Genomic DNA, 72,089 nt, shown 5'->3' with positions numbered 1-72,089 from the left:
TGTCCCATTTGGTCAAGGGTTTTTAGGAACAACTGATCTATCTTTGACCTCTATAACTACTGCTTTAGTGTTTTTGTTCACTTTTTCTAATTTGTCTTTTTGTTATATTTTCATGTCCATTTCTCATGTTACTAACAAATAAAACTAAAGGAGATAAATGATAAATAATAAGATAGTATTCACAGTAGTGAAATGTCTGTGCTTATGTTGTAAAATGATGATAGTTCACATGTTCTCTTCCTTCAGATGTCTCCAAAGCAAAGTAACATAGGCGTCTTACACCTGCATTAAACCATGATGAACAGCTGAAATAAGTGGGGAGTAGCGGGTGCCCGTGAAAGCCTGAGCATCACACATTCCTAGGGAGTCAGTGGGAGAGGAGAGCTGGCTCAAGTGAAGAAGCTGAGATGCTGAGCCAGTTAGCCACACAGAAGACAGGGAAATCCTAACCTCAGAAGCAGAAAGGGAGAAAAAATGGAGGGAGGCATTGAGCTGGAACAGGGAGGACGCTTGCTCAGTGAAGGGCTCTGCCTGCCTCTCCCCCTTAGGCCTTTCTCCACTAACGCCCTTAGCAGTTGTACATAGCCTTACAGCTTACCACTCTTACAACAATGAAAAGGCCCTAGAGAAGAGGTTCCATCATTTGATAGAGTTCTGCCGTAAAGCAATATGACCCACATAGAAAGAAAACGAGCTGTACACTGTAAAACACTTGAGTGAGCTCTCCTTCCATAAAAATCATAATAAACAAGAATTATGATTGCTGAGACTCTCTAGGAAAGAGAGGAGAGAGTCGATCAGGCATTCCAAAGCTGTTCTTCAAAAAAAAAAAAAATCAGCCATTACTCCCACAGAAGTCTTAGAGCAGACACCCAAGAGTCTGTATTTCCTTATGAGCCTGTCCACAAACTTTTAGTATTTGGTTGTTTAACTGAAATACAACACCTCTTTCTTGTTGGTAAGTTCTGAGTGACACTGAGGTCTTTTCTCAATTACGAGCATTTTTTGTTTTTTTTTGAGAGTGTTCTTTCTTTGCATTATTCTGGGAGCCATAGAGATGGCTCCTGCCTTATTAGCATTTACCAAGCTCCACAAGCTCACTGTTTCCCTGTGAGTATTTTATAACACTGTTACCACTGTATGAGAAATCCTTGCTGGGATTTTAATGGAAATTATATTAAACCTATGCATCAGTTTGGGGGCAATTGCCATCTCTACTGCTAACCCTCCCAATGCAGGAGCAAACTCACTGTTTCTCCACCTTCATTTCTTTGGGTAGTTTTTTTTTTCAATATGCAATATCCATACACATTTTATTAAATGTATAACAGAGATGTCTTTCTCTGGAATCACTGTGAATCTTGTGTTTCATCTCCAGGACTTTCTATTAGTTATTAGCACTTAGAATTAAGACTGGTGTTTGTGTACTAATCTTGTAGACTTCCAGGTTGCCAAGTTCAGTTACTAGCTATTTATTGGGTTGGGATAATTTCTCCCTAGTCTCTCTGAGTCTTTTTTTAAAATTATGAATATATGACAGAGTACATGAACCAATTTTCAAATGGTCAAAGAACTTTTTAAAAGGTGATGAATCCTTGAATGTTTAAAATAAGGTACATTTGGAGATGAATATTCTTTATGCACGTTCATTGTTAATCAAAAGGTCTCATATTGTCTTGGATGTAAGTTTTTTCCTATATATTTTCTTCATCTTCTTTTGTTATCAGTCTGATAATGCCCTTTATAAAATGAATTGTGAGTCTCTCTCTCTCTCTCTCTCTCTCTCTCTCTCTCTCTCTCTCTCTCTCTCTCTTTCTCTCTCTCCCTCCCTCTCCCTCTCTCCCTCTCTCTCTCCCTCCCTCTGTCTGTCTGTCTGTCTGTCTGTCTGTTTTTTTTCTCTCTCTCTGGTCCCTGGAAGAGGTAGAATATACCTAGAGATAACTAGCCAGCTCTAATACCCTAAGCGTGGAATTTCTTTTTAGATGTCTTTAAATTATGAACTACGTTGATGTAACAAAGAACAATTGCTCCGATGATTTATTTTCTCTATTTTATCTAGATTGAGTTAGGGGTTTTGTCCTTCTAAACAGTCGATCCATTGTTATTAAACTGTCAAATTTAGTATCAAGCTATTCCTGATATCCTCTTATGAAACATTTTAATATCTGCAGGAAGTTTAATGTTGTATCATAATTTATTCCTTATATGATTTATAGCTTCTGCTCTATCTTTTTCAGGTTTCCTAGAGGTTGACTAATATTGTCTACTTATGAGAATAATTAGCTTCTTCACATGGACGTTATTTATTATTTCATTTTCAACATACTGGTTGTTCCTCTTTATTTCTTTGTTGAGATCACTTTCCATTTGTCCTTTTTAAAATACTTTATGATAGAGAAAACTGTACGTTTATTTTAGGCCCCTTTCTGGTTTCCAATGTAAACATTTACTATGGCGTGTCCCATGGGACAGTTGTGGCCAGCAGGTTGCATATACTTGGTTTTCATTTTGCCACCCACCCACTGAATATGGAATTCCTTGAAGACTAGCCTTTTCTTCTTTTTTTGTGAACTATTTAGAAGTGTGATATTTAATTTACATCTGCAGAGATAGTTTATGCTTAGCAATTGTTGTTACTGTGCTACATGCCTGGCAAGAAGCAAACTATGAGGAGAAGAGTTCATTCGGCCTCATCATTTGAGGATACATAGCCAGAAAGACAAAGTGGTTTGAGCAAGTCTCAATGCTGGCAGCAGGTGTGTGTGTGTGTGTGTGGGGGGGGGGTATTTGCTTACATCCTCGCTCAGAACAGAGGAACAGAGAGAGATGAGAAGTGATGCTTATCTCTCTTTTTCCTTTCTTCTCTTTTTATTAATCTGGGATCCCAGCTCATACTGTGGTCCTGTACATAATCAAGAAGGGCCCTCTCTGGAAACAGAGTCAAAAACATACCCCAAAGTTTGTCTCCAAGGAGATTCCAAAGCCAGGCAATTTGACAATGAAATTATCTATCATAGGCACACTGTTACCATAGCATGTGACTACAAGATACTTACTAATTTGAATTTTTTTAATATTTGCTTCTAAGTTCAAGCTATGGTCTTGTGTGTTTCTTCAGAGTGCTAGAAGAAAATGGACATTTGGTGTTGGTTAATACAGTGTTCTCTTTGTGTCAAGTCTTTTTGGATTTTGGGCTATGTTTTCCACATTAGCTAAGTCTTGCTAATTTTATGTCTGGTAGTTTTATTGATTGCCAAATGGTGTGTTAAAGCACCCTGATCTATTTGTTGATTTTTCTATTTCTTCTTCTAGCTTTATATTTTTCCTTCATTTCAGGTTCTGTTACCCCGCTGTGCCATGGGAGAAGTGCATTTAAATCACTGTTTAAGGTCCTTATTGATATATTCAGGTCTGGGTTTGCCACGTTTCTACTAGATTTGCATTAGTCATTTTGAGTACACTTTCTTCTGATTCCCCTTTCTTGCTTTCTTGGAAGTTACTTGAACATTTGGGGGTCAGAGGATTCCATCCTGATTTGTATTTGGTTTGAGTATGTCCTCTTTAGTATACAGAATTTTATCTTTTATATAATCTTCACAGATGCTACTCTGGATTCCTGTCATTGAGACATTGAGGCAGAACGAGAGGGAGAGTTAGAGACAGGAAAGATGACAGAGATAAAGACACAGATAATCCAGCATCTTACCCAGCACAGGAAACACAGAACCCTCACTTAATGTATCCTTTATCCTTTGCCAATTTGATGTCTGGTTACAGTTTGACCTCTCCCAGCCTGGCTTCCAGGCCCTCCCCATATCTCCAACCACCCAAATCCACACACTTCTCATTCTACCTCTCATTAGAAAACAAATAGGCATCTAAAAAAAAAATAATAATAAAACAAAGTAGAAAACAGAGCAAAACAGGACAAAGAAAACAAACAGGAAAAAAAAAATAAATTGCACTAACCCCACAAACAGACAAGGAAATACATTGAAATTCAGTGTCTTGAATCTATTAGTTTGTGCTTTGTACCACCCTTGTGGTATTCTTAACATTTCCTTCATTCCTTTATTTCCTCTTAACCTCACTTTTTAATTTTTTATATTTTAATGTATTTATTTTTATTAAAATGCTTTTCAGATGATATATTTTGATCATGTTCTTTCCTCTCTCCCAGTTCTTCCTAGATCCTCTCCACGGTATTTATTGAGATCCTGTTCCAGCCACACCCTTTCTCCTGCCACTGTTGGGCCACAGGAATGCACACAGTAGTTCTTTTATTACTGCCTTAAAGTACTTGAGGCTCTCTTTAAAAATCCCAGCCTATTTTTGAGCTGTTGTTCAGACACTTAAAATTCAATTAATCTGTTGTCAAGACTGCTAATATGAACTGCTTACAGAAATGTCGCACAGTTAAATAAACAAACCACAAAAGATTTATCTGTGGGTAAAACTGACTTCTATAATTAACAAATTGCTTTCACTTAAATTCTGTGATGGTCTATGGATTATGAAATACAGAATCGCCTTGCTACGATCTTCTAGAAAAATAGAATTAGAATTTCTTCATCTGGCTGCTGCTGACACACTTCCTTCTAAAGCATAGAGTGTGTCCACTTGTTCATTTTATCCCCTCGTTTATTTCTATAAACAATACACAAGCTCAAATTCAGTGTAAAATGAACCAGTAAGGGAGAAGTTCCATTCTCATTTTTAGAGCACCTACTCACACCCCAAATGATTCATGTTCAGTTGCTTTCTTGGTCTTCAAAACATGCACAATCTTATTGACAGAGGCTGTTTGTGGTGATGTTGTGGCCATGTGAACCCATCTACACAGAATCACACAGTGGTTCTTGGTGTCCTGAGACTTGGTGGGGACAGCTAATGAATACTTTTTTTTTGGCACATACTAAGAAGCCTGAGAAAAGCACCATTATAATTTATTTCTATCTAAATTACTCCAATCTAGGAAAGGATGCTGAATTGCACCAATTTTCTATAAAAGTCGCTCATTTTGATGAATACCAGTTTGTCTCCTGATGCACGATATTAGAGAAACAGACAGTAAACACGTGTACACACATTCAAATGTCTCCAACCTTTTATTTTGAATCAAACAATTGCTTTTTGTTCTTTTCATTGATTCAGTGGGTAATTAACACTGTGCCATACTGTGAATGCCACTTGCATAATATGAACATTCAACAATATTAATATTCCCTTTCTTAGAATTAAAAATGAACCAAAGAGGCCTTTAACAGCTGTTTAAAGCATATTTTGTAATCAGATTGGGCATTTGTGCCTGTAAACAATGAAACGGTGAATTATTCTTTAAGACTGCAATCCTGTCTCTCTCTATTTTTTTTTCTACAACCTGACCATTTATATTGAAAGAAAGCAGGCTAGATTATGAATGGATTTCCTGATAAATTCATCACAATATAAGTCTCTTCTAAATATCTTTTTTTTCTTCAGCCTCTTCCCTGTAATTACTGAATATTTGAATCCTGGAATTTAAAGAAATTGTAAATGACATTGATAGATATCCTTTAAATAGGACCTTACAAGTATGGTAGCTTCTTAATCTTATCTTTTACCAATAACAAATATGCAAATGATAACATTACATATGATTTATTGTGAGCAGGAATAAGTGGGGACTTTTACCATTACCTGGGCATCAAAATCTGTCCAAAGGACATCTATTGAGGAAGGACACTGTTGGGGGTTGGTCAGGTGATCCCATGTATTCAAATGCTAACTGCTGGCTCCCAGGATCTGGTGCAATCCAGGTGATCACTTTCTCACATACACCAAAAGATGTTACTTAAACTTTGCTTGTTTTTATTCTCTGACTGGCTAAATTAAAAGGGCTAACAGCCAATTGCCAGGGAGAATAGAGGTAGGCATGGGACTTCAATTCTCTGGGCTGAGGGTTCACAGGTAGGGACAATGAGACAGGAGAGAAAGAGTAAGAAGACAGAGTAAGGAGGAGGTCTCCATAAGATGGGATAGAGCAGACCTGGAGCGTGTTACTGAGAGATGTGCAACCTGAGGGTAGACTGATGGAGAAGACGTGATCCAGGAGAGACTCAAAGCGCAAGTAACTTGAGGAGCACAGCTGGGAAACACCCAGTCTAATGTGGAAAAATGGTTTAGGGGAACTTGCCCAGGAATTGTGCTAAAGCTGATTAAATACATCAATAGGACTCTGACTCAATTATTGGGGGATTGAGCAGATCATAATAAAAAATAATAGATTTATTAAATATCCCACATCAACGGGGCATGACATGGAAAAGAAATTAAGAGGAATTGCTACAAACAAATCTACAAGCAATATTTGCCTTACCTTGAAATGTATGGCATGTAACTAACCAAGCGTGACAAATTAGTTTTAGCATTTCACAATGGGTGAAAGCGGCGCAGTGAGTAGAACACTTGCTTTACACACTGGAGGACCTGAGTTCGAGTCCTCAGTGCCTATGTAAAATTTTGACTTGCCCACAACAGTTTGAAAAAAGATTGAAATTAAACTGAAGGAATTTTCAACCAAATTTGTCTGCAATGAAGCTGCCATTACTCGCTTTTCATCACGTAATTTTCCTACAGCAGTGGAGGCTAGAGCCGGGCTGCATTGGCTTCAGAAAGAGCTGCACTGTGCTGAAGTAATTTAAAAACCAAACAGACAAACACAAAAAAACCCAAGAACAACTCTGTGTGAGTAAAAAGAACAACAACCACAAAAAAAGTATTTCCCCTCATCCTTGCTGTACCCACTGATGTATTAAAGTTGCTTCTAACTTTGCTCTCCATCACTGTCACTTAGGGGTATGGAATGACAGAACCTCCACACTTGTGCCATAGAAAAAGCAACATGGCCAACCACATACTAGATCTCCACAGATTCTGGCTAGTCCGGAAACTTCACTGCTGTCCATTTTCTTCCTAATGTAACATTGGCCAATGCAAATCACGTGACCAAAGGGATCTAGGATCCCACCAGGAGAATTAGAACACTGCTCAGGTCTCTAAAGACTGCCAAACCTTAGCTTTCTAGCAGTAATACATACTACTGGGTGTGGTTGCTCATGCCTATAATCCCAGTACTCCGGGAACAGAGTCAGGAGGATTACCTTAGGGCTGAGGTCATCATGGCTTACATAATGAGTTAGAAGAACTAATCTAACATTGAGACTTTGTCTGGAAAACAAAACAAAACAAACTAGGAAAAAACTTACTAACGCTACAACTTAAACCACCAGCTAAATTTGCATCACAAACGCTGCCCTCTATCTATGGGTGTTTGTCTGAGTGAGAGAACATCAGGAGTTCCTATCAAATCATCATGCAAAACACTTTTCATAGGAGCAATGGCGTCTCCTCAGTGAGCTGTGTCTAAATGGTGTCTCCAGGAGAAAGTTACCCTCACTCAATTTACCTCCATTAAGTGTTCTCTTTCAAGTCCACTTGGTTCTTAATGACTCCGGGGTGATGATCACAAACATGGCTGGCTGGGCGCCTCCTAAACTGGTTTCTGCCTAGGACTTTCATGTTTCAATCATGCACTTCTAGTCCTTGGCTCCTGCCGGTGCTGAACTTCCTGGGCAATCGAAGAGCTGTTGTTCTGAGTTGGCTTCCCTTCGATTACACTGAAACCTACATTTCCCTGTGTAAAATCCTGCTGGCTGAACTCAACCTGATTCATGATGGAGCCTTTATAGGTTGCAATTTGTAAATTGCAGCAGGCCATGGTCTCCTCTCCCTCCTAACTGAAATACATTCTCCTCACTGCAAAGCATTTAAACTAAGGGGGGAAATGAGCAACCCTCTTCTAAAAAAAAAAAAAAAAAAAAAAAATCTGTGCTTTCTATCATATTCTAATGCGTTCCTTTCCATGTCCCTAGGAAGCCAGAGGGCTGTTGTTTTGGGTTTCCTTTTTCCATTTTATGTGTGTTTGCCTGCTCGTTTACCAGGTAGCTATTGATTGGGCAAGTAAGATGCATTCATAAATACATTACATGTTGTCAGTAATCCCACCAAAATATCACTCTTACTAGTGGCAGAAAATGTATTACCTGCTAATTCTACTTGCTTGTTGTCATATTTCATTATGTGTCGTGGAAATACCTTGTTCTTTACATATACCCTGCAGTTTCAGGGATACTTTTTGTGGAGGTGGGTAATTACATTGGCAGTATCCCCACTTAACTACTAATCTTCTGAGGCTATTTAAATACATATGTTTGCATGTGTGAGTGTGTATGTGTGTGCATACATATAAGTATATGTATATGTTACACATGTGTGTGTGTGTTTCATCTTACAGCTGTAGCTCATCATCCAGGGAAATCAGGGCAGGAATTCAAGTCAGGAACCTGGAGGCAGGAACTAAAACAGAAGCCTTGGAGGGATGCTGCTTGATGGCTTGTTCCCCATGCCTTCCTTATCATGCTTTTTAAACAACCCAGGACCAGGTGCAGCACCACCCACACTCAGCTGAGCCTCCCACATTAACCATTAACCAAAAATTTGCCCTGCAGGTTTGGCTACAACAGGCCCATCTGTTGGATACATTTTCCCAATTAAAGTTCCCTCCTCCCAAATGACTATAGCTTAAAGCTGACTAAATAAATAAATAAATACCAAAAACAAACAAACAAACAAAAAACACTACACAGGAAAATGTGCACCTGTGTATGTATGTGTATGTGTAAGTATGTATATATGCATATATGGATGTGAGTGAGTGCATGCATGTGTATATAAGAGAGTATGTATGTATGTATATGTCTGTGTATATGTATGTGCATGCATATATGTGTGTGTGTCTGTATGAGTGTGTATATGTATATGAATGTATGTATGTTTATATATATATATATATATATATATATATATATATATGTATATATATGTATATATATATGTGTGTGTGTGTGTGTGTGTGTGTGTGTGTGTGTGTGTACTGGTTAGTTTTATGTCAATCTGACACAAGTTATAGTCATTTGAGAGGAAGAAATCTCACTGAGAAAATTCCTCCATAAGATCAGTATGTAGGGTATTTTATTAATTAGTGTTTGAGGTCCCACTCCATTTGTATTGTGGGTGTGACCATCTCTGGGCTGGTAATCCTGAGTTCTACAAGAAAGAGGCTGAGCAAGCCACAAAGAGAAAGCCAGTAAGCAGTACCTCTCCACAGTCTCTGTATCAACTCCTGCCTCCAAGTTCCTGCCCTGCTTGAGTTCCTGCCCTCACTACTTTTGATGATGAATTGTTATATTAAACTATGAGATAAACTCTTTTTCCTCAATCTTGCTTTGGGTCATGATATTTTATCAGAGTAATAGTAACCCTAACCAAATCAATTGTGTACGAGTATGTGTACACATGTGTCATGGAGGTGTGTATGAGAGAGAGAGAGAGAGTATGTGTGTGTGTGTATGTGTCTTTCAGTTAATGCTCTTTGAAACAGACAATAGACTTTAAAACTGAGAAACTACATCTGATACATAATTTTTGCCTATAAGGACACTAGGCCTCGGAGGGGCCACACTAAAGGAAAATAAAAGTCTGAGGTATCTTTATAAAATTATTAAAAATTATTTGAAAAGTTTACAATAAACAAAATGAAGGAAAATGTTAAAGAGAATGGCAGTACCTCTCATGCCTTGGTTGATGCTTGGAATATGATGACCATGCTATTTTAAAGAGATATAAAATAACTATAAAAATAGCTTTGCTGAGCAGGTTCAATTTTACACAAACAATACAATTGCTGACAGTGTTAAGAAAGATTCTGAAGATCCTGGAAGCCTTGGCATTAGGATTCTGTAGTTAATTATGACTGTGTCCCTCATTTGGGAAATGGCATTCAGACTTCATTTGCCACTGCCTGCCATAACTCAGAACACAGGAAAAGGGAAAGAGAGAGACTATGAATACTGTAATTTCACTTTGATCGGAACTGTGCAAACTATAAAACAGTTTGATAATGACATCGTACCAATTATGAAATGCATTGATTAGCTGTATACGTTCCATTTTCCTAGGGACAAAGTAGGTGGTTTAGTTTAGCAAAACTGAAGGTTGTTTTGTCTTATGGTGTGTTTATATCAGGAGATAATAAGTCAAATGCGTTGGCTGAACCAGTTGAACGAGACATGAGAAACAGAAGCAGTTGGTGTCTAGGCGTTCCCTATAAGCCTTGAGAACTTGCAAATAAGGAGACCTTGCAAGAATGACTGTGTCTCTAAGAACAGTTCACAACAATTCCTCTGCAGCTTGTTCTGAGATGGTGTACTGTGAAGGCTGTATCTCAAATGAAAAGAACACTGTGATTTTTAGTGGAGGAACTCCAAGGAGAGCCTTTGAGGAGAGCCATGGAGCATGGCTACATTTTCTTCTGGTTTATTAATAATAAGGACACTGAACACTGTTTGCGAGGAAACAAAAAGAATTTATAAAGCATCTGTTATGAAACTGCCCCAAAAGTGGAGGCAGAGAGAAGATAATGAATATACTTGACAATCAAGGACATGCAAGTTAACAAAAGAAGGACTCAGCCAAAATACTATACAATCTATTATAAGCAATTTTAGAAAAATATTATTCCCAGACACAAAATTAATTCTGAGTGCAGCATGCAATTTCAAACTTTGCTTGTGAATAAGTGTTTCAAATCTCTGGGTCTCACAGTCTTTATCTTCACTCCAAGATTGAGAAGATGAATCAGGAGCCCCTTAATGCTGGATTTGCCCCTGACTGGCTTTGTGATTGGAAATCAGAGGTATAAAATCTCTGGCCATTTAAATGTCAATCTGTTTGATGAAAATGTGGTAAAAATATGCCTAAAAGATGTTACACAATGAAGGAAGAGCATCTACCCAGTAGCAAGAGGTGGCATAGGAAAAGGAAAACCAGAAAACAAGACCATGGCTTAGGTCAATGTTCCCCTACTTACTTTCTCGAATTGCCTGCTTTAAAAAAGAAGGGAACTTGGTAATTCCTCTTCCATTTCTCAGATGCCCCTGGCTGTCACCATAGAGATAAGTAACTTGAACCCATTGGAGTTACTTTATCTCCTCTATCCTAAGGTTGCTTCTTTGGAATAAGTAGACTTGTGTTATCTCCATGTAGGCAAGACACACCTCCCCACCAAGTGTTAAAGACCACACCCATGCCTGTGTCTGCCTATGGAAGTGGCTTATGTCTCTGTCCCAACTTTATAATTTATTTCTTAGTCTCTAGCAGGTACACTGTATCCAAGAAAATTTAGGTCATTAAAAAAAGGTAAGAATCATTACTAAACTCAGTGTAAGGCTAGACTCACATTGGTGGTAAACGTGTATAGTTCCAAAACATGGTATGAGGAAGGAAAAGTATCTGGAGTCAGGACTAGCCTTGGCTACACAGTAAGTTCAAGGACAAACTGGGATACATAAGACCTTGTTACAAAAAATAACAATTAAATAAGTAAATAAATGTATAATTAATAAATAAATAAAGTAATCTTTGGCCTGAGTAGAAAATTAAAACTGGAAACGAGTAGACAATAAACTGGAAGAAGAAAGAATAGTAAAAAAGTTAAAAGTCAGGATGAGCGAGCTCTATTAACTTTGAGTACAGGCTGTGGAATTCCCACAAGTCTACCAATCACCTTCTCTAGGGAACTAAGGTTCTAAGATGCTGATGTATCCCATGCACCAGGTCTTCCACATCTCATGGTCTGAAGCTCTTTTGAAGAATAGCACGTCATCTCTGGATTAGGACTTACAATTACATCATCATTTCGTGAAAGAATACCTTTTTTTTTTTTGTTTTGTTTTTGAGATCATATTGTAATTGCTTCATTTCTCCCTCTCCTTTCCTCCTTCCAAGTCCTTCCATATACTCCTCCCCACTCTCCTTCAAATTCATGGTCCCTTTTTACATTGAGGGTTGTTATATGCCTATATGTTGATACCTATACATTCCTAAATCCAATTTGCTCAGGCCATACAATGTTACATTTGTGTACGTTTTCAAGGTTGGTCGCTTGGTATTGGGTAGCCAATTGGTGTGCTGTAAGGCAATAATAGTAATGACAACTAGAACTGAGGAATGCTGCACACCAGAGCCCATTGTTGTGATATATGAACAAACACTTCATAATTATGCCTGGTATGATAGTCATGGCATGACCTATTAATAATGAAACTAAAATGCCTCTGAATTCCAGAAAAATTTTAATGCTTAAAATCAGGGTATTTTTCAAAACAGATTCTTAACCCAAACACCTTTTCATTGCTGCAAAAAGAAAAAAAAAACTTAGCTATCAATATATGAGGAGGAAGCTTTATTTAGGTTCATGGTTTCAAATATTTCAGTCCATGGTTAGCTGGCTCTGTGGATTCTGGGTCTGTGTCAAGGTAGAATGTCATGGAGGAAAGAAGATGCCAAAGGAAACTACTTACGCTGTGGCAAACAGAGGGAAGGTTTATCATCTCCCAGCAGTTTCAGTGACTGAAGACTGAGATGATAAAAAAAGGAGGAGGAGGAGGAGGAGGAGGAGAAGGAGGAGGAGGAGGAGGAGGAGGACGAGGAGGAGGAGGAGGAGGAGGAGGAGGAGGAGGAAAACCCAAGGCACTGGGGAGAAATATAAGATCCAGCCATAGCAATTACATTTTAAAAAGAAATGACCAAACAAGCAACAACAACAACAACACTAGTAAAAATGGCAAAAGGTGTATGGCAAAAGTCATAATCTATCGAATCAGAATGACAGAAGAATGAGAGGTATGGGTTCCCAATTACCATTCTAACGATTTGTCACAAGCTTAATGGGCTATGGCAATATGACTTTATCACATGATACTTTCCGGAGTCAAACATAAGTCCCAAATTCAAGCTTTGGGAACAGCTGTATTCTTTCTGGAACCTCAAGTAAGGATTCTATTTCCTGCCTCTTATGACTCCTTGAAGTCATGTGTATTCCTTGTCCTAAGGCCTGTTCTCAACAAGGCCATCACTCTGTTTTTGCTTCTATCACCTTAATTACTTCTCTCACTCTATCTCTCCTGCCTCTTGTAAGGAGTTGGGCCCAGAATGATTCAGATCACAGGTAAGTTCAGCTTTGTGTAGGCTGCATGTAGATAGATAAGGATATAGCTCTTAATATTGTCTTAGTTCCTCTTCTATTGCTGGTTCATACATTTACAGTGGTTAGCTTGGATGGCAAGTTGCTCAAAGGTTTTTTTGGTCTTAGTTGGTCGCATTTGTTTGTCTAAAGGTAGCCAGATGGCTGGGCGAGGTAGTGAGGCTGGCTGTTTCAGAGATTACTTGGACATGGGAAGATTCTTAGAATTCCTTATGAATTTTATTGTCATAAGCTCTTAAAACTCACGGATTCAATACATCCACGTTTTAGGATGATGTCACATGAAAATAGCTAAACAGTATTGGTATTTATCTTTACTTCGAAAAGCTCAATAGAATAATTATAGTCAAAATTGTTCCCAATTCTGCTGTATGCCCTCATCAATCAAGAAGGTTAGAGAAAATAATGTTTTTTTAAAAAATATGAGAAAATGTATAGAAAAGGACTACTAGTAATATATGTTAATAGAAATCGTAAAAGGAAAGACGAGAAGGGCAAAATGGAGAGGAGAAGGAGAAATATGAGGAGGTAGAAAATGAGGAGAAGAGGGGAAGGAGAAAGAAGAAGAGGAAGTGGTGGTGAAGGATGAGGAGAAAAATAAGAGAAGAAAGGAGATTAAAGAAGGCTGGGAATACATCTCTGACACATAAGCTTGCAGGCATGATTACCAGAGTTTGGATCCCCATAAACTCAGTTAAAAGCCTGGTTGTTTGGGGAGCCTGCCTATAATTCTAGCTTCAGAAAACACAGACAGGTCTTCCTCAGAGAAAACTAGCTACCCAAAGGCAAATTCTGGCTTTGATTGTGACACCCTGTTTCTATGAATATGATAGAGGAGCAATTTAGGATGATTGCGAGGATCAGCATTTGGTTGGTATGTAAATACCTTGACATGTGCAAAACCATGTAGACACGCATAAAATGGACAAAGGCAAAAGAAGGAAAGGGGGAAGGGAAAGGAAAGGTGGGAGAAAGAAAGGGAAAAGCACCACCAAGGGAGAAAGGATGGGTAGAGAGAAGGTGGATTGCAAAGTGCTTTCCAGTTTTCATGGCTTTCAAAATGCAGCACCAGACCTCCACAGAGGGTGTAAGCACACATCTTTGTGTGTGTGTGTGTGTGTGTGTGTGTGTGTGTGTGTGTGTGTGTGTGTGAGAGAGAGAGAGAGAGAGAGAGAGAGAGAGACAGAGACAGAGACAGAGACAGAAACAGAGAGAGAGAGAGAGAGAGAGAGAGAGAGAGAGAGAGAGAGAGAGAGAGAGAGAGAAGACAGAGACAGAGAAGCAGAGGGACAGAGACAGAGACAGGGAGAGACAGAAAGAGAGGAAGAGAGGCAGAGAGACAGAGAATGAGAGGGGGGGAATTTTTAAAAGACTCTTTGAGGAATAGTTACAATTCAGATCCAAACCTAGAGATAAAAGAAAACAGATTCATTCTATAGAAATGGTAAGGCAGATTCCAGACAAAATGGAGGCAAAAGTCTTATTATTTTACACTCTGAGATTGCCTTTTTCCTTATTGACTTATTAGAACTCTGACAGTCAGTATTATACACTGAGAACACTGGGAAACTCTTCCCGGTGACATTAGCTCACTTGAAGGAGAAAGGAGATTGTGTTGTGGAATGACCCAATTAGACAACACACCCTGGGTGGAGGCCACAGTGGGTAGAAGAGACACAAAGATGCTAATGTCATCTTTCTCCTCCATATTTTATCAGTTTCCAATGAGCTTGGAAGTGCTCCAATATGAGAGATAAAGAACAGATACAAGGCAGAAAGCCATTTTGTTTTAGTCTGTCTTGATTAAGTCTGTTAGTCAAACTAAAAGAAAGGGAGCAAAAATATGGTAAATGTACTTCCACAGATAAAATTCTATGAAAAGAAAAAAGAAAGCAAACATCTGGAAAAAAATAACTATGCTAACCATGAACTCTATCTTAGAGATGAGCAAGGCTGATATAATCATGAGAAAATAGGAGAAAGAGAATAGTCAAGAACATTAGGACTTTAGTCACAGGTCACAAAATGATGTTGTGGCCCACAATGAAATACATTCTGTAGTAGCCCCATTAAATAGCATCATTGAGATGCCACAGCCACCTCAGTATGAGTAAGTATGGTCTATGATACTCACACAATGACAAAATCACCCTAACAACTAGTTTCTCTGAATATATTCTCATTGTCCAACCACCTGTGACATCAGGTGAGAGAAATTTCAGGTCTCAAAGAATGGTTGCATAAGAAAGAACTGGAATTATTATAGGAAATAGAACCAAGCCTAGAAAAACATAAGACAAAGGATTGAAAGAGAATAGAGAACTAGAGATGAGAGTAATTGGCCCAGAGTATTCCTACTCATATAGATAGCTAGAAAGAAGAAATGTGAAAAACTACTTCCCATGATTAAGGAGTCTGAATACCACAAATTAAAAAAGAATTGCAGAACTCAACATGGCAGGACTTCTGCATGGTGCCAAAGAGTAAAGTTCCCCACAATTTCAGATACATTATATTAAGTCTATCAGAAATTAGAACACGAGCCATGATTATCACAATAATACACACATCTAAGAAACAGAGGATTGGTCTACTTTAAAACTTCTCAGGACTCCCCCCCCCGCCCCCGTTTAGCCCAGTTATCCATTGTTACATAGAAGCAACAAGCCCCCACGCACCATGTCATAAGTATTTTTCACAGATGTGGAATTTGCACTAGAGTCAAAAAGATTGGCTAGTCTGTTCTAGGTGGCTTAAAGCTTATTGGCTTCATAGGTCAGAAGACCCACTTCTGAGACAGCCCACCTGCAGGGTTGGCTGCAAATTCCTCTCCCTGTGAGTGTGTATAGCATACTAGCTGAATTCTAGGAACAGGTGTCTCAAAGTGAAAATAATATAAGATATTTACAACACACACATCATAGAACTCACATAGTGTCAGTTTCGCCATAGCCACAATTCTGCCCATATTCAAAAGCAGTTGGTTGAAATGCTACCTCTCTGTGATAGGAATATCAAAGTCACATTCTAAAAATGTATAAGGTAGAAGATAGTGTCATAGTTATCTTTAGAAGAAGAAATAACATGCCAAACACCCTGTAGCCAGAGAAACCATCTACTGCTGCAAAAGTGTCATGATGACATTTTTCAGACATGTTAGATGGCACAGATTTGGCTTACCCTCTCATGACATAATAGTACTCTCTATGTTCTTGAGATGTGATAATTATCCTACAAAGATAATGATTGGAAAGTGACCCCCTAGCACACACAAAGCTCTGAGGTCAAGTCTTAGTTCTATATAAAAACAGGGCAAAGTAGCATACACTTGTAATCCCAACACTTGTCACTGAGGAGGTAGAGGCAGGAGGAAGCAAATGAGCTCGAAGAGAGGCGAGTTGAGCATCATCCAGATAGAGCAACCCAACAATCTGCCCTCGGCATGTCAGGAAGCTCTACCACAAGGTCACATAAAGACAAATGATTAATTTTGATGGTATAAAGAGAGATCGCACCAGAATAGGGAAGAATCTGAGGTTCAAGTGCAAAAAACTCAAAGACAATGAAGTTGGGGGGGAAGAATGGAAGAGTCCAATTCAAGGAAAAAAGGAGTGTGCATAAGTGTGAGTGTGTGTGTGTGTGTGTGTGAAAACTCCCTCTGAGATAGCATGGATTCATTTACTAAGGTTGTGATGTATTTGTGTATACAGGCTGGCCACCATGGGAAATTAAAGGGAGCTAATTCATTGTCTTTATCATTAGAAATTAATAGCTGACTTTTAAAATTTATAAATTTGTTCTTAGAGATATGGGCATATCTATTGATGGAAGTTCTGGATATGATTGCCTCTGGAAGATGGGATGAAGAAGAAGGATATTGTGACAACTAAACACATTGCTGTCCCATCTTTTGTGTCAGTAGTTGATCTTGAGAACAGGGACTAGGGGCAGGTTTGAAGGTCTCTTCATTGTCCTGGCTACCAGGGTCTATGGTAGGAGGGATGAAGAACCTAGCTGCATGAGGGCATTGAAGCTGTCCTGCCTTCTACAGCAAGAGACTGGGCATCTCCCAGAATTGTACACCAAGCAACTTTACTATCTGTGCAGTGGGGGCTGGTAGAGGACAGAGGGGCATGAACCAAAGGTGTCCTCATCAGCTTCCTGCTGACTCCGAGGCCTTGGAGAAGGGAACTCCTTAAAATTGACCTTTGATAAATAGGGGAGTCATAACTATCACATCCCGAAAAACTCATCAGGCTTCTCAGGAAATATGAATGTAAATAAAATATTGATTAAAAGCTAAAAGGATTTTAATTAGGTTACTTAGTTTAATAGTTTAATTTGGCAGAAACAGACAACTTGGACAAGGTTCTTTGTGTAAGCACATTTTAAATCACTAATTAAAATTTCAGATGGCAGTCTGAGATTAGCAAGGGGATCTTCAAAGGCAAGCAAGATGTCTACTTATTTTATTTTATTTTTATTTTCAAAAGACGCAAAGCAATGCTAAGATCTTACTTTGAGTCCTCTGTTTGAAAGAGAATGGATACCCAGATACACTGGAATCCTCTTTGACCTCCTACACCCACCATAATTAATTTATTTTGAACAGAAAGAATAGTTTTGTGGGCAAACAGCATATAAATTATATGTGTTTTTGTTGAAGGATCTCCTATGTTCTGAATAGAATGGGAAGAATTGGTCTTTCTGAAATACGGTCTTATTAAATAGAAGAAATTGATTCCTAAACATGTAAAAGGCATAGCTCAGCCTAGTATTATTTATTCAGTCTGATTCAGTGAGTGCATAAAGCATTTGAAGTAAGACACCCAGAGAAGCTCTCTGTGGCATCTCTATTAGGCAATTACATAGCGATACACTACATGCATGCTTCAAGGTCAAAGCTAAGCCTGTGCTTGTTCTGTTTTACATTGCACGGCATCCTGAGTACATCAGTGGAAGGCAGCTGAGAATAAGAACAAGCTCTTTGAACATGTCAGGGCTCATATCCTGGCTTAGCTTTCTAAACATGCAACCCTGACGAGTTTACAAAGCTGTTACCATGCCTCAGTTTCCTTATGTGCAATATAAGACTAACAGCAATGGTATTTATTTCACAGGATGAAGACTCCAAATGTTGTTATAAAGGAGTAACTATTGAATGCTTAAACACATGCTTTAAAATGTGATCAATTCCCAATAAATGATAGTTCTATAAATACAAGGTGACTGGAGTGGTAGAAGAGTACAGAAGATTAAAAATCTTTATTGTTAACTGAGTAGAAGGGGCAAAGATCCGGATTCAAATTCTAGCTCAAGCACAAATTAGTTGTCTAGAATTAAATGAGTAACGTGCCTTCTTTTATGTAAATGTAGGTAACTGGATCTCACTCAGAGCTCTTTTAAAGAATACCTAAGGTCAAGGCCCTATACAAAACTTGACATTTAAAACTTATTAAGTAAATATTAAGTCACTACATTTTCTCTTCTGTAAAAGGCCAGCAGAAAGAATGGGAACAGGCAACCTTGGGGCGATAAGAGATGGGGGACCCTCTAGAATGTACCAGAGACCTGGGAGGTGAGAGATTCTCAGAATTCAAAGGGGGGGGGGGACCTTGGATGCAGTTGCTCTACAATGGGGAGGGAGAACTTGTAGAGTCCACCTCCAGTGGAGGAACAGGATATCAAGTGGGGGGGGGGTTGCTATCCCACAGTCAAAAGCTCTGACCCAGAATTGTTCCTGTCTGAAGGAACTGCAGGGACAAAAGTTGAGAAGAGCTTGAGAGAAAGGAGGTCCAGTGATAGGCACATATTGGGAACCAGTTAAGGGTTGGCCCAGGACCCTGATTGTTACTGATGCTATGGTGTGCTTGCAGACGCCTAGCTAGCTAGCATAGCTGCTCTCTGAGAGGCTCAACAAGAAGCTGAAAGAGTCAGATGCAGATACTAGCACCCAACCAATGGACAGAAGCTGGGGACCCCTGTGGTTGAATTGGGAAAAAGCTGGAAGAAGCTGAGGAGGAGGGCAGCCAGATGGGAAGACCAGCAGTCTCAATTGACCTGGACTCTCTGAGATAGATCAACTGAGCCACCAACAAGCTAGCATACACCAGCTGATAGGAGGTCCTGACACATATATAGCAGAGGACACCCTGGTCTTGCCTTAGTGAGAGAGGATGCACCTAACCTTTGAGAGACTTGAGGTCCCAGAAAGTAGGGCAGCCTGGTGGAGTAGGGGTAGAGGGTGGGGACATCCTCTTGGAGATGGGGTAGGGGTAAGGAGTATGGGGTGGGGAGAGGTGAGGGGGGCAGAACAGGAGGGAAATGAAGTCCGGACTGTAAAAAAAAAGTATTAAAAATAAAAAAACAAAAAATAAAATTACAACAACAACAAAATACAAAATAGAGATAACGAGTGGCTACTGCCCTGCAGGGATTTATAGAAGTAATGAGTCACGAGGTAGTTGCTTTTCTTAAATTAAATTTGTTTGGAAAGACCTCAGTGGTACCTTGTTTTAATGGAAGCTGCCCAGGTACGGGAGAGCCCGAGTACATCCTGATTAATCAAACCTATCACTTCTGTTCCGGGGGAGGCAGCATTTTGACTCTACACAGATTAATTGTACATGTCAAAGATATCGACATTTACATAAATGTCATTGCAGCTTCTGAGCAAGTAAGTCCTGGACCAGTAGATTACTGCAAAAGGAGAGCCATGGGCACTGTCAACATGTCAGAGCTGTGTGCTTGACCTTAGGGAAGACTTTTGACAGATAACATAGAAAGATACCAATTTTAATTTGAATAGAATCCTTACTTCCAGATAAATTCCAAATGTCAGCCAGTGACACCACAAGTTATTATTATTACTATTATTGCCACTAAGCAAAACAACTAATCACACCTTGTGCTTATCTTTGTTGTCCTTTCGTGTTAGGTTTATTTTGTTTTATGACAGAGTTTCACTATCGAGCCAAGGCTTGGTTCACAAACAGGGTCTTCCTGCTGAGGCCTCCTAAATTTGGGGGGAGATTGTTTATCTAGTTTTTTTGTTTTGTTTTGTTTTGGTTTGGTTTTGGTTTTGGTTTCTTTTTTTTGTTGTTGTTTTTTTTGTTTTTTTTTTTTTTGTTTTTTTTTGTTGTTTTTGTTGGTTTGTTTGTTTGTTTTTCGAGACAGGGTTTCTCTGTGTAGCCCTGGCTGTCCTGGAACTCACTCTGTAGACCAGGCTGGTCTCAAACTCAGAAATCCACCTGCCTCTGTCTCCCAAGTGCTGGGATTACAGGCCTGCACCACCACTGCCCAGCTATCTGTTTTTGTTTTGTTTTTTTAACCCATCTTTTATTAGCCCAATAACAAGAGTATCTAAAACTAATGAAAACTTGAAGGACAAAATCTGCAAATAAAAATTCAAAAGTGATTAATTAATCTAGTCTTATATCACTTTAATCCAGACTGTGATTTTTTTTTAAAATTGCTCTAAAATTCAATCCATTTCAATGCTGCCAAAGATTTCTACTCACCACTCAAAAGTATCCATTTCTGTTATCCCACTCTTGTGTATCCATAATGTTGAAACAAGCCACACTCATCCTTTATACAAATCATTACTTAATCTTTTGAAAACTAAATTTCCGTTAGAAACTCTATTTTCTTTCTGCCACCAATTTCTACATCTACAACCTAGGTTAAGCAGTCAATGTGTATTTTGGAAAGTGTGCTATGTGCCCAGTTCTCTATTAGGACTATCATTAACTCAATGTGTGAAGTATCTGGAGAGCCCGCCATCTTCTGAGATATATTTTTATAGTTTGGTAGGTATACTGAGTGGGTTACAGATAATTCCAGGGAAATTCAAAGCAGCACATAACAGGTTAACTGTGTCATTCTTGAGGTCTGTGAACAGGCCAGTCTTGTGTGGGTTCAGATTTTCTCTACTGGGACACACTTTTGGGTGACTTCATTCTGCCTCCCCCATATAAACTGTGACTCTACAATAATGAAAAGAAACCTTTGATCCATTACAAAAATCCTTTTCATTACTGCATTAACAAGCATGTGCTTTAAGACTTACCCTGGTTTCATCTCAAACATATCTGATTGTTCTTTTCCCCTCCGGTTTGGTATGGTAGACGGCATCGTGTAAACCAATTTGTGGCCAGGTTTAGTGATACTAGGCAATGAATGACCTTAAGGATGTCTCCAACAAAAGCTGTCTTCTGTTAGTATTCAGCAAATCTTTGAAACAGATGTGAGCTCGAGCCACCAGGCAGCTCTGATTAGTCATTATCAGCTGTTCTTTGATAAAAAGCCTAGCCTATCTCAGGAAATGCATCTGTCTTCCTCTGGAGATTGCTTAGCCCTGGAGAATAAATGAGCCTGCAGGTCCAGCCTTTGTGGTTTCACTTTGAATAGTAACCAATGTCAGAAGGCATGTGTACTATTCCTGGTCACCCTGATCTAAAGGGAAGACTCGTACACAACCAATATAAAGGCTACTTCCTATTCACCGCATAAAAGCTCACTAGATCCACTGACAGATTTCCTATTTGGACTCTACTTTTTTTTCCCCATTACAGTACAAAAAAATGTAACTTCAAAAATAACAGAAACTTTTATTGAAATTTAACAAGATAATGAGCCAATTTTAATGCAAACTTTATTTGAGCTTAACTTGTTTGAATGCCCTCCGTCAGGAATTAGTTGAATAGTGGTCCCAGGAGACTGAAGTGACCCTCTTAGGCACTAACAGACATCTTTGACCATGACTGGTTGCATCTCTTTGCGACTGTCTACTGCTTGTAACAGTGTCATTGTGTTGCAGTACATTAGTGATGGTATATCACGCTCTCCCAAGGTCATCCTTTTACAGGTTCCTGGTTCCACTTTGAACTTCTGATATGAAACTATTACATTTCCAATGAAGCTGACCTACTTTTTCACATTATAAGAGAAACCCAGGTTGTTTGTTTAAAGTTTCACACTTTATGAATGTTTGGTGCTGATTTCAAAACTGCTGTTGAAAACATTTATTTATTTATTTATTTATTTATTTATTTATTTATTTATTTATTTATTCGAGAGTGACAGGGTTTCTCTGTGTAGCCCTGGCTGTCCTGGAACTCACTCTGTAGACCAGGCTGGCCTCAAACTCAGAAAAAATTGCCTGCCTCTGCTTCCCAAGTGCTGGGATTAAAGGCATAGTGTCATCACCACCCGGTGAAAACATTTTTAAAATCATAGTACTCTCCTAAGAATGAGTTTTTGTCTTCTACTTTAAACACATAGTGTGGAACCCTGGAGAACATTTTGAACTGTTTGAAATTTTATTCAAAAAATTTTCCTTTTCAAAAAAATTCATTTTTACTGATTCTTTGAGAATTCCATATACTGTATTTTGTTCATATTCACTCCACCCTACTCTCACCTTACCTCCTCCCATATCCACCCCTCACCTGTCTATATACTCTCGTCTGTGGCGCTATCTATCCACTGCATGTGGTCAACCTACTAAGGGCCACATGCTTAAAAAACCTTCCTCCCCCTCTCACAGAAGCCATCAATTTCAATAGTTCCTTATCTGAGGGGAGGGTCCCCCTAAAGCCCATCCATGCTAGAATGTTGACTGGCCTGATCTTGTGCATATCTTGTGCAGGCTACCACAGCTCCTGTGTGCTCACAGGTGTCAGCTTTTCATGTCCCGAAGATAGAGTGTCACTCAGGTCTTCCCTGACAGCTGCTCTTAAAGTCTTTCCACTCTCCCTCCCACAATGCATCTTAAGCCTTGGGGAATGTGACATAGATGTCCTGCTTATGGCTGAGCACTGTCCTGACATCTATTCTCTGCACTTTGACTAGGGATGAGTTTCAGTGTTAATCATCACCCACTGTTCAAAGAATCTTCTCTAAGAAAGCCTGAGTGCTTCACTAAGCCGAAAGTATAAAGATATAAATTTAAAGGACAGCTTGATACTATGTCCATTAAGCAGAATAATAGTAGCACTTTTTTTTTATCCTGGGAGTCTGTGAGCTCCTCAGCTGTTGGTTCTTAGATTGCAGTACCAGACTTGTGCCTCCTGCAAAGCAGGCTCTAGGTCCAACCAGAAAGCAGGAGGTTATCCCCAGATCATTTGTGCCACTACTTCACTCATGGACCACACAGCAGCTGCAGGAACTGTGAAAGTTATGCAGCACAGAAAAAGCTTCCCAGTCAATACTTACTTGATTTCTCTGTCTGATGACCAAAGAGGGTGGCAACTTCAGCAGTAGAATATCACCATCATGGATTTGTGTGAAACAAGAACAATGGAAACATTTATTCCCTACACTTGGACTAGTTATGAGTTTCAGGGTTAACCATCATCCTCTGTACAAAGAATCTTCTCTAAGAAAGCCTGAGTGCTTCACTAATCCATGAGTATAAAGATATTTATTTAAAGGATGGTTTGATACTATGTCCATTTAGTAGAATAATGTTTCACCTGTGTTTCTTGGGGTGGAGGGTGGACATGGTCAGAACACTACTGACCAATAAATAACTCAAGGGGAGGTAGCCTTACCTGGCACCAGGCTTTTTTTTTTTTTTTTTTTTTTTTTTGGTACATATGCCTTTTGGGAAGAACATCATTCCCTGTTCTAAGGCAACAAAAATGAAACTGTTTTATATGAGCATATGTATGTATACACATGCATGCAATAAAATAACATGTTTTCATACAGCCTTCCACACATCTTTAGTGTCAGTTGTCTCTGATCCCACCCATCTGCTCTATTCTACCATCTTTTACCCACCTGTACTTCCATACCCATTATTCCCTTTCACCTTCCTGTCATCTGTGTCTGCTTAGACTTTTGAACAATACATTTCTACAACAGCTGTGTTGATGATGCAGTTTATTTTGTCCCACATTTCATTCCAACAGACAACTGCCTATCATGTAATACTACTCATTTCTTCACCCCAGTGGCAAAATTATCAGAACATTCTCCTTCTATAGTGTTGAAATTGTCTTCAGTGTTTGGTTCCATTGATCATCGTTCTGCCTTCTGGAGGTACACCACTATAACAAATCTTTCTTCTACAAAATAATCTTTCAGGTTTTTGAAAACAGATAACAAGGCCCTTCATCTTCTGCTTTATATTCCACACAATCACAGATACTTGAGCACTCTCTGTGACATGATTTTCAAAACTTTAACCAGCCTTTAAACGAAAGTGAACAGTAACCTTTATCAAGCATCTATTGCATGTTATTCCGGTGGTGTATAAATTCCTGTTTTGGTTCACAATCTCCAAACATAAGAGTACTTTAAGTATATTACTGCATATAACTATATATTTAACTTTCAGATGAATTATGAATTATATGTATATAGCTATGTGGTATGTTGGCATTTTAAGGCACATTGAACACTTGCTTCATGGTTTCTTATGTTCAGCACTAGTGATATTTTGGGTCAAAGGATCCTTTGTTGGCATTTCTACTATAAACATTAGCAGAACCTCTGGCCTCTCCTATCACATGTCAGTAGCATCTCCCAATCTGAACAATCACAGTTACCTGTAGATATTCCAAGTCACGCCTCAGGAGCAGAACCACCCATTTAGAGTGAGTCTTAGCCTCATTCTTATACTCGTAGAAGGGCATGGATCTAAAAGCACAGTAATTATTACAATACAGGCATACATGATAATGGGGAAAAATTAAAAGAAAGCTAGGCCTAATCTAGGAGAAGTCAAGGACAGTTGGACTCTGATAGAAGTAGCATCAGAAGGGGAAGTAGAATTTGACTGCTGAATGGAAGAGAGTGCTTCTGGAAAAGAATGCAGAGGCAGGACACTCTGGAAGCCTGAAGAATGCAGAGAAGTTAGATGTAGTTTTATCAGTGTGAGGAGTTGGAGCACCAAAGATGGATAAATGAGAGTTTATTGAAATGAAGAATTCAGGTTATGAGTGGTCACAGAAAACTTGTAAAGTGTCTGGGTTTTATCCTGAAACCAGCAGACATTCTTTGAGACAAAGGACAGAAAAATCATTATGGCCAATATGGCCAAAATAACTTTTTAATGACAGAAAGTAATTATGTTAGATACAGAATGAATGAGAAGAAATAAGACTAAGTAAGTTTAGTGCAGAGCTATTGCTGCACACAAAGTGTGCTGTTTTGAAAGCATGGACTGTGATAATGGAAGATGGGATGGAAAAAGGTGTTTCAAATAAGTAACGATTATAAGACCAAATTTCTTTATTAAAATTCAAATCTCATTATGTTAGAATGTGCAATTAGAACCTTAATCTAGAGGGAAAAATCAACTGCAGATTCTGTAATATAATCAATTTTTCAAAAACAAATTCCCTCCATAGCAATTTCTTTAGAATCTATCATGGGCCTGACAGTGAATAGGTGCTTGGAATTGAAAAATTAGTGAAACTTTATCCTACAAGAGCCCAAAGTCTAAAAACAAGCAGGTAGATATGTAATTAGAAGGCAGCTTTGCAAATATTGAAACAATATTCCTTAAGAGTGCCAGAGCCAGGACTCAGGATTGTGATGTGGGTGACTCATAGCACAGGGAGGGTGTAGGACTGAATTAAGACCTCACAAGGTCCTCAATGATGGGGTAGGCTTACCTGGTGTACAGTTGTGTGAGGGTTAGTCACACCTCACCCCTGCTCCCATATGTTTATTTACCTGCATTTCAACAAAAAAATTTTGAGCAGAAATTCTTCTCCCAGAGGAAATGTGAAATAGTTGCATGAAATTCAGGCAACACGGCCTATCTAACCTTTGAGACCAGCACATAGAATGGGTGACAACAACCACCACCACCACAACAAAACAACAACAAAACACTTTTGTTGCCTTCAGTCTCTGAAGATTGGGAATTGCCTCTGTTTTAAAACATAACTCAGATATTTTGGACCAATCCAGATAGAAGAAGGTATTTGGTATGCTGTGTGAGAACATAGCCATGAAATACATAGCTATGGCTTTATGTTCATTGGCCAGTAGCAAAGAACTGAGTACTGAAATGAAGGGTTTAGTAAAACTGTGTCCAATATAACAGTTGCTCTGGAAGCAGCTTAGGTATCCAATCTATTCTCTTTGAGGTAAAAATATTAGAAGACTGGTATCTTGTTAGTGTGTGGTGGCTTCTGTGGGCCATATTTGACAGTGTATGTTATAAGGAAAACAAAAGTTCAGAAAAAGATTGCCTGATTGTTATAAAAGGTGCACAAAGGAAAGAACATGGACCATAGTGAAGTAACAACTGTTCTCATTCCACAATAGCAAAGGTTTATAATAAAAAACGTAGAGTAGCAAAACCAATAAGAACATATCTTTTCCACAAAGTGACTCAAGAAGGGAGACTTGGCTTCCATTTTGGTTTTACAGCATCACTTTGTGAAATTTCCTAAGTGTCTATCAAATAGGAAGATACAGGGAACAAAATGCAGGAGCGCTATCAATGCACAGAAAGGACTGTGTATGTAACTATGGAAACCCAGACATTGTGTGAGAAGCTAATGTTCCAAAGAGGTTATACAACTCGAAGCCTGGATTGGAAACAAATGAATAAGCTTCCCATGGTCCACAGCCTTCACATGACTGTAAGCAAAATATATGTCACAAGACTGCTCAAGCCATGGGAAGCATATTCCACAGGTGTGCCCACTACAGAACTTAAAGAAGGAACATTACCAAGGAGTAAAAGAAACAGCAACAACCACAATCTTTGCCATCTGGGTAGGTCCTTCTTGTTCTCTGTTGTTTCTTGCTCTCTTCCCGTCAAGCACATGATGGTGTTGTGTGCCTCCTCCCCCTTTGACCTGAATAAACCTCTTATAGTCTGTTCTGGTCACTGAGATACGAGCAAAAGGAACTCAAGTCCCTTTGGGGTAGAATTTATCTACGTTTCTGTGGTCTTGGGTCTAGTCAATGATTTAATGGCCTAAAAATATTACAGATTGTCCTCACACTGCCTCTGATGGAAGTGTAGCTCAACCAAGAGGCAACCTTTTATCCCAGGACACACTCAGCATAGGACATTATTCATTGCCACAATTTAATAACTAATATCTGAATGATACACATTCTAACATACAATTTTTAACAGGTAAGAAAAAAAAAAAACACCAGAATTGAAAGAAGTGAAAGAGTTCAAAGTAGTTTTATGAGCCTCAGTTAGCCTCAACTCAAATTGCCCCAAAAGTAGACAGTAATTAAATTAGTTAGACAATTTAAATAGATATTTATCAGTATAATCAAATATTTGGAGAGTAATGTATTTTTCAATTGGTAAGCATGTTATGTGTTACATTCATCAATATCCTTATTGAGTGCGTGTGATCTCTTGGAAATGGAGTCACGTATGGATGGTTTTGAACAATCATATGGGTACTGGAAACTGAACCAGGGTCCTCTGTGAGAGAAACAAATATTCTTAATTGCTGAGCCATCCCTCTAAGACTCAAAGAAAAGCATATTCATTGCCTTTTCAGAAAGAAAATTATTAAGTTCAAAAGATTTAAATCTGTGTTTCACCTGTTTAAAAACAGATACATGTATACACAAGCACATGCCTGGTTTGTTTTTGTTTTAAAATGTTTAATTTTTATTGAAAACATTTTTACAAAATATTTTTTGATTACAGTTTCCCTACCCCAAGTCTTCCTCACATCCCTATCCACCCAAGGTCATCACTTTTTTTCCCTCTTTCTTATTAGAAAATAAATAAACTTTAAGGACAAAACAAGAGAGCAAAAAAAAAAAAAAGCCACAAAAATCCACAGGTAAGACACAGACTCACACACAAACATACACTTGCACACACAGAAATCCCATAAAACATATTAGAAACCATAATATGCACAAAAGATCTGAAAGCTAAGAGAGAGAGAGAGAGAGAGAGAGAGAGAGAGAGAGAGAGAGAGAGAGAGAGAAACGAAAAAGGAAGAAAGAGAGGGAGGGAGGGGAAGAGAGAGGGAGAGAGAGATAACAAGAGAAAGAAAGAAAGAAAGAAAGAGAGAGAGAGAGAAAGAAAGAAAGAAAGAAAGAAAGAAAGAAAGAAAGAAAGAAAGAAAGAAAGAAAGAAAGAAAATGTCCAGATAAATAGGAGACAAAAAAAAATTAAACCCTTCAAAAGTACCATTGAGATCATGTTGTACTGTTCATCTACAGCTGGTCTTGGGACCTGCCCTTCAGTGTGGTTTGTATAAAGAGTGATACTCCATTGAAGAAAAGAATTTTTCCTTTCCAAGCAATTGGAAATTGGAAATAGCTTCTGAGTTAGGGGTAGGGGCACTGGAATCCTGTCATACCCAGGGACCCCTGCAGTCCCTGTGTATGCTTCCGCAGTCTCTCATTTGTGCATCAGCTCCATTGTGTCTAGAAAGCACTGCCGTCTTGGTGTTTTCCACCCCCTCTGGTTCTTAGAATATTTCTCTCTCCTTTTCATAAGGCTCTCTGAGCTCCAATGTAGGTAATTTGATGAAGAGAGCATGTAGAACAGAGTGGTCCAAAGTCTACATTGCTTAGTTGTAGGTCTTTGCATTTGTGTCTGCCTACTGAAGGAGGAAGCTTCTCTTTTGAGGGCTGAGAGGTACACTGATTTATGATTGTAGCAGAAAGTTGTTAGGAGTCATCTTATTGCTGTATTCCTTCAGGGAAACCATGGTAATTGATACATTAGGTCCATGGCCTATGTAGTCTCAGGTTTGTGATCCTGACATTGTCACCCAAGCAATGGGTTTCATCTCAGGAAGTGGGCCATAAATCCAAACATATAGTGATTGGTTACTCTCACAACTTTTGTGCTATGATTACACCAGCACATCTTATAGGCAGGTCACCATTATAGATCAAAGGTTTTGTGGCTTAGGTAGTGTTTATCTTTCTTCTATGATAGGTTACAGCGTATACTCTAGTACCGTGTATTCTAGTCAGTTAGGGAGGACGGTGCTGAGTAGATACCAACTCAACTTCTCCCTGGTCGATAGTTATGAAGATGCTGCCTTTAGCTGTAGAGCCTTATTATTAGTTGGTGCAGAGCTTATCAATATCTTGGCAATAGCCTGAGGTGCTTGGGGGTTTTCATAAAGCATTTTTGGCCACCAACTCAAATAGATATAACCAATTCTTGGCATTAAATGTTTCATTTGATGGTGAGAGATGTCTACTTGTAGATTGGCCCCTCCCATTATTTAACTGTCCCATTAAAATTTCATTTATATATGCATATACTTTAAGAAGCTTTTACTGTTGATTTCCATATGTTTCCTCAAGTGGCCCTTAGTTTTAACTGTCTTTCCTTATGTTCCCTACCTTATCCTCCTCGTCCTTCTCACTCTGTTTAATCCTTTTGTTCCAGTTCCTGTCCAGTCCATCCATAACTATATATTTCATTTCCCTTTCCTTGAGATATCCTTCTTTACCCACTAATCCCCTATTCTATACCTAACCTCTGTGGTTATAAGGATCATAGACTGCTTATTAAAGACTTAAAAGCCAATACCCAAATATAAGCAGTACATACCATATTTGTTCTGGAGGTCTATGTTACCTCCTTCAGGATGATTTTCTCTAGGTCCATCCATTTGTCTTTAAATTTCATGATTTCAATTTTAACAGCTGAATAGTATTACATTGTGCAAGTATAACACTTTTTTAAAAATCCATTCATCTGTTGACAGACATCTAAATTGTTTCCAATTTCTAGCTATTATGAATAGAAAGTCAATAAACATGGATGAGAAAATGTCTCTATAGTAGGATGTACAATCATTTTGATATATTCAAGAGCAATATAACTTGATCATGAGGAAGACCTATTCCTAGTTTCCTGAAGAATGGTAATATCGATTTCCATAGTGGCTGTATGAGTTGATTCTCCTGCCAGTAGCAAGTGAGTGTTCTCCTTACTCCATATCTTTGTTAGCAATAGCTATCATTTGTTTTGTTGATCTTGGTTACTCTGACTGGTATAAAGTGGAATCTAAAAGTAGCTTTAATTTGTACTTCCTTGAGGACTAAAGATGTTGAACATTTCTTTCATTGTTTCTCAGACATGTGTGTTTCATCTTTTGAGAGCCCTCTGCTTAGCTCTGCCTTATCCACCGTATGCAGTACCTTCATACCTCTTGAACGATTTTAATGTGCTCACTGGTGCTGATTTAAGGCATCACAATTTGGATTCCAAGGCAAAACAGAAACATTTGGTTACGTGTGACACAAATTTGACATTACATGTGACAGATTTGATGTCCTATATTCTGCAAATACCCCTGGCTTCTGAAAACTTCCAGTGTTCCTAAGATGGGCATCTACCTATGAGAGATCATGTTGAGTTTCAGGAGAAAGCACCCTCAGAGATGCCTTGCAGAATTGTTGTTTCAACTGAAGACTTTATTATAAAACTGTGGGTCTTTAGCAGAATTAGATCCAGACAGCTTTGTTATATTCTTTTCTACTAGGAAGAAATTTCTTTATCATGAGAAAATTGAAAAGTCGGGTAATGGAAAGTTACAGAAATTGATAAAGATTCACTTAGCCTGTGATATAGATTTTTCTCTTGCCGGGGACAAGGAGTGCAGAAGTTGTTATCTTGGAAAAACAGGTCAAAGTACAGGTGGGATCTGTGTGTCTTTTCACCTTCTTTAAATGTTTTGGGTCTGGGGAACTTTAAGAACCTTTATGTTCCAACTTTGCTATTTGAAGTAATATCTTGGTTAGGCTTTTTTTTTTGCTGTGAATAGACACCATGATAAGGGCAACTCTTATAAAAGAAAACCGGCTTACAGTTTCAGAGGTTTAGTCCATTATCATCATGGCAGGAAGCCTGGCAGTGTGAAGGCAGACATGGTGCTAGGGGAGGAGCTGAGAGTTCTACATCACAGGCAGCAGGGGACTGTCTCCTCCCAAGCAGCCAAGAGGAGACTATGATCCCATACTGGGCAGAGCTCGGGCATAGGAAACCTCAAAGCCTACCCCCACAATGATGCATTTCCTCCAAAGCCACACTGCCTAATAATGGAACTCCCTATGGGGCAAGCATTCAAACTCATGAGTCTATGGGGGCCAAAGTATTCAAACCACCACACGTGAAGAATGCTGAATAAAATGCTTATTTATGGCATTGCCTACAATCTGTGTAAACTTCAAATTTCTCTGAGACTTTTGTGTTTCATGACTGAACCTTAAAATGCTTAACAAAATGAGGTCCTTGCAGAGATTTTTAAAAAAATACACAATGCAGAAGGAGAATGAAACAAATCATAGTATGTACACATGTTTGTTGGCAGAAAGTAGGTCCTTGCTCTGAGCCAAGAGAGACAGAGATATCTCTTCCTAAGGAGGAAACATCTCTCTCATGTCTAGTGCTCAGTAAATGTACAGTTGACCTTTTGATTATTCTAATGTGATAGGAGTGATGTCTACAGCCAACAGTTTTAGACCATGTAAAAAACACACATGTAAAGCACATATCCATATATGTATATACATACATATGAAGCATATATATGGATTTATAACAATCATTACTCCAGAACATATTTCATGTTAGTCTAGAAAATGATAATGGAGTGTTAGCATGTAACTGCCCAATACCATCTTCTATCTCTCCCAATACACATTTCCAGAAAATGTCATTAATATGGATCAGAAACTCTAGACCAAATATCTTGCCATATAGTGTGCCTGGGACATACAGTCCTCAATACGTTGTACAAACAAACAGAAGAATAGGCCCTGTTCAAACGTGGGATGGCAAGTTACTAGATGGGGAAAAGTGTTCAGGGGCCTTTGATACAGAAGAGGAGGATTTTACCCCATGCTGATACAAAGGGCTAACACAGTAGGGGAGGGTTCAACTAAAGTGGACTATGGAGTCATAAATGCACTCAGCTTTATATCTGGTAGTAGCAAGCATCAGACAATGACCAGGACATAATGCCAGGACCCTTTAAATCCCATCTGGAAACTATAGAACTCTCCAGGAACTCTCCAGTAGAGGTTGGTTGCAGTCAGTCTGAGTTGCTATACAAAAGATATTCACTTCATAGGGACAAATAGGACCAATATGATGCTGACAGGGAAAGCATAATAGTGCCCAAGGCAAATGGCAAGCATCTAGGGAGGATGGAGGATCCTTTCAGAGCTTGGAAAGGAGTAAAACAAATCTCATATCTGGTACACATGTTCCTGTAAGTCACCTAAACACGTATAATTTTGTTTCTTTGTTGGCTTTAATTGTTGTGCTTCTAAACCTTCAAAACAAGGGAAGAAACAACAGTTAGGGTAGAAGAAAGCCACTCCACACTTCTGCATTCTAAGTGCGGGCTCTGCTTTCCTGTGACACTTGATTATACTCTTCTTTGGCCACTGCACACCAGGTAATATATCAGATCTAACTGTATTTACCACCCCTTTCAAATCAAATGGTCTTTGAATACCAGACATCTTTTAGACAACCAGGTCTTTGCATGGTCACACACTCATGTGTACCTCCCAAGTAAGATGCATGTGACTTCATGGCTTTTCAAGGACTGATGACACTTCCAGTGGGATGAAAAAAAGTTGAGGATATTAGATAATTGGGACAAATCTTCCTTCTAATGTTTTCTAAAAAAAAAAAGTTTTAAAAGCCAACCTCTATCAGTTTGTGGAGTGCCAGCCATGGCCATAAGGACATCAGTGGATTGTTCTAAACTTCCCTATTTCTTCTTCAAGGTAGGTATAGACATGATGTTCTTTGTGGAGTAAGTGATTTGTGTTTCACACTCCACAGCCTTCAGATTCTTGTGTTAAAGTTTTCTTAGTAGGAATTTAGGCAATCTAATTGCCAAAAAAAGTTAATTTTTAATTGACAGGCAAAATAACAGGAAATAATTTTAGAAGTCTAAATTAATATTTTAATACCCTGTAATGTTTCATTTTATTAGGAGAAAATCCAACTTCCCGGCATGGCCTGTTTTAAACTCTATAAGATATTTCTGCCCTATTTTGTCGGTGACACTCGAAGCTGGCTTCTCCAGGCTACCTCCTGCCACTTCTTACATGGATGTCCATTCATGGGTTTCCTTGTTCCTTATCTGTGTCTATCATCTTCTGGTCTCTGATTTTTGAGGAAATTCTTACTTCTATGAATTTTAAGCCCATGCTTTATTCTCTTTGCAGGCTTCTCTTGTTCTGCTGAGAGTCGTCCCTTCACTTGAAGCACCTGTGTCTTCATCCACAACCTGATTACTTTATTTACCAAAGTGTATTGCAGGCATCAATTTTCATAAATGCCTATCTTGTTACCTCGTGTGTACCTGGTGGTTAGGGACTATGTTTTATTCATCATTGAATAAAAGTAACATACTGCTGCCTGCCCTAGAAAAGGAGCTCAAGAAATGTTTGTGGAACAAATGACTAGGAATAAATCATAAAATGGAAAAAGGAGTCTGGATGATAGAAGACATTTGTCTTGACACATGGGATTAGGCACAACAAGGGACATGAGAAAGCCGGAGAATAATTCTGTCATAAAACACCCTTGTTAAAGGAGCTAGGCGCTGTGAAACACTGGAAACATTTCATTAAAAAAGAAAAAAGAAAAAAAAGAAGCCTTTGCTATAAATTACAACTTGCCTCTCCAAGAAGAAACACCAGTCCTAAAAGATGGATATCATTGATTGAGTAATCGGAATTGTAAAACGACATTCAACTCACAAGTTGGGAGATGCCTTAAGTAGGTGGAATCTTTTGGATTCTGAGCGAAATTGGCATTTCCTTATTTTCTGACATTAAGGTGCTGAAATACGCTGGCAGGTATTAACATGTTTGTTGATGGTAACTTGGCTTGGCAGGATAGAAACTCCAGTGTGAGTTTTATGATTACATTTTCATTACAAAACACAGATCTCTATCTAAAGCAGTTTATTGCTTGGAGTTATGAGTCATCAGAAAGTATGAGATCTGAGTGCTTAGCCCTGTTTAATTTTAACAGTGGAGTCAGGCTTGAAACCCCATTTGGTAAACAGTTTAGCCCATGTCCCCAATCCAGAGGTGATGAGTGAATGCATGTGAAAGTTAGTTAAGCCAGATGTTGTATATTGTAGAATTAAAACATCATTTAGATGTTGCACCATTTCTGAAACTTTTTCCAACAGGCATTATATGTAATATATATATATATATATATAAAATGTGTGTTTATGTATGTTCACGTGTGCATTGGTGTGTATGTTCCACATGTGTGAAGGTGCACATCTATGTGTATATTCACATGGAGGCTAAATTTTGGCACTGAGTATCTTCTTCAGGTCTGCTGAACCTAGAGTTCACTGTCAGCTAATTCACTTGCTAGTTTGCTCTGGCGAGTCCCTACCTCCCGTTTTCTGTGATTACAGCATGTCTTTGTGTACACCAAGCTTTTATGCGGTTTCTAGAGATGCAAACTCTGGACCTTACTCTTGCATGACAAGCTCTTTACTCACTGAATTCTGGCATCAAGTTATTCATATTAGAATGGCTGTGACATTGAATTAATTTTCAAACCAGATTATGTTCTCCATACACAGAAAATCTCAGTTGGATTTGCAGTGTGTTTCCTGCCCCTGCACCCCTCAGTTTTCAATATGAATGGAAACCCTTGCTGTGGACTAAGGATATCTGTTCCCAGTAAAGGGGGTAAAAATGTACTCCCTCTCATGCCAGGATTGAGTTGTAACTGGCAATTAGAGGCCAGGTTGGTGGAGCACTCCTGTGGGTCTGTTAATGCCTTCCGACCATTGCCCATGGCCGCAGATTGTAATAATTAGTGCTGTAAGCATAAATAGGAAAATGAGGGGGCTGTGCTTGTTGATCCCTAAGGTCCCTTCCAACATCAGAGTTTTAAAATTGGTGAGCCTGAAACTGCTAATGTGTTTATGACTACATCCAATTTATGCCTGGGGACAAATTATTCATTAGAGGGATAGGTCATTTTTCATTAATTTGGCTCAGAAATATAAAATGTAAATGGAAAGTGATTGCCAGCTAACATTAGTAATAGTAATATGTGGTTCTACAACATTTTACCTTCCACAAAGATACTGAATTCATAGTAATATTATGAATTAGCTCTCTGACCAGAATTTCCTTCCACTTTGGGCAAGTTTGTACAAAATTTAGAGTTATGGCACATCTTTGGTATTCTTGTGCTGTCAAACATGGTAAAGGATTTCTCCTAATCTGAGCATGCCTGGGAGGTGAGGGCAGTGAAGACCTATATCCTGTCAAGCCAGGAGAGTTCTATGAAGACCAGGAACAGGCTCAGCTTCTTTCTATCGTGCCTTGGACATGACATCCTCTGCCTTTATTAAGGCTCTAGTTCGACATAATAAAGTACCTAATATTCACTGGTATCTTCTTCCACTGGCCCCAGGCATGCCAGCCTATTCATAAGAACATATTGCATGGACAGGCAACAATTTTTGGGATAGCCTCAGCTCCCATTGTTCAGGACCCACATGAAGATCAAGCTGTACATCTGCTACATATCTGTGGGGAAGCCTAATTCTAGCTCATGTATGCTCTTTGGTTCATGGTTCAGTCTCTGAGACCCCAGAAAGTCCAGGTTAGCTGACTCTGCTGGTCTTCCTGTGGAGTTCCTATCCGTTTCAGATCCACAATCCTTCCTCCAATTCTTCCCTAGGAGTCCTCAGGCTGCATCTACTGTTTTGCTGTGGGTATCTACTGGATGGAGTCTTCCAGAGGACAGCCATGCTAGACTCCTATCTGCAAGCATAACAGAGTATCATTAATAGTATCAGAGATTGGTGCTTGACCATGGGATGGGTCTCAAGTTGGGCCAGTTATTGCCTGGCCATTCCCTCAGTCTCTGCCCCATCACCCATCCCTGCATTTCTTGTAGACAGGATGCATTTTGGGTCAAAAGTTTTGTGTGTGGGTTGGTGTCCTATGGCTCCACTGGTGTTCTTGCCTGCCTACAGGAGGTGGCCTCTTCAGGTTCCATATCTCCAGTGCTGTGAGTCATAGCTAAGGTTACCCACATTTATTCTTGGATGCTTCCCTTATTGCAGGTCTTTGCCCTGTCATGGAGATGCCCCCCACCTCCCCATTCTTATCAGATACAGTTTTCCATTCATTCTCATGGCCATCTGGCCTTCTCTCCTATTCCTCCCTACACCTGATCCTGACTCCACCCCCATTCCCTTCCCCATCCCCTCTCCCACCCAGTTTCCTCTCTGTATCTGCCTCTTATGACTATTTTACTCCCCCTTCTAAGTGAGATTCAACCATCCTCTCTGTGCCTTCTTGTTTAGCTTCTTTGAATCTGTGGAGTGTAGCATGGGTATCCGGTATTTTATGGCTAATATCTACTTATAATACCATACCAGGCATGTTACGTCACTCAGAATGATATCACCATGTTCCATCCATTTTCTTGCAAAATTCATGATGTCTTTGTTTTTAATAGCTTTATAATATCCCACTGCATAGATGCACAACATTTTCTTTTTACATTCTTCAGTTGGGGGACATCTAGGTTGTTTCTAGTTATTACAAACAAAGCTATTACAAATAAAGCTACTATGAATATAGTTGATCAAATGTCTTTGTGGGATGGTGGAACATCTTTTGGGTATATGCTCAGGAATGGTATAGCTGGGTCTTGAGGTGGAAGTATTCCAAGTTTTCTGAGAAGCTGCCAAATTGATTTCCAAAGTGGTTGTACAAGTTTGTACTCCATCAGCAATGGAGGAGTGTTCCTCTCACTCCATCTCTTCAACAGTAGGTGCTGTCACTTGAGTTTTTGATCTCAAAGTGAAGTAAGCTAGAATTTTAGAGTTGTGCTTCTTGGCCATTCGAGATTCCCCTGTTGAGAATTCTCTGTTTAGCTTAGTACCCCATTTTTAATTGTGTTATTTGTGTTGTTGGTGTCTAACTCCTTGAGTGTTTTTTTTTATTATTTTTATAAATTTTCGATATTAGCCCTTTGTCAGATGTAGGGCTGGTAAAGATCCTTTCCCAACCAATAAGCCACCATTTTGTCGTATTGACAGCGCTCTTTTGTTACAGAAGCTTTTAAGTTTCATTCATGAAGTCCCATTTATCAATTGTTGATCTTAGAACCTGAGCCATTTGTGTTCTGTTCAGGAAATTGTCTCCTATACCAGTGCTTTCAAGACTATTTGCCACTATCTTTTCTATGAGATTTAGTGTATCTGGATTTATGTTGAGGTCTTTGGACCACTTGGACCAATGTCCTCATTTTAGTGGAGGGGACAGCCACCTAAAGAGATAATTCGAATGTAATGTGGCACATGCTGTGGTAAAGGTAAACACAGCAGAGCTGACAGAACTTCTTCATCCAGTCTGTTGCCTAGATGGGCACAGGTCCCTTCTTTGGAGGTTAAATTACCAAGTATACACTAGGACAGTGAAAATGGTCCTTATAATCATATTTATATTACAGCATTTTCACCAGAACTGAATGAAGTATTTGCTACAACTCATGATAACCTATCTACAAGGTCAAAACAAACCAGAATGTGAGTGTGCAGACAGCAATATCAAGAAGACATGTAAAAAGGCATTTGCATGCAGCCTGGGAAAGTTTCTGGGAGGACACTACCCAGAGATGAATACACAGAGCTTAGCCTTCATCCCAGGACCCTTGGATGACCTGTCACTAATTCTAGACCATTAGATTATGCCAGTGTTTAATACATAACCCTTTCAAAAAATCTTTTTAAAATCTAACCATTTACTTGAACTGTTGATGGTAAATATTGCCTTACAGATATATGTTATGTTCATGGTAAGTGCAGGGTTTTGTTCAAAAATTTTTTAACAACATAAATAATTGCTAGAAAAAAAGTCAGAATGAGTCAAAAATGGAGCTTTACTGAGGGTACAGATTATATTTCTAATATAAACCCAGTGCATTTTTAGTAGCTGTGGGAAGTGTGAATTGTCTCCTGCCTTATAAAGGCACAGGCCTATTGAATCCTGCCAGAATTTGTTCTTTCCTAGAAATATCCTGGGAAAGAAGGCTGTAGCACAAACACGATCTATTTTCTTAGCAAACAGGAGACAGAGAAGGCGCTATCCTAGAAAGACAATAAATATCTCATATCTGTGCCTCAGTCTCACTACACAAATGCGGAGATCAGTGTATTCTTCTCTCAGGGCCCATTCCTATAACAGGACATCACTGTAGTTATCATTTATAGTATATCAGCCTTGTGCTTGACACAGGAAACTTTGGGCACTCAAAATGCTAATAATTCTACCCTCAATATGGTAAAAATAACTACTTGGATATTTTACTTTGGGCTTTATCAGTTCATTGTCTAAAGATGCAACGAAGGGAGAGGCATTCAGCTCCATGGGCTTTAAAACACTGGGTTAAAACATGGCTAGAAAAGTACTGGCAAGTTGGAAAAAGTTTTAAAACTAAACTTTGGCATAAAATAACCAACCGACAGTCAACTTTGTATTTTACTTGGTAATGGAAGCACACATGCGTGAAAGGAGATAACCACAAATACACATCTTTATGAAAAGGAATGCCAAGATGCTGTTGCTCAAAAAATAATATCCCAGTTTTGGGGTACTTGATTACCGTTGGCACTATTAACCTCTGAGCCCTGATAGTCCTTTGTTGTCAGGTTGGCTTTGGTGCAGAGAAACCTAATACACTGCAGAATTCTTAACAGTATCTTTCACTCTCTAGATACCAACAACAATGTGCCTCTTCCTGACCGATTGTTAAAATCAAAATGTCTCCACATGTTGTCCGGGGTCAGGGAACATACCCCTAGGTGAATTCCACTATTTTCCAAATAAATGCTGACTTTGACTCTATCATAAGGTAGGGGTTTGAGTATAGGATAATTGATAGGAATTATGCCACACAAATGATGTTCCTAAAGCACAGAAGACAAATCACCCATGGAAGGAGTTACAGAGACAAAATTTGGAGCTGTGACGAAAGGATGGACCATCTAGTGATTGCCATATGCAGGGATCCATCCCATAATCAGCTTCCAAATGCTGACACCATTGCATACACTAGCAAGATTTTGCTGAAAGGACCCAGATATAGCTCCCTCTTGTGAGACTATGCCGGGGCCTAGCAAACACAGAAGTGGATGATCACAGTCAGCTATTGGATGGGTCACACGGCCCCCAATGGAGGAGCTAGAGAATGTACCCAAGGAGCTAAAGGGATCTGGAACCCTATAGGTGGAATAACAATATGAACTAACCAATACCCCGGAGCTCTTGACTCTAGCTGCATATGTATCAAAAGATGGCCTAGTTGGCCATCACTGGAAAGAGAGGCCCATTGGACTTGCAAACTTTATATGCCCCAGTACAGGGGAACGCCAGGGTCAAAAAGGGGGAGTGGGTGGGTAGGGGGTTGGGGGGTGGGTATGGGGGACCTTTGGGATAGCATTGAAAATGTAAACGAGGAAAATACCTAATAAAAAAATAAAGAATATATTTGATTGTATCTTAAGGACTCTGCAATGGTTTTCATACCATCATCTGTCCTTAAGACTAGAGCTGAGGCCATGGTGAAGTGCAGACTAGAATCTTGACTCAGTGAATGCCAAGGGCAATCATACAATATCAATATCGCTACAATGAACAACCTTATTCTGATCTCTCTTGGGCAGGCTGCTATCAGGAGCTGTAGGATCCAGGGAGAAGCCCCACATTATCAGACAGAAAAGCAAGTCTCAGAAAGTAGTCATGGGTTGACTGCCCACTTGCTATGGCCTCAGGAAGGTCTCCCTCTCTCTGGCTGAAATGTCCTAAAGCTCTCAGCTTATCTCCCTTGTCATGTTGGCCCCAGTCCATGTTTCCTCCTCAGAGCTGTCAGAATGTTCTCTCTGAAGCAAAAGCCTGAAATTATCTCTGCCCTACTTGCAAGGCTTTGATGCTGCCGCTGAGATATAGTTCAAACTTCTTAGCTTGGCCTTCATGCTGACTCCATCTCTCGACACCCCTTCTGCATCTGTTAAATACAAGCTCAGAGGTGACTGTGTCCTTTTTTGTATATGTTTCTGCAAGGACAGCAACTTCTAGTCAGTGGCACTTCAGCGTCGGTCCTGTTTGTACTTTTACAAAAGTTGTCAAAGGGAAAGCCTTTCTGTTTGTTTCTGTGTTTTTTTTTTTCTTTCTTTCTATAGGGCACTTATTTAGCAATGTTACATTTTATAGTCCTGTTATTTTCTCTAACCCTCACCCTTCTCTACTTCTCCTATTTCTCTGAAGTTTTCCTCTTGGCCTCCCCTGGTGATAATTTCTCTCTTTGCTAAATTTCTACGTACACAAAAGTCCCCATGCTAACACTCCTCTTCCCAAAGTCTCCTTGGTAACCAGAGCTAATTTGGTACTGGTGACTTCCAATGTATCTATCACCCATTGACCAAGGAACAGATTCTTTAAATTAACTGTCTTTGGCACAATTAGGTTACAGACCTCATTGACATTCACTATTTAACACGCCCTCAGATTGAGCTTTGTTTTTCCACAGATTTGACGTCTTTTCGAAGCATACAATGTGACAATCTGCATAAGAAACAATCCTATCCATGTTCAGTTAGTGATTGGCCAAGTCCACTTGATGTTGCTATTAGGATGTTCTCTGGCTTCCTTATTCTTTGTGCATTTACTCATATTTTATTATATGGAGTGTTTCAACTTTATGTCATTAGTATGGGCTTGTCTTGTCTTATTTAAAATAGGACTACGCTATTCTTGTTTCAATTAAAATTATTTTATTTTATTTTACTCATGAGTGTTTTGCTTGCATATGTTCATGTGTGCCATACGTATGCAGTGTGTGTGTGAAGTCCAGAAAATGGCATTATATCCCCTTAAACTAGAATTACTAAATATTGTTAGCAGTTATATGGGAGCTAAGAACTAAACCATAATCCTTCATAGAAGCAGCAAGTACTCTTAACTGCTGAGCCATCTCCCCAGGCTTCTTGTTCCTGACAAAGTAAGTCTAGTTATGTCCTGTCAGCATTGAAAATCCTTCTAGAGATTTCATAGAATATAGCTCAATTGTATTGACATGTATGACTAGTAGAATGGGAGCACCGTTGTTATTATAACAACATAAAGAAATCCTCTACAATGACCTTTATTAAGTAGCTATGCCAGTCCTCATGAAATATTCTTGATTATGGAGACAGAGTTGCTCAGTGTTTGGCTGAGCTGGCTGGCCAATGAAGTTTGGAAATCTTTTTCCCTTCTCCCAGTTCTGGGGTTATATAAACCTACCTCACTTGGATTTTAAGTTGATGCTACGGACCTCATACTTCTCTACCAGGTACTTCTCTGGCATTTGCAGTATTACCACATTCCTATATAGCTCTTTGTCTTAGTTAGGGTTTTACTGCTGTGAACATACACCACGACCAAGGCAACTCTTATAAGGACATTTAACTGGGCTGCTTTACAGGTTCAGAGGTCCAGTCAGCATAACACTATCCAGATAGACATGGTGCTGGAGGAGCTGAAAGCTCTATATCTTCATTTGAAGGCTGCTAGGAAAAACTGGCTTCCAGGCAGCTAGGACTAGGGTATTAAAGTCCACGTCCTTAGTGACACACCTACCCTAGTACCTCTATTCCAACAAGGCCACACCTCCTAATAATACAACTCATTGGGCCCAACATATACGAACCATCACACTCTTTTATACCTAAACTATCTTTTTCTCACCCATTCTTCTTGCCACCTTCTCTTCTTAGTCTTGGTTGACTTATACTTTCTCTTTAGGAACTTGATCAAATGCACCTCCTCTGTGAAGTTCTTTCTTATCAGCTCAGATAAAACAAGTGCCTCTTTTTCTTCTTCATCTCCCCTCATGATGCAAAAGTAATACCATTGTTTATTAAATTACTTCATCTGCAAATTTACTTACTAGATTAATAGTAAATTAGTTGTTTTCTGGAAAGACTTCTTTTTTTTAATTTTTTATTTTTTAATTTTTTTATTACATATTTTCCTCAATTACATTTCCAATTTTATCCCAAAAGTCCCCCATACCCTCCCTCCCACTTCCCTACCCACCCATTCCCATTTTTTTTTTTTTTTTTTGGCCATGGCGTTCCCCTGTACTGGGGCATATATAGTTTGCGTGTCCAATGGGCCTCTCTTTGCAGTGATGGCCGACTAGGCCATCTTTTGATACATATGTAGCTAGAGTCAAGAGCTCCGGGGTACTGGTTAGTTCATGTTATATATTCCCAATATCTACTATGAGACCCAAAGTATAAAGACATTAAAAAGAGTTTGTGAAAAAAAATCAGGGGATAAAAAGATAAAGAATGTAAGGCATTTTTTGACTCATTGCTACTTTGAATTAATGATTCTAAAATGATTTTTCAATGGTTCTCCTATGCTGTTCATGGAAAGAATGGCAGGAAATTCTCTTAAGATACATGACACATGGACATTGATTTAAAATAAACTGAGTGGCAATATAGTCCTCTAGCACAGCGAGTAGAGTGTCTGGGGAGCCAGTTCAGATAGGGATGAAATGCGCGACATCACTAAGGATAGAGGCAAAAATATAAGCAGAAAAGGGGAATTAATGAGAGTATTAAGTGAAGAACTATCAAATCACAGCTGCCTTAAGCTCTATCATTTGAGTTTGTCCAAAGAAGAGAAACTCAACCAACAAGCAGTTGAAATAGAATCTTGTAGTTGATGTAAGGACAGTGACACTGAAGATGCAAACTTAAATTTTCTGTTCATATGTCTGCAGTATGGATCTCGATGAGGTTTGATTCCAGTAAACACTTTCTTCATTGTAGATGTGAACGTATCAGTGACTATAATTTAGACAAGAGCAGTTTTAAAAATTAAATCTGCTTTGAGTTGATTGTGAAAGTTTTGTCATAGGTCTCGTGATTAAAGCCCATCACTCAGTATAATTGGCACCACAGGAACCAAACATTTGGATGACTACAGTTTTGTGTAACCTAATAATTTTATATCATGCAGATACAGCCATCAGCTAAACCTAATAATATGAAATAGTCAGGTCACAAAATAATAGCACTCTTGGACAAACAATTTAAAATTACTCCATCTTGAGGAATCATCACACAGAGGGTGCTCCATGTAACTTCTCTCACTTGGCAGTGACTAGCAAAGGTGGTGCCTCCTGCATCTCAGATTCCATGATTTGGGCCATATACACATGCCAGTGTTGGCAGGGTTTATAAACAGCATGGTGACTAAAACAGGCAATGTCTCTTCACAGAAGGTGGAGCAACAGAAGGATGTGGTCCAACTTTATTTGAGGCCAAAAATTGCAAGCTTTGGCAGAGTCATGTCTGCTTTCTGAGAACTCGAGAGTTGAGGTCTCCCACCCCTTCTGGACCACCATCTGCCTCAGCCTTGCTAAGGGAGCATCATGTTAGTGAGATCTGAAGGACTGCAGGGGTTTTGACTTTGTGTCTCTGCTATGTGATGGTATGAAAAACATTGCCAGAAATATAAGTACTTGTATATTATGTTAAAGTATGCCAGGTGAGGAGTAGGGTTGTAACAGGAATGGCATTAGGATAAGCCATACGATTAATAATGAGTCATCATAAAACCCCATGCATCAATTGGAAGAGTTGAACTATGTAGAGTTAAGAAGGAGCTAGAAGCATACCCAGAATCAACAGTGTTCGTTGTGCTGCTTGAGAGAAAATACTATGACCAACTGGCAGCTGCTGATTGCATCCTTAGGGCATAGGGCCTGACCAGAGATGGATGCTATTGCTTCCAATCAAAATTCCAACAAGATGCCACTGAGATTATGGTATACACTTCTATTTTGCATTTTCTTAAATATATCACACTGTCTGACTGGAATTATTCTAACTGCTGAGTACTTGAAGGTCAATAGTTAATTGTGTTATTAAACAGAATATGTATTGCTTTGTGTTACTACTCAGAACTAAGAAGTCTTCCGATGTTACCACGAAGTTATCATTTTTACCTGTTGAATTTTCGATCTAATTGTGTGACTTTACATTCCGGGTGTCAAATGGATACATCTGCATTTCATTATTTGACACCATGAAACCTCAGCAAGATCTGAAAATAGGAGAGAGAGAGAGAGAGAGAGAGAGAGAGAGAGAGAGAGAGAGAGAGAGAGAGAGACTCTAACTCTATTGTGGCTATCTCACTGTCTTCAATTAGAAAATAAATTAAAATAAATCCATGCTCAGCTCTGCAAAGTTTCACACATACCCATTGAAAGATACCCATACTCAGTAGTAATCAGTTCATATCTGAAGACAAACTTCCCGAAGATCAATAAAAGTGTCAAAGTCCCTTAAGTGCTCAGAGCTCCAACGAGGTTCCCAGTATGTTCAGTTCAGAGGAGAAGATGATTTGTGTTTGTTTGTTTGTTTGTTTGTTTGTTTATTAGGAAAGCTATAAAATTAAGAATGACCACAGTGTGATGTTCTACTATGCCAGAAAACACAACTAAATTCTACCAGCAAGATGCTCAGTTGTGTTCCATATAAAATGCACACAGTTAGGAAACACCCATTTTGAAGTCATATATAGAGTCAGAGGTATCTTTGAAGAGAAAACAGGCAAAAATAAGATGACAGAGCCTACCCCACACCATTCCCACCCTTTACTCCCTTCCCCCAGTAGGGAATACCTCTACATCACACTTTATACAAGGCTCCTATGCCATGCCAGAATCCCATGTCCTGATGAGAGATGGGCAGTGAGAAGGAGCTTTACAATCACAAATAATCCTTAGAAGATTAAGTGTAGATAAATGATCATTGCTGTGGATTTGTTTAAACACTCTGTGGAATGCTGGCAGAGCCAGGAACAACAGTTTTGACCTTAGCTCCTCTCCTGGAGGCCAGACACCTTTTCCAGACATGGAGCCAGTAATGGGAAATTAAAGGCAATAAAGTGACAGCTGGAATCCTATAATAGACAAGGTTTATATTGTACTCAGAGCAATTCACACTTGAATTTCTTACCAATAACTTGGCTTCTTTCTCGTTCACGTTCAAGTTGGTGGAGCCTCTTGTGGTGGTGTTGATTTCACTGTCTTCCTGCACCTTGTTCCAACTCTACAGCTGTCTCCTCTTCTCCCCTGGCTTGTGGATGTGGTTAGGTGCAGGGAGTCAACACCCGAGTGTCCAGTGCATAAAGAGAGTGTACTTGATGCTCTCAAATAGTGCATTTCCCTCCATTTTGCACAATGCCATAGTTTTCCAAGTTTATGAGTAATTGGAGTTTGGAAAAGTTTCATCCTTGACTACTTCTGTGTCTTCCCCCAAAGTACCTGAATCAAGTTAGATTTTATAGCAGAAAAATCATGAAGGGGCAAAGAAATCCACTGATGCTCATCAATTGATGGCAATAAGAAAGCAATGCAATGGCTATTTTCACTTGTAACAGTATTAATCCTCTCAACACACCTTTGTATTGTTCTAATTCTTGGTCAACAAAGAAAGTAACTGAGGTTTGTGGAAGTTGAATAATTTCTTTTGGGCTTTTGGCAATGTCGTTCAAAACAGGATTTTAAACTGGGCATTCTGACTCCAGAGTGAGACTTCTAAATGACTTTTCAAATAGAAATACATTCATATGAATGTGCTCACGAGCAGAAACTGAGTCTTTACCCTCTGCCACTCTCACTCCCCTTATAATCCACTTTCTTGGCAAGGAGGGGAAAAGTGACTTCTAGCTACCTCATTGGGACTACCAGGGGAAATGTGTTGCACTATTGAATGTCATCTGCGAAATGTGTCACATCTGAAAAAAATATTAAGATCTCTGCCTAATGGGGAAACCGAGTGGGTAGACAGATGGTCACAAAACTGTCTGTCTGGGAAGCGTGATGTTAGGAACACGTGCAGAAGATCACGAGACAGCCAAGGAAGGAGTAACCACCTGGGAAGGTTGCTTGGAGGAGGAAATGGTCGACTTTTGTCTTAGAGGAAAAAAGGAGGAGTCCACCAGGCAAGGAATGGATGGAAAGACAAGAAGACAGAAAGAGAAATGCTTGCCAAAGAGCATTCCATGGCCACGTGTGTTGGCGACAGGAAGGTCTTAACATGCTTTGGCAGGTAAATCTGTGGGAACTCCAGGTGAACATTTGTAGTTATGATTGTTTCTCACTTGTGGGTTTTCTCTGTGCAGTGAGTAGAATTTTAGCTTACAGAGCACTTGGAAGCCAGTGGAGGATTTAAATCTCAGCAACAATGTGACAGTGAGGATAGTTTTTGTGAAATCATGGTGTAGAAAATAAAGAAATAAAATTAGGAGACCTGGGAAGATCTGGAGAGGGGCTATGATTCTGACTGACTTGCAGAAACTGTGAACGTGCAAGAGAATGCAGACAGGAGCCCAGCTGAAGGATAAATGGGAGACTAGCCACAAATAGAAACACTGAAGGACGAGGTGATAGAACCGGTTCTAATTGCTGAGTAAAGACAGGGAAGTCTCTAAGATGTATAAAAGCTCTAACTCAAGTAACTGTGTGAATTCAAGCCATTTCCCATGAGACAAGCATAGAAAGAGAAGAATCTGGGGTATTCAAATGTATTCACTTTTTATTAATTACCTAACTTTTGATACAGGTCTTACTATGTAGGGCAGGCTAAACTTACCACCTCATCCCCCGTTTCTTCCTTATAGAGGCTGGTATTACAATAATGAACCACATCTCTGGGTCTCACATTCATTTTAGATGGAAAACTACCTAGTCATGTGGAGAGCAGAAGCTGGGAGACAGAAGAATCCACCTTCATAGGGGACAGGAGGTCTGGAGATAAAGTCTGGAAGCAATGTGCTTTGAAAATCAGGGCTAAAGCTTTGGGTTTGGCCATGTTCTAAAAGAATCTGTTGAAGTAGAATTGATAGAAGAATGAGAGAGTCCTCACTGCCTAGAAATGGAAAGGTTAGTGTTGGGGTGCAAGAGTCTGGTGAGAGACACGGTTTGAGCAGTCTGACAGAAAGTTCTAGAAAATGACCTGAGGTTTGTCAACAGAAGAGAAAACACCATGAAGCTGAAAATAGTCATCTATATAAATATTCTAGAAATGCCAGCTGTCAGAAGAAACTAACTGTAAACCAGACTGGCAGGAAGGTCTCAGGTGAGGCTGGGGAGACAAGGTTTTATTGGGTACATGGAGGCAAAGACAGGTGATGGCAATTTGATCAAAAACAAAACAAAAACAACAACAAAAGGAATGAGCAAGGAATGTGCCCTGGGGTCTCCTCTCAGAACACTGAGTCCGGGATCCTGTATTTCATTTTAGCATTTAAAGAGTTTCTTCCATGTCATAAGCAAGTGAGCCCTGCTATTTATATGCCACCTAATGACTTCGTCTTACTGATCTTTTTTTTCAATGTAACCAATTAACTTTTATCCATTTCTCAGAGCATAAGCTTTTAAATTAGCAACAGCAAAAAGACTGAATAAATCAGGGACCTAGTTCCCTTAAATTCTCTCCCTTTCATTTATCTCCTGGTTTTTTTGACACTGACCTTTCCAGAGTAGCCATTATTCCATATTTAGTTCCTTTTGAAAGCTTTATGGTTCCAACTCGGTTGGGAAATGTCATTGCTCCTGTTGTCCAGTCTTGCTTGATGCCCTCCCCTTAATGGCATCAGTTTTAAATCAACCCAGAAACAATGTAACCTAATTTCCCTGTTACTTCTTGCTGGGACTTGATTCAGTGCCTACTTCATGTTTTTGTTTTGAACTTGTAGTGATATTGTAAAAGGTTGCTACATTGTATTTAATCACTTAGTTCAGGAAACATATGTCTTGAAAACAGAATACAATTTATATGTTGTCAGGATGAAACAGGAGTATGTGAGAGCCTGTTTGTATACAGGTGTCTATGCAGGTATACAGGTATGCTCACTCATGTGTGTACAGGCAGCAGTCAGAGGTCAATACCCCTGTCTTTCTGTACTATATTGCACATTATTTTTTGAGACACAGTCCTCACTAGATCTGAAACTCATTGATTCAGCTAGATTAGATGGCTAGAATGCACCCATTATCCACATTTCTCCATCTATCCAAGGTTGGGGTTACTGGTGTGTGCTGCCACACCCAGGTTTGTATTTGGATTTAGGGGATCATGTTTGTACAGCAAGTGCTTTTACCCATTGAAACATCTCCCCAGCTCCAAGAGGTGTGTTCTGTTCATGTAACTTCTTATCTGAGCAGTGGTACAAAGAGGTACAAAGTGGATCTCTGTACCAACTCGGTTGTTCTACCTCAGTAGCAGCCCAGCAGGGCAAGTCAAATTGATCCATACCTACCTACTTGGTTCAGATTCCACTTTGATGACTCCATGGGATTTTGCTGAGACTTATAGCCAGAGACATATTTAAACGGAGTATCTTTATACTGACTAATAAACTCTATACATGCAACTAAGTTAGCATAAATACAGATTGAGTCATTCACAATCAGCATTCAGAAGGTATGGTGATCAGATTCTAGTCAGCTACCACACTGACTTAAAAGAAGCACAGGCTGGAGTGCTCCCATGTTGTCTTGGCCTATTCCTGAAACACTTTGCTTTTCATCCTCTGAAATGTCTGACCCACTGTGGTCTAGGCCAGCTCAGGCCAGATTGTATGCACCTGGCCTTCTGTGAGATAATGGCACTGTAGTAATAACTCTTCATATGTAGATTTGAGTTTAGCTCTCTGTATAGAGGCCACAACAAAGTCACCTTACCTATGGTTAGTGAATGCATGGTGTCTAATTCTTTTCACAATTTCTCTTTCTTTAATCTACCTAGACTACCCAGTACTGCTGAACCTCCTTTTATCTCTACAAGTCTGTTTTCTCTTATGTTTCTGGGAGAGGTTTCTTTATGTCTATGACTTTGGAGTAGGGAGAAAAGAAGTTCTGATATGGGAAAGGCCTTTAACAAAACCCAGTGTTTCAATAATAAAATGGAATGGATAGAGATGACAGGAATATACCTTAGCAAAATAAAGGTGATATATGAAAAACTTATAGCCACTAGCATTCCAGATGGAGAAAAACACTCAGTGCTTGCTCTAAGATCAGCCACAAGACAGTGTCCCCGGTCTCCATGTCTATTTGCTAGAGTGCTTGAATTCTTATCTAAAGCAATAATACAAGAGACTGGATAAAGAGGATATGGATAGAAAAGGAAGAAGCCAAAATGTCTTCCTTTGAAGACAATATAGTTCTATAATAAGAGACACTAAAAATTCCATCAAAAACTAGAGTTGACAGATTCTTTCAACAAAGTGCCAGGATATAAAACTATCAGGCAAAAATCAATAGCGTTCTTAACAACTAACGACAAACATAGTATCATAGAGCCAGGGAAACAATATCACTCACCACAGCCACAATAAAATATCTGGCATAAACTAATTTAAATAAATAAAAGACAATTACATTTTAAGAATAGACACTAGGAGATGGAAAGACCTCCCCATGTGCGTGGATAGTAAGAATTAATGTTGTGAAGATAGCTATCCTACCATAACCATGTTACAGATTCAGTGTAATCCCAATCAAAATCCCAGGACAATTCTTTGCAGGCAAAAAAAACCAAAAAAACAAAACAAAACAAAAAAACAAAAACAAAAATAAAAAACAAAAGAAGAACAGCATAGTCAAAGCAACCCCAAACCAAAACAACACCAAGAAAGGAATCATCATGCCTGATTTCAAGTTATTTTATAGAGCCAGAGTATATAAGATGCATGGTCCTTGTATAAAACAGGCAGGTAGCTCAAAGAAATAGTACATCTAGATATAAAATCCATGCAACTACAGCATCCTGATTATTAGAAAATATGCTGAAAAAAGGACACTTCTTCACTGTTTGAGTTTGTGGGGGCACCAGGTAAAGCAGCTATAATGAAAATCAGTGTTGGGAGTTTCAAAAGCTCTGTTGGTCCTAGATGTACTACTCCTGAACATATAACTAAAGAATTCCATATCCTACCACAGATATAATTGCTTGACCAAGTTCATTATTGCTTTGTTTACAATAGCCCAGGAATGGAATCAGCATAGATGTGCATCAATGGGTGAGCAGATAATGATAGTATGGTACATGTACACAATGGAGTTTTATTCAGCTGTAAAGAAAAATGAAGTTTGTAGATAAATGGATGAAAATGGAAAAATAATTACACTGAGTGAGATAACCCAGTCTCAGAAAAGGAATCCATGCCTGGTACTGGAAGCTCCATCAAAAGCCTACAGCTGAGGGCTTTGGCCTTAAAGTGAACTTACTACCATTGTTTAGTTAAACTGTCATGGCACCAAGCTATCTTTTAAATATTTATGTTCATGACCATCAATAAATGCTACCCCAGCCTTTATCAAGGAAGCTTCTCTTTACAGTGAACAGAAGTCAACAAAGAGACACATGGCTGCTCAAGGGGCTAAGAACTACACATAGTTAAGTCCTTAATCCTAAAGAGGACATTGACACCATGCTCCATAAGGCTCAAGGATCATCACAGAAGAAAGGGTGGAAGAATGTAAGATCTGGAAGGGAGAGAAAAGAGCCATAAAACCCATATTTTGGGCATGACACAATGTATTCCTTCTTTCACTGCAGTAGCTGCCTATACAACACTGGCTCTGTCAGTAGTCAGTCATGGTCAGAGGTGGGCTCATAGACCTGGACTTATTCCCTAATGAATCTATTGAGTATTGAATGATTCTGGTGGAGCCACAGCCATCATCTTCATTTGTATACCTCCTGGGAGTCCACCAAGATCCAAAAAACCTCCAAAAACAAAAAGAAAAAAATCTCAAACAAACAATAAACACATGAATGATGGAAAGGAAACTTTAGGGAGAAAGTGAGCAAGTAACAGAGAAGGGGAAAATTTGGCAGGGTAGAGGGGTTATAATCAACATGAGCCTTCTCTATGTATGAAATTATCAAAAACCAAATTCAACAAAGGTTAAATAAGACAAATTGATCATTAATGCTGATGAAATTAAATTAAAATTTCAATTCGAGTATTAAAACTACCCTGCTAAAGAGTCCAATTCTAAAATGAGCAGGCTTGGGAATGGTGAGAAATAGATCCACCTTTTGGTATGTGTACAGCTCTCTAATAAGATCCCAATGTTTCCTTCATTGGGGAAAGGTTTGCTCTGGAAACTATTGCAGGGCTCTCCATGCCTGCTACAGGTAACAAGTCTTTGACATTTTTTCCTTCACTTCTTAAATTAAAATATAACTATATCATTTATCCCATTATTTCCTTCTTCCAACCCCTTCCATGTACCAGCCTTCCTCTATCTAGAAATCCTGGTCTCTTCCTCTTTATTAAATAGATAGATAGGTAGTTAGATGACAGATAGATAGATAGATAGATAGATAGATAGATAGATAGAGATAGATAGATGATAGATAAATAGATAGTTGGATGATAGAGATATAATGTGTGTACATACATATATGTATGTCTATGAGCACATTTGTGTGCATATACATATATTTATGTATATTCATAAATAAATAATACCACATGCTCAGTCTATTTAGTATTACTTGTGTAGATCTACAGAATATCACTTTCAGTCATCCAAAGTAATTTTCTCTGTAGCTCTTTCCTGCTTCATACTTCTAATGACAAGTAATCTGCTCATTCACTTTTTACTAAACATCCACTAAGCATAATTTAGGGGCATTACAACTAAGCTAATGCTGCCTGCCTGCAAGAAGCCTCTCTCATCTAGCTGGGAACTTCCAGGACAAGCACTCATGTGCTTGCTTCTCTGGCTTGTGTAAGAAGTCGCAAGGCAACGGTAAGGATCAGACAAAGCTTCCTCAGTAGTCAGCCCACGAGCTAAAGGGTGACAGAAACCTTTTTAGAATGAGTGGAAAGACAACTCAGGGTGGGGAAAGAAAATATGGGTACATTGAGAAATATGAAATAGCACAAAGCAAGACCCAGGAGTATGGAGCAGGGAAGGGGTGGGACCTCTACCTGGTACTTTGCATAGCTGAACATGCTGGGGCTTTGCATGGTAAGAATGCTCTCATCTTGGAATCATGTAAGTCTAAAGAAGAAGAATATTAGTCACTACCACAAAGAGCTACGCATCACACCTTTGAGGAAATTTGTTATTATAAGGGTGACAAATGCCTGCCAGAGAAGGGTGAGGCTGAGGCTGAGGCTTGAGCACCAAGCCAAGGCCATCACACAAAAGGAGGACATGGACAAAGGACTCTTTGTTCTCTGGAAGCTTAGTCAATGGAAGTTTTTAAGGCAGAAGTAAGATTGTGTAGTGTTAATTTGACAGGGAAAAATAATCAAGTCAAGTAAAATTCAGGGTCAAAGTTGGAGAAGGGTTGGTCTTAGAAGAAAAGGAACCAAAAGACAGTGATCCACCCATAGTGTGGTGTTCAGTCTTGAGTAATAACAGTGCAAAGAAAAGGGGACTAACTGGTAGGAGGAGTGAGGAGGTTGGAGATGCAGATACAATGGACAAGCTCAGGATGTTCTCAGGTTGTATGATTGACATAGTGTCTGCGAGAGTGGACACCAATTCATACAAACTGACTTCTAGTCATCAAGAAGGACATAAGGTTACACCACGTTTAGGAAAAAGAAAAAAGAGACTTTGACATGCCTCCTTGACATTGGGAGAGAAGAGTGTGGTATCCAGAAGGAAAACTAGAATTACTGTTAGGGTGATAGAAGCTTGCCATTCATTAAAGACAGTTTCTGAAAAGTCTACACTATAGCCTAAAATTGAGTGACATAGGAAAATATAGCCAGATTTAGGAGATTTTCATGATTTAGTCATCATAAATAGTCTCAATTTAACAATGTATAAAAATTAGTTGTAGTCTCTCTTTTAAAAATGCCCCCACTTCCCGGTTAAAAAAAGTATCATTTTCTATATGAATCAAACACCTATTTGGGTATCATGTCATTGAAACAACTGGTCTGCTTTAATTACTCCCTTAGCAAATAGCTGTTTTGGCACTGAGTAGAGGACTATGACAGGCCCACCCCCCCCCCCTCAAAGGCAGCTGAGCACAGATACCAGGGCCAGTGAACTTCTGAGGGATACACTCACAATGGTTGCTCTTACACAAGTGTGTCTGTTTGGTAAATATTACAAGTATCTGCAGTGACTCACAAGAGCTAAGTGCATGTGGTAGAACAGAGATTAAAGTAGCAACATCAAGCATTAGGCAAGTGACATCTGTTCTCCATCATAAGTCAGTGTCAAGACGTGCTTCATGGAGCACACAGCCTGATCAAACAATACTTTCACCACCCTGAGAATGTCACGTTAAGGAAACAGTGACTAAGAAAACAGTAGGAATGGTGCAATATATACACAGTACAACTCAGTGAGGTGCACACAGCAGCCATCAGAGCAGGAGCTTGTCGCTGTGTTTCAGTCACTTACCCATGAATTCTGTGCTGGCTCGGTACATGACTAAAATGTCTATGAGAAAGGTTATTGCTTAGACAAGGAAGATGAAGGGTGAAATTGCTAACTATTATTAACATTCATCGACTTATTCAACAATTTGGGGGCGTTTAATGCATGTCAGAGTCGGTAACTCCAACAGTGAATGAATCAGAATCACCTGATGATCTCACGCAGACACTGAATTCTTTAGTGTCATTTGGACCACTGAATTGTCTAGTGTGCTTTGGACCTCCTAGGTCTTGAGAGTCAAGTGAAAGGCTTACAGTGTTATTGTCATTTTTCTAAGAATGGAACTGGTTTTGTTCACAAATGCAATAGAGTTAATAACTGTCAGAGCTAGCACTAGACCCAAAGTTCAAGGCTTTGAGAAATAGAACCAAAGTAATGTAACCAAAGTAGTTCCCACGGAACACTTCAAGGCTTTAAAGTGATGGAATTTCATTCACAATATGTAAAACCTGGAAATAACCTGAATATCCAACAATAGAATAAGCTAATATTTATTACTCATGTGATAAACACTATGCATTCTTAGAAATGATTGAATTGCAGTCATATGCAATGCAAGGGAAACATAAAAGAATGTGCATTGTATATCCATTTATACCAAGTTTAAGGGCATGTAAAACCAATAATGGTGATAAAAATCAGAGAAGTGGATATCCTATGGAGTGAGAGAGTCCGAGATGAGACTTGAGGAGTCTTCTGATGTATTAGGAATGAGCTGCCCTTGTCTAGGGTGATAGATACAGCTGCATAAAAGCATCAGAACCATTGACTTATATGTTTAAGGCTGGTACATTCTATGTGTATCTGTTTTACAATCACAAATAATACCAGGAAAGAATTAGCTGATAAAGTATGTATCTTTGAAATTGGGTTTTTAAAAATAGTTCTAAAGTCTTAGCAATTTAGTCTACCAACTGTTTCCTTATGCCCCACATCAGCCTAGACATGTACTATATCACAGCAGCCCAACTTCCAGAGGGTCTGACTTCCAGAAGTGCTGACTGATCCACTTGTGATTAGCCCTGTTACACACTACAGCCAGTAATCCCTCCTAAATGGTGTGCTATCATCTTTACTCCTTCCTATGCCTTCCTTCAGTCTCCATTTTATTCTATAATATGAAAGCTAACATTTTCAGCAAAATTAGGTGATCTCTTTTTCAATCTTAGCCAACTATATTAGTGTCCTGATGGCCTGTCATCCCAATTTACCTTCAGACCTTCCTATCTCCACCTCTTTTCACCAATAAGTGGCTACTTATACAAGACATTTCAACAGGTGGTAGAGAAATGCAGATGAATGGGACAGAATCTTACCGTATCCGTAAAGAGTAGAGAGGATAGAACAAGTCCAACACACCTATGATGACATAACCAGAGACAAAATAATAATAATAATAATAATAATAATAATAATAATAATAAATAGTTAAAGGCATTGAGAAATCCAGAAGACAAATGTCAACTCATCTTGTTAGGTTCTTTCCAGGTGTTGAACCTTGAACAGAGAGGAGCTAGGTATGAGAATCATGACAAAATATGGAATAGCTAGGAAACAACACACAAACAAACACAATTTCAAGAGTTCAGAGAGATTAAAATGTATGGTTCCAAGGTGAGGACAAGGCAATGCTTATGGCTGCACACAGAAGGAGACATCATATCATCAAGGGCCTTGATGTAACAGCCAGAGTTTGGTTTTTATCCTACAGGAATCAGGAGGCTCCCAGACACACCCTAAGCTATGGGCATGCCAAACTGCATGGCTCCAGAGCCACCCTCGCTGCTTTCCCAACTCTTTGCCGTAGTAGGTCTTGTTCCTTCAGCTCCAAACCCCAGCCCAACCTGGCGAAGTTGTATTTATTGTTCTGAGCTGTATTCTTGACAACACAGAAGTGCTTTCATTGAACTTGGCACAGACTTCGGCCACTGTGAGAACGCATGCCTCAGCTGTTCTGTTGGCTGCAGCAATGGCATACAAACATGTTGCTTTGTATTTCACTAGGCTCTTCTCATGTGGCAACCAAGGCCATGCCATACAGTGTCAGGAAAGGTTGAGATCAACAGATGGTTGGATTGCATTTTATTTTAAGTATGCTCTGATTCGTTTTATATAAGGTTGCTTGTCTTTGTGGGAGCTCAGATCCAAATCTTCCATGAGCATCTAACAAACCTCGGGATCTAACTTAATTATTTGTGTAGGCTAATCTCACCCTGCTTTCATCTTATTTTCCTCTTCCTGTTTGCTCAGTGTCATGATTTTCCCATTTTCTCTCAGACACGTTGTCTATAATTCTGAGATACATCTGAAATCATTTTGGGAGCAATTTGTGCTAGATTAAATTAATCAACAAATTTCCTTTCTTTGACATCCCTTATTTCCTCGGGTTTTGTAAATTCTCTCCAGGACTCTGCAGACCATGTCAATCACTGCCCAATCATCTTCCTTTTCCCCTGTCTTCTTCCTCTTGTATTGCTTTTCATGCCATCTCCTCCATCATTGCAACCTTCAGGAGCCCCTTAATATCAGAAACAGAGACGTTCAATACTCTTATTAGTTTGCTAGAATCTAGTAATGTACAAGGTGGAGGCACATTTAATGCTTTGTATAAGAATAAATACATATGTGATGAAAAAGAAGACCCGGTTAAGCATTTAGCTTTAAGGGAACAGTGAATGGCATAGAAGAACACAAATAAAACAATAATGAGAACTCCTGGGTCTTCAAAACATATTTTTGAATTTGAAGTTCAGAAATAAGAAGAAATGGAGGTTTAATGAATTTGGGGGTAAGGGATAAAAGGGCTGCCTGTAGAATGGCTGTTAACCAGAACACTGGAATGCAAAAATACTTACCTAGTACCTGCTGAATTATTGTACTGGAGGCTGTCCTTAGGCACTATGAAAACAGAGAACAATAACATTGAAGGAAGATGAACCTTTAATCTTTTGATTAAAGGCATGTTGTGTGAATTTAAATGAAAAAAGAGAGTGAAAGAGAGGGCAGCATTTACTAACTCACTTAGAAAAAATCTATGAAAATATTTACTGAGCGCTTTTATGTTACAGTTGTGATGAATCATACTCATTAGCATCCCGTGTATAATCCAGTGCTTTCCCATGTACCCAGATCATCCATGGGCATTCTCCCCTGAGATACACAATGGCCCTGGAGGGGTAGAAGAGCAAAAGCCTTCTCCTTCATTAGATGGAGGGCCCGAATCTTAGTCAGCATGAAGAGCTTATGTAAGTTCATTCACAGGGCCAGTGGTTGGTGGCACTGAGAGGGAAGTTTTCTGACTCACAGTCTCTAGCACTTTATCCAGGTTATTTTGCTAACTCAGCATGTTCTATACAGTATCTGATATCGGCTTACCAAAGGACTGAAACCATTCTAGGAGTTTCATCCCATTGTTTCTTTTATACTGGCTTCCTGGAACCTCCGGGATGAAGTCCAAGTTCCTTGGCACTGCATTTGAGGCCCTTCCCAAGCTGGTTCACCTGCCAAGCAGTGCAATTCCCAAAGCTTTTCCTAGGGTATCTGCACCCACTCTGCTTTATTCTCAGAGCTTTAACCCAAACCTTTCCAGCATCATAGAATGTCAGGGAAGTTCATTGTGAATGCTTCAATATTTTTAAATTTATATAAATCTTGCCAATTCCATAAAACATTTCTATGTGTTTTATCTAAAAAATGCTTGTGTATGAAGAAATTCAAATGGCTTGTTAAATGGTGTTTCCAATAATTCAGCTCAAAGCAAAAATAAATCTCTTAAGATAATGCACCATTTTTATCCTCCATCCTTAGAGACTATACTCCATGAGCTAGATATGAACTGCAAATTGAAAGATATGCATGTTATACTGTGAGTTCACTTGAGGAAGAGTATGTATTCTTTTCTTCTTCATAATGCTAGACATGTTGAGACATAGTCTTTGTGAGATGGGAGGATGGATGAGTGGGTGGGTAGATATGGATGGATGGATGGGTAGACGAGTGGGTGGATGGAGAGATAGATGGTATATTGATGTATGAGTAAATAGAATGAAAATTGTGAAGAAAAAAATCTGGATTTGCCAATCATTTAAAATGTCTATAATTAACTGGTGGTAGTTTTTTTGCCCTTTTCACAAAACTAGAAACCTTGTTGAACAGATTAAAATTTTCATATGTGATGACAAAATATGAATTTTCCAGCAACAATGCAGTAGAAAACTTTGGTATCCAATTTCTGTTGTAAATCCCTTCCTCTGGGCTCTCAGATCAGGCTTTTCTCCTTCAGCATGCACAAGGTGGTTTCGATTTTCATTCTCAGAATCTCCTGGGCCTGTATTTATTGCTTATTGATTGCCCCTAGTCCAAACTAGGTCTATGCTAAAATTCAAATTCCTCCCATTATCAAGCAGACAATGGGTGGTTGCTGGCTCTGGCAACAGGAGAGAAGATGAGCATTGACTTGTGTTTTTGTGTGAAAAGAACAAAAGATGAGGAGAAAGGTGCCCACATTGGATAAATTCTAAACTTCTTTCTTATTAGGAAAGTGACAAATATCCATGAAGTAAGAGTTCCAGTGTGTCTGTTATGGCTGAAGAAGGGAAATGAGTCTACTTGGGAGAGGGGACAAGGCTGTTGGATGCCAGTGGCAAATGGAGACGTTTTATTAATGATTTCTAAGGACTCTTTCAACAACTTTTAGGTGGCATTTCCTTTCCATGGAGTTTTTTCCTTCCAACTAAGGCATTTCATCTTATACAATTCTTGCTTTTTAAAATTTCCTATTTATTTATTTATTTATTTATTTATTTATTTATTTATTTATTTTGTGTGTGTGTGTGTGTGTGTGTGTGTGTGTGTGTGTGTGTGTGTGTGTGTGTGTGAAATGTCCATGTGTGCAGTATGCCGAAGGAAAAAAAAGGCCCCGAATGTATGTTTACTGTCTACTGAGCTCTGAGCTGAACATAACCACAGTTTTTAGAAAGGCATTGGGCATGACATTTTATGCTGAAAAAAATTAGTACAGAATATTAGAATTCATGAGGCTGAAGAGATGGTCCAGAGGCTAGATACTTCCTGCTCTTTAAGAGGACTAAAGCTTGGTTTCTAGCATCCACAGCAGATTGTCCTTCATTTCCCAACTACATGTGACTCCAGTTCCTGGGGATCTGGTGTCCTATTCTTACATCTATAAGCTGTTCATATTCACACAGAAAGAAATATACACATACACATTAAAATGGAGAGTTTGTGGACATTTTTCATATCTTAGGATTTATTATTTAATCTATTTATTATTTATTTTTTCTTTAATTAAAATGTGAATGAACCAAGCACAGCTATAGAATGTATAAATTAAGTCCTGAGAAAACAGTATGTGTGATACAGTTCTCTGTAGAAAAGAAAGAGGAAATTTCAAAGCAAAACGCTGGATACTGGGAAATGTTTCAGCCCCGTTTTTTCTTTTTCTGCCTCTTTCTCCTGCCTCCACCCTTCATTCCTTTGCTCTCCTCCTTTCTCCATCTCCTCCCTTTGCTCCCCCAAGTGATACTATATTAGAAGCAAAGCTTTCAGTTAACATTCAGTATAAATTTAGGAGAACTGCTTAAACTTTCCCCAATATTGGAAAATTCATATTATTGAACATTTCTCATTCTGTGGTACTTTTCCCTTGGACCAAAATAATCCACCATCTGGGGCCTCTTTTCTAGTCACACTCTTCAGGAGTTTCTCTTTGTGAGATGGGGCACAGTGCTGATTCTAGACCTATATGAGTAGAAACACTTTGAAGTACTGAGTAAAAGCTGGGTGAGACCTGGACCTGACTTTAACCATGGTCGTGTAGATTCTTCTGGACAATACAGAAAGTCAGGGTTTCCAGCTCTGGAGAATCACATAGACCAAATTCCATGCCCAGTAAAAGAATGCATACTTCTCAGCACCTGTGTCTCTCTGGTCAGTTTCTTTCTCAATCTGTCACGCTAATTGTTAATCTTCTTTAATGCTCCTGAAACATTTTCCTTGTTACTCTCTAATCTTGATAAAATTTGAATTATCCTTCTCCTAACTCATTCTTGGATTGCACCCTAGTTAGCCTGCCAGAGCTGTTTTCTACCCTCCTGCTCTCTAACCTCAGGTAATAGGAGTGCTGTACTTGGGTCTCCTAGCCATGCAGGTTGTCCTGTACAGTCAATTTACATTCTGCACTGTGACTTCACTCCACAAATCATGAAATCTGGAGTACTCTGAAGGTCAATAAATCCCTCATTCCACGCATGTGTCAGTCTGAGCACTACCCCTTTAATTTATTTGTATTTTCAGTGTAGGAACGCCTATGAAGAGGATTATTCTAACATCTTTGTGAGGACACTTTGTATTGCTAAATTCCCACACCTTAAGCTTTCTTGCTAATCTACCCAACTGCCTCTGACCTAGGAAGATTCATTCACTGCTTAGCTGAAAGACAATGTGATATTTTGTGGGGTACAGAAGTGTCTCAAGAGCTTCCTAGAAGAAGAACTGGTTTCCTATTCCAAACCCAAGTTGTCCTAACGACTCTATTTAATTCTAACAGCAGATGTCAACAGGCCCGTTCACAATCTGCTTAGCAGCATAACAGCAGTATCTATTAACAGTTCTTAGAGTTTGAACATTACATGGCCCTGAGTTCATCGTGCATGTTGCCAATCCCCACGAATGTCACAAAAATATCTGATGATAAGCAATCTCCTCCTGCTCTCAGGATCCAACAGAAGGGATAGTGATTGAAATTCCAGCAAGACTGGAGTAGCGCATCAGAAAATGACCCTATGTGGTGTCTCAAAGCTTATTTTTCCTCACATCTTTGTTCCTGGGAAATCATCTCCTCTACCCTTCTCCGCCTCCCTCTCTAAAATTGCTCTTGCAAAGTTGGTTAGGGAGAAATACATCTATTTCCTTCATCAAAATCATTACATCAGGCTGAACCGTTTAGGGGGGAGCAGCGCTGTGATTCACTTGGAAAAGCTTTACAGGAATACTATGGATTGCTTTGAGGTGCGGGAGGGGGGGGGTTGGAGAGCTAGATTTGGGCTAAAGTATGCATAATAAACCGATAATGGGAGGCTCGGAGGGGAAAGTATACAGATGTCCACTGGAAATTTTCTCTAAAACTTTGCTACACATTTGAAAAAAAAAATGTTTCATTGTACACTGTTCGGGGACAACCCCCTCCCCCTTTCACACGTAAGACAAAGAGTCATTTACACACTCGGGGAGCTCACTGACAGCACTATGACCCCAGCACAATACAGGATTTACTTTCCACTGATGCGCAAATGGACGGGTCTTCATGTTGCGAGGCTGTAATTAGGGCGCCAGTTTAGAAATTTGGCAGTCAGTGCTAAATGGGAACAGTTTCTGCTTTGAACTGCGCTCATCAAAAGGCAAGATGGAACACGGGCTTTTGTCACGATAGGTCTGCATTGTAACCCGATGAAGGTCCAATTCAGCTAGCTCCGCTGTGCTTCTTCAGGCTCAGTTTTACCCAGGACCGCAACCAGCTCACCCTGGCCTTGAAGAGAAAGAGGAAGGAGGGGGTGGTGCAGCACGTTGTTCTGTATTATATATACATTCTTGATAGTAACAAAAGGCATAGATAGGAACAAACACGCGGCAGCACCATCTGATTGGCAAACACAATAGGAACCATTAAAGGGGAATGTTAAAGAGCCAGGACTAAAGCTGCCCATCCATATAGCTTCATATAATCTACTGAAAGAGGGGGCCATTATAAAAGCTGGTGTGCTACCTAACAGGATAATGATGTCTCTAACAATGCATTGCTTTTATAAAAACCAGAATTATTTTCTATTCACCGAATATCATTTATGAAAGAGAGGATGGTTTCTAACCTGATACACAAGCCAGTTAAGGAAAGGACAATGTTATACTTTCAATTCTAACAGCAATTATTGGTAATCTGAGACCACCTCATCCTATCTGGTTACCTTTTAGAAAAGGCGATGTTCTCTATAGCCACCTAAAAATGCTCATTGTTATCAAAGACAGTGTCTAGACAAGCATTTGACTTTCCTGTCCTGACCCACAGCTGTCAATGTCATCTCTCTGACTTTACCCTGGGCAGATACAGTATATATATATAATACGTGTCAAATTTCAAAGACATATTTGAAGTCCGTTGTACTTTTTCTCTCTTCACATTAAGTATTATCTAGGATTTGTTCAATTGTACTCTTTCATCATGGAATGTTTTCTACTTTTCCAAATAAATACTATTATATTAAAAAAAAAACTTGGACAAAAATTCTAGAAACATTCTGCAAGGCAAGGAAAATTAAAAAAAAAAAAAAAAAAAAGAAGAAGAAATTCAAACTTGGCTAGCTTCGTGGTCATATGTTAAAATGTCATAGACATTTTGTTTGATGGGCAAAATGTTGGCCTAAATTTTTTTTCAGATAAAGTTTAATGATTTGTGGGTGACAAATACTAGCACTGGTTCAGAATCAGGACCGTACATTTTAATAAATGTTAAATTTCTCTGTACCATAGCAGTAATTTCAGTAAATGCTGGAGGAGGGAATTTTAAACTCTTTGTATGCATATGATATAATTCTAATTGTGAACTATGGATATGCTTATGGTTTGCATGGATATTTGTGTCAGTATGTGCATCCATGCCATAGAGTGTGTGCAGAAGTCAGAGGAAGATCTCTACCGTTGGTCTTTACCTCCCACTATTGTTTGATACTGGCTTTCCTGTTGTTTTACACTGCTTACACCAGTATAGCTGGCCTAAGAACCTCCAGGGAGCCCACCTTCACCCTCCCTGCCACCATAGCAGTGCTGGGATTAGAGATGCACACTGCCATATCAGGCTTTATATGTGTTCAGGAGATTCAAATTCAGGTCCTCGTGCATGTATGGCAAGTGCTTTGTACACATAGCCATCTCCCCAAGCCCATGGATGGTGATTGTCACAGATTATACATTTCTTACATTTGTTTGTTGACTTGAGGTACTTGCTAAAGTTATTAAGTCTAGTGCTTAAATCTTTAACGTCAAAATTACCAAAGCTTACTTGTAACTATTGAACACTCTTCATATATGTTAACTTTAGTTAGCTCTGCTCCTTCGTTTTTTAATTGCCCAAACGACATTCTATAAAGGATTAAACATCAGGTGCTGAATTTATTGCTGCTGATAGCATTAATAAAACACAGAATTAAATCACTACAGGACCTTTGGTTAGCTCTCAACAGACAAAAAGAGCCAACAGGGTTTTTTGTTTTGTTATTTAAGCTTACTCTCTTTTTATTCTATTCTTGACTGCCTCTGTCTTAGCTTTCTCTTCATCTCTCTCTGTCCTGCTTACTTTCCCTTTTCCACATATCCTCTCACATTCACAACCTTGATAATTTTTAGAAACATCTACTAGAGTTGGTATTTGAAGTTACGTACCAGGACCACATTGCCATGATGAAATGATCTATCAAGGCTTCCATAATTATCCCATGATTGTGCCATATCAGTTGTCAGATAAAATCAGAGCCTTTAATTGCCCAAGAAGGCAGTGAAACAACTCCTCTGATGCTGAGCAGATATGTAGAGTACAGTTTACAGTTTGGTAGACAGATAGTTCATTTCAGTTGCTATGTAAGTAGTCAAATATTTATTTTTCTCTCTTAACGTGATCATTTGGATAAAAGTAATTACAAAGTATCTTTCTTTCCTGTCTTTCAATTCTTCAACAACAAATATATATATATAGAGAGAGAAGAAGATAAGGAGAAGGAAGAGGGAGAGGAGAAGAAGAGGAGGAAGGAAGGAAGGAAGGAAGGAAGGAAGGAAGGAAGGAAGGAAGGAAGGAAGGAAGGAAAGGAGGAAGGAAGGAAGGAAAGGAGGGAGGGCAGTAAGGAGGGAGGGAGGAAGGAAAGAGGGAAGGAAAGAGGAAGGAATGGAGGGGAGAAGGTAAGAAGAGGAAGAGAAGAAAGAGGAAGAAGAGTTACGATGATTAGGATCTATCTGACTACCATTGATTATGTTCAAAGTGCTTTCAAACACAGCATATCCTGAAACTTCTGAAGAGTTGAATGTTTTATAAAAGAATCAAGAACACATGATGGGAGATCTGCTAACCCCATCACTGTACATATGGAGATAATAATAAGCTGGAAACACCACACCAACTTCCAAACTTCTCACTTGAGCTCAACATTGGCTCCATCCTAACAGATTTTCCTATTGCATTCAGGTAGTCTATGTATCAATAATTACTACAGTTTTGATTACTTGATACATAGGTTATCCCTGCCATCAATATAATATTTTTGACAAGTGTGCTGTATGTATCCATTCTTTGCAATATATTTGAACAGTAATTTGGAAATGAACTTTCCATTCTCAGCAGTTGCTTACTGCCTGTACCATTGTATCCATGACAATGCAATATTGGCTGCTGATTTCAAGTGAACTGTAAGCAGAAAGACCCCATGCGTCCCTCTTCTCCTCTAAATGAGCTATTAGAAGATCATGACCAAGGCTACTGGCAGAGCAAACAAGGACTGAGGAACTGGCTGTAGGAGGCACCATCTGCAGTGATCCAAAACCACCCCTTAGCAATCTGCTAGGCAATTATGGAGCTGGATGGGGTATGCTTGCTGTTGAAGGCAGAAAAAAAATAATAGCACAGAGGCAAGTAATAGCAATGTTAGTTAATCTGTTTGGCACCAAAGTTAAAGTATATCCATTCTGAATAATTTCAGTCCTTCAAACAGTTTGGATTGTCTCTTAGAGTTCAAGATACTTTGATATCTGTTCAGCCAATATAAGTTTCTGAAAACTGAAGAAGTTACAAATATAATTCCATTTCTTGTTTGTGTTTTATTATGCAGCAGCACAGAGGCATCAAGAGAGTCTCAACCTTAGAGGTCGTGTTGGAACGTGGAAGTTATGGCTTCTACATTTCTATCTGTCATTTCCTTATTACCTAGTTTTGACTTTCTTCTTTTAAGGGCAGTGTAGACATAGAACATGTTAAGATGGATGCTTTTGGTTTGGAAGTAATGTGCTTGTTCCACAAGCATAATATATTGAAAATTACTTCCTGTTGCTGTGATAAACACCATGACCAAAAGCAACATGGGGAATGAAGGGTTTCTTTCTTCTTACACTTCTGTGTGGAAGACCATCAACCAGGGAAGCAAAGGTAGGAACCCAGAACTGAGACTGAAACAGAGATCACAGAGGAACACTGCTTACTGATTTCTTCTTGGGTTGCTGAGATAGCTTTCATACACAGTGCAGGTCCATCTATCTAGGGATGGCACTGTCCACAGTACACGGGGCTTGCTTCCATACTGGAGCTTTGAATGCTGTCCTTGGACTTCTTAGCAAGAAAAGGTTATGGATAGAACATGCTAAAAGGCAGTACATGGATGAGAATCAAGAGGGAAAGGATCAGGCTTTTTCCAGAGGACTGCAAGTTCCAACAGAGAATAGTTTGTCTATTTACAGGAATAATCTCATACCCTCTCTCTGCAGGATTCTAGGGTGGCACTATGCACTACAACATGGAGTCTTGGGGTTTCATATAAACCACCCACTATCCCAGAGAGACTCGTGACTGTTTCTTTAAGACTTGAGCCAGTCCTCAATCCTTCTGACATTTTCTAGAATTTACCAGTCCTGTTAGTCATCTCCCCTGGACAAATAGCTGCATGAGCATAAGTTTCATCTGGTAAAGCCACTTCTTAGGGATGCCACTGCCCATCATGCGAGGTTTGCACATTCCTGCTCTACTGGTCCTGGCCACTCAGCCTCTCAAAGAAACAGCACCAGATCCCTCTGCATCTTCTATTTCCCTGGATGACAAAAGTGTAAAATAAAATATAAATAATTGTAATGAGTTAGAAAGTCTCAGTATTGGCATTTGCTAAATAGTTACAATATCACATTCTGTGATGAGAAAGCAGGGAAGAGCTATATCCTAGTTGAAATTGACAGGAGTAGGAGTGAGGCAAAAGTTTTCTTTTAAGTCTAAACTTTACTGTTTTTTTTTGAAGACTAGGTGAGGTGTTTAATGGACAATGGGAGACACAGATGGGTCACTTGCAATGATAGGGCACCTATAGCTTGCCACACAATACGTCTGCATATTTCTGTCTGGAATTTATATGCATGTACTATATATAAAATCTTTAGCAGTGATTTTTTTTCTCCTAAAAGGAGGAAAATTGTGACTTCAGATATCTTATCTTGTGCTATGGCTATGTAGGGTTGAATAAAAAAAAGAAATTGAGAGTCTCATGGTAGCTATTGAATCAATATAGTATTAAAATAGTGCAAGGATAGTCATTTGTTTCCCAGACTGTTCCAACCATATTTCTAATGGTCCTTATGTATCTGTTCCTAAAGTGACTCTGGATAGATAGTGCTCTGAGAATAACTAAATGTTTTATACAAATGCTTTGTTTAACTAGTGTTTAGTCCATTTGTAAGTTGAACATCATGTTTGACATTTACCAGAAGCATCTAAATTGTAATGACTAAGAAATTATCATTCTCATCCTAAGAGTTCAAATAAAGAGCCTTGGATAACATGCACACAACAAATTATGATACTATGCATTAATGGCTATTTTTAAAGTATTTTTAAAAACTGTTGAAGGTTAAATTAATTCAATCTTTCAAATCCATAGTTTAAATGAGAGTCGTAAGAATGGGTATACCATGACAAACTGCCTTAGACTACCAGTCTGCAGAATTTCATTTAGAAATAGTAAAACCTAAGGCAGCCTGATTAATGGACATCAAGCTGGTCAATAACATTGGATCAATACAAAATAAAAAGGATGCCAAAGATCAATGAGAGGTAAGACTCCCAATTATGCTCAAATCACCCTTTGTTGGAGTGCTTTACCAAAAACCACTAATTAATCTTTATTATGTGGTTTTGAGAGTGCTAAGTGTCATTATCCCCAAATAACACGCTGAAGCACTAGGACTTAGGACCATTCACAGGAAATACCCAACAGCAGACATTAGCACCTGCTCACATCCAGGACACCTAGTCTGCTTTTGCTAAGTCACCCTGGAAGCAATCTGTGGCAAAAAAACACACAAGTAGAATCAGTTATGCGTGGGCAGCTTCAAAACGTAGCTTCGTTCTCAGTGACCTTGGATGAGTGAAAGTCTCTTACCTTTAATTTCTTCATTTATAAAGAGAGTTGATATTGTCTCCATAAAAGACAGTTTTGATGTTGGAATAATTTAATGCTTATAAAGTCCTGGAATATATTAAGGGCTCAATAAACAACTGTCATCATTGTTGTTAGTTTTATTTTACTTACTTTTTGGAACTAATGCTCATGAGCCAGGCAATGACAAAAAATAGGACCAGCTAGGCTCTGCTCAAAGCAAGATGAGAGCTGCCCCTTAAAATGAAAAGAGGGTAGCATGACTTGAGTGCCTGCCAAGGGTCAGACATCGTACTCAATATTTATCATTTGAGGCTGATTCTTCCACTTGATCCTCATAATAATCCAGTGATGGAGCTACCAGAACTAATTCTTTAGCCTGGGCTCTTTGTTTAATAATCCATCTCAGAACAACACTTCTGCTAAGTGGCCTCTGCTACCATGATGGAGGAAGGGAGGATCCAGGGCAGTAGGATTCAGGCACCTAGACACACAAGCAGGTAGCCTTGTCTTCAAGAAGTCTATCCACAAGGATTAGACTTCAGAGATTGAATTGAACTTGGGGAAGGCTCCAGAAGAGGAATATAACCAGGAGCTCCTGATCCAGCCTAATCACGGGGAAATAAAGAAGGATGTGAAGCTAGACACTCACATCCAGGGAGCATAGAAGCTGAGACGACAGAGAAATACGTGGGGAGATGAGGAATATATCTTCTGATCAACATAGGTAACAGAATAAAAGGCCAAGACAAGAGAAGGATGTTAGAGAGTTAGCCTGATACTACTGAGTAGAAAAATCCCTTTAATTTTATGTTTAGTCAGTGGACTGCTAAGTATCATTCAGTTCCAAATATATATCCGTTAATATCTGCATTGTGGTTATTAATGAAATTCCTTTAAGGGAATCTCACTTTACAAATTAATGTGTTGTTTAACTTCAAACATGAATATAATGTTTTGATCAAATCCACTCATTGAAGTGCAGCTCATTTGAAGTGTTAGCCTTCCTCAGTGAAGAACGCTTAAAAGACAGTGCTGAAGCAGTGTCCAGTACTGGTGTCTGGCTTGATAGCACAATGGAGGAGGGGAGAGACAAACATTCCTGTGGGTTCTGGGAAGGCTGACCCAGTAGGCAAGGCCTGCCTAGCCTCAGACACAGGATATATACTCTCCATGATCTGACAACTATTAGTAGTCATTTTATAATAAATTCCCACAATCCCCTATGTGTTTCTACCTCCTGATTGAACTCCTCTTAGACATGAAGGTTTATCTAAAATCTAATGTGGACTAATGACTCTAAAACCATGAATAGTGTCTTATAAAATACACATGACTCAGTTCCTGCCTTCCCTCCAACTCATCCTTACTTCTTTCCATTCCTGAAATACTCTGAGGACTCCTTGGCTGAGTGCTCAGATCTGCCTGTCTAACTTGGGTAACTCCTTGGCAACTTCTCTATAGCCAATCAGTCAATTATCATGTTTCCCTCACTTGCTCTTCTCTAGCTTCCCTACCACCTGCCCTTCATAACTTCATCCCTCTGGTTCTCATCCAAAAGACAATGCTGTTGTCTCTGCTGCCACCAGCAGCCAGAATAGTACCTGATGCATGGAGGGACTCATTAAACATTAGTGCTGTGTAGCTGTTTCCTATGGGTTAGACATGATACTATAATCTTGAATCCTAACAGAAGTATTTACTCACACCAAACCATTGGGGATGGGGGAATTGGGAATTGGATTCTGTGGCTCATGGGTCTTTGTGTGATCTTCATAAGGACTCTACCTTCCTGGAACTTATATTCAAGTAGAATGTGGACCAGTGAGACTCATTGTATAATAGCCTCTACATTACCCTGGAGATGGTCCCAGTGCTTTCAAATCATGGATGGTCTTTAAATTCATCCAAATAGATTTATTGGCTCTGCAAATTGACGTGGATATAATCCTTTCTTTTCTCTGTTGGATTCCTCCTTATCTAGGTTAAGTAGACATTTCTTTACATCTCTCCCAGGAGAAGTATTGTGACAATCTTCTAAATAAGGGAATGATAAACGTACAACTCTGAAGGAAGCTTCTAGCCTGGATTTCTTCCCTTCTTCTACATCCTTGCTATCTGGGATCACTAAGAGACATTAGTTGGACATCAGAACTCCTAGAATTATCTAGGAGAGCATTTCTTATGATATGTGTTGTGACCCCTTTGGGGTCACATATCAGATATCCTGCATATCAGGATTCTGATATCCTGCACATTACAATTCATCACAGTAGCAAAATTACACTTATGAATAGCAATGAAGTAATTTTATGGTTGGGGATCCTCACAGCATTGCAAACTATATTAACAGGTCAGAGCATTAGGAAGGTTGAAAACATATCATTTGAGTTCTTTTGTGATTGGGTTACCTCACTCAGGATAATATCCTCCAGGTCCAACCATTTGCCAAGGAATTTCATAAATTCATTCTTTTTAAAAGCTGAGTAGTACTCCATTGTGTAAATGTACCACATTTTTTTATATCCATTCCTCTGTTGAGGGGCATCTGGGTTCTTTCCCAGCTTCTGGCTATTATAAATAAGGATGGACCATCTAGAGACTGCCATATCCATGGATCCATCCCATAATCAGCCTCCAAATGCTGACACCATTGCATACACTAGCAAGATTTTGCTGAAAGGACCCTGATATAGCTGTCTCTTGTGAGACTACGCTGGGGCCTAGCAAACACAGAAGTGGATGCTCACAGTCAGCTATTGGATGGATCACAGGGCCCCCAATGGAGGAGCTAGAGAAAGTACCCAAGGAGCTAAAGGGATCTGCAATCCTATAGGTGGAACAACATTATGAACTAACCAGTACCCCGGAGCTCTTGACTCTAGCTGCATATGTATCAAAAGATGGCCTAGTCGGCCATCATTGGGAAGAGAGGCCCATTGGACTTGCAAACTTTATATGCCCCCGTACAGGGGAACACCAGGGCCAAAAAGTGGGAGTGGGTGGGTAGGGGAGTGGGGGGGGGGAGGGTATGGAGGACTTTTGGGATAGCATTGGAAATGTAAATGAGGAAAATACCTAATTAAAAAAAGGAAGGTTGAAAACTACTAATCTAAGGGGGATATAACTAGAGTTTCATAGTCTAACTTGAAATCATGATATTCTTTTATTCGCAGAGATGGAAATCAGCTCTAGAGACAAGAAAGTATAGAGACCCAATTATAAAGCCAATAGGCATAGCCCCAAAGCCCTGAAAAGAACACAACAGAAGCCCCTGTTCCTTCCACTGGCAAACTTCACTGTTTTCTAAAGTAAGTAAAATACCTTGGGTGTGCCCTTTATTTGTACTCTTTTTTTATTACTTTTTTTCCCCATGGAAAGTTGAAAGTGTGTCTTGGGGCAGAGAGAACCTGGCATCACCCAATAATGCCTTTCTCTATTTCTCTGCCCACATCTTCTGGGAACTATAATAATTACTTATTTCAAACAACTCTGGAGCAAGATATTCTCCTGCTCTCTGGCCTGTGGAGAAGGAGATGCTGACAGCTGCTCTGGGAGTTGGGGTGAAAGGTTCACTTCAGTAGCAGAGGTAACTCTGACCAAAAAGAGAGTGAGACCAGAAGCTGAAGCAGATGTCAGATAGGGGAGGAGGGTAGAAAGCTTAACCCTTTGGTAAGCCCTGGAAGGGCAGTTGAAAGGACTTGTTAAATCAGGGGTTTCTCTTGGCCAACCCTGCTACCCTCCAGGCAGACCTGGAAGTTGGAAACCAGAGGCAACATAAAACTAAGAGAAAAGGCTGACTATGATTCACAACACACACACACACACACACACACACACACACACACACACACACACACACACACACAGGCACACCATAAGGCAGAGGTTCTGGATCATAGATACATTTGCACCTTGTACTATATAGAAGATGTCTTGTGCAACCCATCTTTGCAAAACCAGGAGATTATGGATAACTTATTCCTTTGCCTATGAAAATCCAAGACATGAGCCCTAGAAGTTTATAATTTATTAATCAATAATAATAGCTGGAGATCAGTATATTCTTGGTGACTAATGTCTCACCCCTTCTCATGGACATCTGTGGAAGATGGATTATGTTACATATAATTACATAGATTTGACTTGCTAATCGGACAATTATTCAGAGTATAGCAGAGAAAATTCATATCTTCAAAAATGTTCTTTTATACAACTAGTAAGTACAAGTCTAGGTAGTTTGTCAGAGATGCAGTATGGTTGCCTTAATAGGTTTGGTCTTCTTTGTTGACAAGGCATGAGTATTCCTAAGAGTTCGCTTTAATCACCATTAATTTCCACTCCCACATAAACTTTACAAAAACCCAGGGAAGTGCATAATATCACTCCCACCATTCTCCAGATGACAAAACTGACCTTTGGGGGAAACTAAGTAAAATTGGTCCAAGTTCTGTACAAATTAATATGTAGAAGGATCGGGATATGATGACCAACCATACTTTGAAAATTTGTCTTACATAGCTCCTGGCATGGACCACCAACTATGTAGTCAGGAAGAGGGAATTCTATTTGTAATATTCACATTAATCCAGTGGTATGTGAAAATCATGCAATAATATCTAAGAAGGAATGCCACATGGCTGTATTTGAGAAGGAGTCCGTGGGAAGTGGGAAGCTGATTAGGGGATCAAGGCCAGACATTGAGTATGCAATACACAGCACAAAGGGACCTCTTTTTTTTTTAAATCACAAACACCCTCATTTTTTTTTAAATCATAAACACAAATGGTGTATGCTGTATTCTGCATGTTGGGCAAAAATAGGGTGTGATATGTTAATTATAGACAGGAAACACAGCAGTAAAATGGGCTCTTGATAATGTCCAATTCTGCCAGGATGGGGAATTAAGTTAAGCTAATTCCATGATGCAGATAGAGAAGGAAGAAGTCCAATCAAGGCCAGCCCAACTGACTCAAGATTAGATTGCACAGAACAGGGAGTGCCCAACAGGCTCAGTACAGAAGCACTGCATTCTGAGTGATGTGTCCATGTGACTGCTTCGTAGCAAAACCAGTTGAAAACTGATAGGTTCAATGTGGGACCTGTGAGGTGTGGATGTTTGTCTCCTCAACACCAGGGAAGACAGGGTAACAGGTTCCAAGTGCAGCTTGGAACTAGGGAGCCTTCTGTGTTTTCACTAACAATTACACTGTCAGTAGCATATAACCATATATGTCACGTGCATATTCAGTTT

This window comes from Mus musculus, chromosome 1 (assembly GCF_000001635.26).
Source record: "Mus musculus strain C57BL/6J chromosome 1, GRCm38.p6 C57BL/6J".
In the NCBI taxonomy this organism is placed as follows: Eukaryota; Metazoa; Chordata; class Mammalia; order Rodentia; family Muridae; genus Mus; species Mus musculus.
Note: the sequence above shows the minus strand (reverse complement) of the source record.